The 70,520-nt window shown below is 43.8% G+C and overlaps 20 non-coding genes across 20 annotated transcripts; 2 read left to right on the forward strand and 18 right to left on the reverse strand.

The window, feature by feature from the left end:
* The first annotated feature begins 9,552 nt into the window (after positions 1-9,552).
* Positions 9,553-9,635, forward strand: trnal-cag (transfer RNA leucine (anticodon CAG)). The gene has a single exon. It is a non-coding gene; the product is annotated as a tRNA-Leu (tRNA).
* Positions 9,636-11,677: 2,042 nt separating this feature from the next.
* trnal-aag (transfer RNA leucine (anticodon AAG)) lies at positions 11,678-11,759 on the forward strand. The gene has a single exon. It is a non-coding gene; the product is annotated as a tRNA-Leu (tRNA).
* A 1,743-nt stretch (positions 11,760-13,502) lies between these two features.
* Positions 13,503-13,575, reverse strand: trnar-acg (transfer RNA arginine (anticodon ACG)). The gene has a single exon. It is a non-coding gene; the product is annotated as a tRNA-Arg (tRNA).
* A 2,075-nt stretch (positions 13,576-15,650) lies between these two features.
* Positions 15,651-15,724, reverse strand: trnan-guu (transfer RNA asparagine (anticodon GUU)). Its single transcript has one exon. It is a non-coding gene; the product is annotated as a tRNA-Asn (tRNA).
* An 11,083-nt stretch (positions 15,725-26,807) lies between these two features.
* Positions 26,808-26,971, reverse strand: LOC147269924 (U1 spliceosomal RNA). Its single transcript, XR_015116953.1, has one exon. It is a non-coding gene; the product is annotated as a U1 spliceosomal RNA (small nuclear RNA).
* Positions 26,972-27,513: 542 nt separating this feature from the next.
* On the reverse strand, positions 27,514-27,704 carry LOC147269925 (U2 spliceosomal RNA). The gene has a single exon (XR_015116418.1). It is a non-coding gene; the product is annotated as a U2 spliceosomal RNA (small nuclear RNA).
* Positions 27,705-28,290: 586 nt separating this feature from the next.
* On the reverse strand, positions 28,291-28,454 carry LOC147269926 (U1 spliceosomal RNA). Its single transcript, XR_015116971.1, has one exon. It is a non-coding gene; the product is annotated as a U1 spliceosomal RNA (small nuclear RNA).
* Positions 28,455-28,996: 542 nt separating this feature from the next.
* LOC147269927 (U2 spliceosomal RNA) lies at positions 28,997-29,187 on the reverse strand. The gene has a single exon (XR_015116470.1). It is a non-coding gene; the product is annotated as a U2 spliceosomal RNA (small nuclear RNA).
* A 586-nt stretch (positions 29,188-29,773) lies between these two features.
* On the reverse strand, positions 29,774-29,937 carry LOC147269928 (U1 spliceosomal RNA). Its single transcript, XR_015116972.1, has one exon. It is a non-coding gene; the product is annotated as a U1 spliceosomal RNA (small nuclear RNA).
* Positions 29,938-30,479: 542 nt separating this feature from the next.
* LOC147269929 (U2 spliceosomal RNA) lies at positions 30,480-30,670 on the reverse strand. The gene has a single exon (XR_015116471.1). It is a non-coding gene; the product is annotated as a U2 spliceosomal RNA (small nuclear RNA).
* Positions 30,671-31,256: 586 nt separating this feature from the next.
* LOC147269930 (U1 spliceosomal RNA) lies at positions 31,257-31,420 on the reverse strand. Its single transcript, XR_015116554.1, has one exon. It is a non-coding gene; the product is annotated as a U1 spliceosomal RNA (small nuclear RNA).
* Positions 31,421-31,962: 542 nt separating this feature from the next.
* Positions 31,963-32,153, reverse strand: LOC147269931 (U2 spliceosomal RNA). Its single transcript, XR_015116420.1, has one exon. It is a non-coding gene; the product is annotated as a U2 spliceosomal RNA (small nuclear RNA).
* A 590-nt stretch (positions 32,154-32,743) lies between these two features.
* LOC147269932 (U1 spliceosomal RNA) lies at positions 32,744-32,907 on the reverse strand. Its single transcript, XR_015116909.1, has one exon. It is a non-coding gene; the product is annotated as a U1 spliceosomal RNA (small nuclear RNA).
* A 542-nt stretch (positions 32,908-33,449) lies between these two features.
* LOC147269933 (U2 spliceosomal RNA) lies at positions 33,450-33,640 on the reverse strand. The gene has a single exon (XR_015117037.1). It is a non-coding gene; the product is annotated as a U2 spliceosomal RNA (small nuclear RNA).
* A 590-nt stretch (positions 33,641-34,230) lies between these two features.
* On the reverse strand, positions 34,231-34,394 carry LOC147269934 (U1 spliceosomal RNA). The gene has a single exon (XR_015116570.1). It is a non-coding gene; the product is annotated as a U1 spliceosomal RNA (small nuclear RNA).
* Positions 34,395-34,936: 542 nt separating this feature from the next.
* On the reverse strand, positions 34,937-35,127 carry LOC147269935 (U2 spliceosomal RNA). Its single transcript, XR_015117041.1, has one exon. It is a non-coding gene; the product is annotated as a U2 spliceosomal RNA (small nuclear RNA).
* Positions 35,128-35,713: 586 nt separating this feature from the next.
* Positions 35,714-35,877, reverse strand: LOC147269936 (U1 spliceosomal RNA). Its single transcript, XR_015116800.1, has one exon. It is a non-coding gene; the product is annotated as a U1 spliceosomal RNA (small nuclear RNA).
* A 542-nt stretch (positions 35,878-36,419) lies between these two features.
* LOC147269937 (U2 spliceosomal RNA) lies at positions 36,420-36,610 on the reverse strand. The gene has a single exon (XR_015116494.1). It is a non-coding gene; the product is annotated as a U2 spliceosomal RNA (small nuclear RNA).
* Positions 36,611-37,196: 586 nt separating this feature from the next.
* On the reverse strand, positions 37,197-37,360 carry LOC147269938 (U1 spliceosomal RNA). Its single transcript, XR_015116587.1, has one exon. It is a non-coding gene; the product is annotated as a U1 spliceosomal RNA (small nuclear RNA).
* A 542-nt stretch (positions 37,361-37,902) lies between these two features.
* On the reverse strand, positions 37,903-38,093 carry LOC147269939 (U2 spliceosomal RNA). The gene has a single exon (XR_015117189.1). It is a non-coding gene; the product is annotated as a U2 spliceosomal RNA (small nuclear RNA).
* Between the last annotated feature and the right edge of the window lie 32,427 nt (positions 38,094-70,520).

Below are 70,520 nucleotides of genomic sequence, written 5' to 3' on the forward strand. Positions count from 1 at the left end.
TACTGCAAGCATCACTGAGTTAATTAGCAACTATCACTACATTACTTTTAGCATCATTTTGAGCTCATTAGCAATTCTTCCGACATCACTGTCGCAATATTTTGAGGTTCGTAGCAACTTTTACTACATTACTGTCGCATTATTTTGAGGTTCGTAGCAACTATTAGTACATGACTGTCAGCATCACTTTGAGGTTGTTCGAAACACTTACTACATTACTGTAAGCATCACTGACTTGATTAGCAACTATCACTACATTACTGTTAGCATCATTTTAAGTTCATTAGCAATTCTTACTACATCACTGTCGCAATATTTTGAGGTTCGTAGCAACTTTTACTAAATTACTGTCGCATTATTTTGAGGTTCGTAGCAACTCTTACTACATTATTGTTGCATTATTTTAAGCTTCATCGCAACTCTTACTACATTACTGTTAGCATCACTTTGAGTTCATTAGCAATTCTTCCTACAACACTGTCGCATCATTTTGAGTTCATTAGCAATTCTTCCGACATCACTGTCGCAATATTTTGAGGTTCGTAGCAACTCTTACTACATTATTATTGCATTATTTTAAGGTTCGCAGCAACTCTTACTACATTACTGTCAGCATCACTTTTAGTTTTTTAGCAACTATCACTACATAACTGTTAGCATCATTTTGAGTTGTTGAGCAATTCTCACGACATCACTGTAGCATTAAATTGAGTTCATTAGCAACTCTTACTAAATGACTTTCAGCATCACTTTAAGGTTGTTCGAAACTCTTACTACATTACTGTAAGCATCACTGAGTTGATTAGCAACTATCACTACATTACTGTTAGCATCATTTTGACTTCATTAGCAATTCTTCCGACATCACGATCGCATTATTTTGAGGTTCGTAGCAACACTTACTACATGACTGTCAGCATCACTTTGAGGTTATTCGAAAGTTTCACTCCATTACTGTTAGCATCATCTTGAGTTCATTAGCAATTCTTCCGACATCACTGTTGCATCATTTTGAGATCTTTAGCAATTCTTCTGACATCACTGTCGCATTATTTTGAGGTTCGTAGCAACTCTTACTACATGACTGTCAGCATCACTTTGAGGTTTTTCGAAACACTTACTACATTACTGCAAGCATCACTGAGTTAATTAGCAACTATCACTACATTACTTTTAGCATCATTTTGAGTTCATTCGCAATTCTTCCGACATCACTGTCGCAATATTTTGAGGTTCGTAGCAACTTTTACTACATTACTGTCGCATTATTTTGAGGTTCGTAGCAACTATTAGTACATGACTGTCAGCATCACTTTGAGGTTATTCGAAACGTTCACTCCATTACTGTTAGCATCATTTTGAGATCATTAGCAATTCTTACTACATCACTGTCGCATCATTTTGAGATCTTTAGCAATTCTTCTGACATCACTTTCGCATTATTTTGAGGTTCGTAGCAACTCTGACTACATGACTGTCAGCATCACTTTGAGGTTGTTCGAAACACTTACTACATTACTGTAAGCATCACTGACTTGATTAGCAACTACCACTACATTACTGTTAGCATCATTTCAAGTTCATGAGCAATTCTTCCGACATCACTGTCGCAATATTTTGAGGTTCGTAGCAACTTTTACTACATTACTGTCGCATTATTTTGAGGTTCGTAGCAACTCTTAGTACATGACTGTCAGCATCACTTTGAGGTTATTCGAAACACTTACCACATTACTGTAAGCATCACTGAGTTGATTAGCAACTATCACTACATTACTGTTAGCATCATTTTGACTTCATTAGCAATTCTTCCGACATCACTGTCGCAATATTTTGAGGTTCGTAGCAACTCTTACTACATTATTGTTGCATTATTTGAAGCTTCATAGCAACTCTTACTACATTACTGTTAGCATCACTTTGAGTTTATTAGCAACTATCACTATATAACTGTTAGCATCATTTTGAGTTGTTGAGCAATTCTCACGACATCACTGTAGCATTAAATTGAGTTCATTAGCAACTCTTACTAAATGACTTTCAGCATCACTTTGAGGTTGTTCGAAACTCTTACTACATTACTGTAAGCATCACTGAGTTTTTTCGCAACTATCGCTACATTACTGTTAGCATCATCTTGAGTTCTTTATCAATTCTTCCGACATCACTGTCGCAATATTTTGAGGTTCGTAGCAACTTTTACAACATGACTGTCGCATTATTTTGAGGTTCGTAGCAACACTTACTACATGACTGTCAGCATCACTTTGAGGTTATTCGAAAGTTTCACTCCATTACTGTTAGCATCATTTTGAGTTCATTAGCAATTCTTCCGACATCACTGTCGCAATATTTTGAGGTTCGTAGCAACTCTTACTACATTATTGTTGCATTATTTTAAGCTTCATAGCAACTCTTACTACATTACTGTTAGCATCACTTTGAGTTCATTAGCAATTCTTCCTACAACACTGTCGCATCATTTTAAGTTCATTAGCAATTCTTCCGACATCACTGTCGCAATATTTTGAGGTTCGTAGCAACTCTTACTACATTATTATTGCATTATTTTAAGGTCCGCAGCAACTCTTACTATATGACTGTCAGCATCACTTTGAGTTTATTAGCAACTATCACTACATCACTGTTGCATCATTTTGAGATCTTTAGCAATTCTTCTGACATCACTGTCGCAATATTTTGAGGTTCGTAGCAACTTTTACTACATTACTGTCGCATTATTTTGATGTTCGTAGCAACTCTTAGTACATGACTGTCAGCGTCACTTTGAGGTTAATCGAAACGTTCACTCCATTACTGTTAGCATCATTTTGAGATCATTACCAATTCTTCTGACATCACTGTTGCATCATTTTGAGATCTTTAGCAATTCTTCCGACATCACTGTCGCATTATTTTGAGGTTCGCAGCAACTGTTACTCCATGACTGCTAGCATCAGTTTGAGTTCGTTCGAAACACTGACTACATTACTGTAAGCATCACTTTGAGGTTATTCGAAAGTTTCACTCCATTACCGTTAGCATCATCTTGAGTTCATTAGCAATTCTTCCGACATCACTGTCGCAATATTTTGAGGTTCGTCGCAACTTTTACTACATGACTGTCGCATTATTTTGAGGTTCGTAGCAATTCTTACTACATTACTGTCAGCATCACTTTGAGGTTGTTCGAAACACTTACTACATCACTGTCGCATTATTTTGAGGTTCGTAGCCACTCTTAGTACATGACTGTCAGCATCACTTTGAGGTTATTCGAAACACTTACTACATTACTGTAAGCATCACTGAGTTGATGAGCAACTATCACTACATTACTTTTAGCATCATTTTGAGTTCATTAGCAATTCTTCCGACATCACTGTCGCAATATTTTGAGGTTCGTAGCAACTTTTACTACATTACTGTCGCATTATTTTGAGGTTCGTAGCAACTATTAGTACATGACTGTCAGCATCACTTTGAGGTTATTCGAAATGTTCACTCCATTACTGTTAGCATCATTTTGAGATCATTAGCAATTCTTACTACATCACTGTCGCATCATTTTGAGATCTTTAGCAATTCTTCTGACATCACTGTCGCATTATTTTGAGGTTCGTAGCAACTCTGACTACATGACTGTCAGCATCACTTTGAGGTTGTTCGAAACACTTACTACATTACTGTAAGCATCACTGAGTTGATTAGCAACTATCACTACATTACTTTTAGCATCATTTTAAGTTCATTAGCAATTCTTCCGACATCACTTTTGCAATATTTTTAGGTTCGTAGCAACTCTTAATACATTATTGTTGCATTATTTTAAGGTTCGTTGCAACTCTTACTACATTACTGTCAGCATCACTTTGAGTTTATTAGCAACTATCACTACATTACTGTTAGCATCATTTTGAGTTGTTGAGCAATTCTCACGACATCACTGTAGCATTAAATTGAGTTCATTAGCAACTCTTCCTAAATGACCTTCAGCATCACTTTGAGGTTTTTGGAAACTCTTACTACATTACTGTAAGCATCACTGAGTTTCTTAGCAACTATCACTACATTACTGTTAGCATCATCTTGAGTTCATTAGCAATACTTCCGACATCACTGTCGCAATATTTTGAGGTTCGTAGCAACGTTTACTACATTACTGTCGCATTATTTCGAGGTTCTTAGCAACTCTTAGTACATTACTGTCAGCATCACTTTGAGGTTATTCGAAACGTTCACTCCATTACTGTTAGCATCATTTTGAGTTCATTAGCAATTCTTACAAAATCACTGTCGCATCATTTTGAGATCATTAGCAATTCTTCCGACATCACTGTCGCAATATTTTGAGGTTCGTAGCAACTCTTACTACATGACTGTCAGCATCACTTTGAGGTTATTTGAAACGTTCACTCCATTACTGTTAGCATCATTTTGAGATCATTAGCAATTCTTCTAACATCACTGTCGCATCATTTTGAGATCTTTAGCAATTCTTCTGACATCACTGTCGCATTATTTTGAGGTTCGTAGCAACTCTTACTACATGACTGTCAGCATCACTTTGAGGTTGTTCGAAACACTTACTACATTACTATAAGCATCACTGACTTGATTAGCAACTATCACTCCATTACTGTAAGCATCATTTTGAGTTCATTAGCAATTCTTACTACATCATTGTCACATCATTTTGAGATCATTAGCAATTCTTCCGACATCACTGTCGCAATATTTTGAGGTTCGTAGCAACTCTTACTACATGACTGTCAGCATCACTTTGAGGTTATTTGAAACGTTCACTCCATTACTGTTAGCATCATTTTGAGATCATTAGCAATTCTTCTACCATCACATTCGCATCATTTTGAGATCTTTAGCAATTCTTCTGACATCACTGTCGCATTATTTTGAGGTTTGCAGCAACTCTTACTACATGACTGTCAGCATCACTTTGAGGTTGTTCGAAACACTTACTACATTACTATAAGCATCACTGACTTGATTAGCAACTATCACTACATTACTATTAGCATCATTTTGAGTTCATTACCAATTCTTCCTACAACACTGTTGCATCATTTTGAGTTCATTAGCAATTCTTCCGACATCACTGTCGCAATATTTTGAGGTTCGTAGCAACTCTTACTACATTATTGTTGCATTATTTTAAGGTTCGTAGTAACTCTTACTACATTACTGTCAGCATCACTTTGAGTTTTTTAGCAACTATCACTACATAACTGTTAGCATCATTTTGAGTTGTTGAGCAATTCTCACGACATCACTGTAGCATTAAATTGAGTTCATTAGCAACTCTTACTAAATGACTGTCAGCGTCACTTTGAGGTTGTTCGAAACTCTTACTACATTACTGAAAGCATCACTGAGTTTCTTAGCAACTATCAGTACATTACTGTTAGCATCATTTTGAGTTCATTAGTAATTCTTCCGACATCACTGTCGCAATATTTTGAGGTTCGTAGCAACTTTTACTACATTACTGTCGCATTATTTTGAGGTTCGTAGCAACAATTACTACATGACTGTCAGCATCACTTTGAGGTTATTCGAAAGTTTCACTCCATTACTGTTAGCATCATCTTGAGTTCATTTGCAATTCTTCCGACATCACTGTCGCAATATTTTGAGGTTCGTAGCAACTTTTACTACATTACTGTCGCATTTTTTTGAGGTTCGTAGCAACTCTTTGTACATGACTGTCAGCATCACTTTGAGGTTATTCGAAACGTTCACTCCATTACTGTTAGCATCATTTTGAGATCATTACCAAATCTTCTGACATCACATTTGCATCATTTTGAGATCTTTATCAATTTTTCCAACATCACTGTCGCATTATTTTGAGGTTCGTAGCAACTCTTACTACATGACTGCTTGCATCACTTTGAGGTTGTTCGAAACACTTACTACATTGCTGTAAGCATCACTGACTTGATTAGCAACTATCACTACATTACTGTTAGCATCATTTTAAGTTCATTAGCAATTCTTACTACATTACTGTCGCATTATTTTGAGGTTCGTAGCAACATTTACTACATTACTGTCACATCATTTTGAGGTTCGTAGCAACACTTAGTACATGACTGTCAGCATCACTTTGAGGTTATTCGAAAGTTTCACTCCATTACTTTTAGCATCATTTTGTGTTCATTCGTAATTCTTACGACATCACTCTCACATCATTTTGAGATCATGAGCAATTCTTCCGACATCACTGTCACATTATTTTGTGGTTCGTAGCAACTCTTGCTACACGACTGTCAGCATCACTTTGAGTTTATTAGCAACTATCACTACATTACTGTTAGCATCATTTTGAGTTCATTAGCAATTCTTCCGACATCACTGTAACATTATTTTGTGGTTAGTAGCAACTCTTACTACACGACTGTCAGCATCACTTTGAGTTTATTAGCAACTATCACTACATTACTGTTAGCATAATTTTGAGTTCATTAGCAATTCTTATGACATCACTTTCGCATCATTTTGAGATCATTAGGAATTTTTACAACATCATTGTAGCATTATTTTGAGGTTATTAGCAACTCTTCCTCCATTACTGTTAGCATCATTTTGAGTTCATTAGCAATTCTTCCGACATCACTGTAGCATTATTTTGAGGTTTTGAGGTTCCTTTGTTTGTAACCGATCTGCTGACCAGCGAGACGCCACCACGCACGGCTTTCAGCTCTGTAAAGGAGGGAGAGGAAGTGGAAAGGACGGAGAAGGGTCGGACCAGGTCTATTTCTAGGTGACCACTCACTATCGTCGGCCACACTGCCCCTCACGGTGGGGAGTGGAGCGCCATCCTGCCACAGTACATTTGTTTAATTCTTTTGCTCTTGCACTTTAATTAAAATGGACTTGACTTGAGAATGTTTTGTTTCAAAATATAGATGAATTCCCAGATTTATAGCTAGCATGAGTATGAAGTTGCACTTGCACCCGGTGGGAAAATGTCCTCTGCATTTGACTCTAACTATGTAGGAGCAGTGGTAGCAGTGTCAGCCTGGGGGCTTGGTCAAGATCAATGACAGGAGTAGCAGACAGGTAATATCCATGGCATGCTTGTTGTTTGAGAGGAGTAAGGGTACACTGTTGGTCTCTCACCTGATGGGCTGTCATCAGCACAAATGATCTGTTCCTAAACATCAAAATCTACCATCCCCCCTGATTGTTTTTTACAACTGGAGTACTGGTTAACACTTTAGAAAGCCTTCATTCAGAGCTGTGAAGAACCTTGAACCTGATATCCCAGACATCAAAGTGGGCCACTAACTGGCCAGATGAAGCTATGCTAGGCTGCTGTATCCTGAAGAGCTAAAGTAGCAGCTTCTGAGAGGGATGCTAACCTGGATGTGTTCATCTCCTACTTTAATATCAGCCCCCAACTTGGAGCTCTGACAGCCTCCAGCTTGTTGTTCCTTTTTCTGCTTCAGTCAACAGGGAACTCCAACCTGCAGTAGAATCTTCAACAACAATGGAATAGAAAAGTGAGGAAGAAAAACTAGAATAAACTTACAAAGCTGAGAAATGTTCATGAAGAAGAAAGGCACACGTTATGATTGAGGCCAGAAACTAAAACTCCACACCAAATGTACTTTGACTTGTAGGATAATGAACTTGAATGTGTTGAAACAGCAGATCAATGAATCCACTACCACACAACAAGATGGTGACCCCCTACCACAAGATGGCGTCACAGATCCTGACGCTCTGTGCAGGAAACTCCGAGCAAAACATTACAACAAAGCTCCTGTTGTTCCCTCCAGGAAAAACTGTGGCTCTGATGAGAAGAAGGATCCCAGCCTCCTCTGAGGATCCATGGCCGCACCATTGGGTAGAAGGACGATTGGGTCGGCACCAGGAGGAACCCTGGTGTCTCCGATGCAGGGAAGATGGAGCAGTGAAGAGGCCACATTGTGGCGTCCTAAAGAGGACATTTGGTGGAGCCTGAGACAGCAAACATCACGCCCCCTTCATCAGAAGAACCACAGCACCAGAAGAAAGAATCCTGGCAGTGACGACAGGGAGGATCAGGGTGACCTCCTCACCTCCACCTTTGAACCTTCAAATGAACTTTAAAAAGCTTCAGAGTGGAGAAGGATTTTTAAACATTTTATTGTTTTTTTCCTTTCATTCTCATTTGTGCGATTGTCTGATTTATTAGAAATAAACACTGTCTGCTGGGTTTACATTGACTGTGATTCTCTTTTTGCATGCAAGTTGAAAGTTCTGCCAATAAAAACACAAGTATTTGAAGACCAAAGGAAGGACCCCCAAAGTCAGGACCCTGAGATCAAAGTGAACGCTCTGATCTCAGAGGTCTGGGATATTTCCCATCCCATGGCCCTTCAAATAAGAGCCCTGTGTCTCTGTCTCAAAGTTTTCAACCGTATTTGTTTGTTAAATTAAAACCAGACGACCACTGTGGTCCTTTTTACACGGTAAGTAAAGCACAGATGCCCTGGTGGACCTGTTGGCACCCTGGACTTTGAATCCAGTGACCTGAGTCCAAGTCTCAGTTCCAGCAGGTTTCCTGCAGCCTTCAGCAGAGCTGCCATGTTTCTCTGTAGAGAACTAAGTGATGCTCTCAGCAGGTTGAGGGCACCACCAACAAGTGAGGGATGAACCTCTGACTTCCTTCTTGTCAAACAGGAAACTCCTAATACGTCATTTGAGTAAAGTACCTCATATTCCTGACATCCAAGTAGTAGTGAAGTGGAGGAAGAAGGGAGGAGATCTCCAACAGGATCCTTCTTTCCTCTGTCCTCCTTGATCTCATGGATCACCACAGTCAAGTGGAGACCCAAGCTCCTGGATGGATCTGGCACTCAGGAACTGCTGAGTTTTCCAGTGGACTTTGTTCCATCCATGGTTCAGGAACAGGACTCCTCCTGGTTAACCTGGTATCTTTCCACCCAACTGTGGGTTCTTGGAGAATTTTTCATGTCATGTCAAGAAATCAGGCTGGTGTGTTTTTCAATGAGAGAAATTCTGGTAACTTAATTAAGTGGCATGTTTGTTGAAGCAGTAATTAACTGATAAATTAAGGAAGGCCTGGCCAGTCTTTGCTCCCAGGTCATACGATGGAGTTAGAAAGTCCTGAATCAATCTGGAGTTCCATGATTTCCTTGTGGTTCATGATCCTTTTGCCAATGTAGTCTGGAACAAGAGCAAGATGAACCTCCAAATATCAACAGGTTGATTGCAGGTGATGTCAAGTGGTATTTTGAGGAACCACCTCCTTGTGTTTGGTTCCATGATGGAAGGGTGAGAACTCTGGATCCAGTGATCCCAGTTCAAGTCTTGGTGGGACCTTCCTGTCTGTAAGGTGTCCCATGTAACAAACTGATCAAGAGATGCAATGTGGTTCTAATGTTCTGGTTCATTTCTTGTCCTTTAGAAAAATGAAAATCATTTCTTCCTGCCATGAACTCAGACTGTGTGTTTAATGTTAACAATTTAAAAAATTCTACTTTGTCAGTGAATTAATTCAGTCTGCAACTGTCAGTTTCTGTCAGGATGGCCGAGCGGTCTAAGGCGCTGCGTTCAGGTCGCAGCCTCTCCTGGAGGCGTGGGTTCGAATCCCACTTCTGACAAAGGACATTTTCTCCACATTCCTATGCATCCACAGTGGTAAACTCCAAACCCAGTTGAAGCTGCTCTCCACTGATGGGAGTGAGTGGTTGAACTGGCAGCAGAGGAGGCAAAGGAGCTTCCCTGTGACGTCCCAACATCGCCTGGTTTCCTCCAACATGGAGCAGCCACCAAACTCTAACTTCAATGTTGGATCAAAGTCTACTGAAGGAATGTGTTTTCTTTCAATTCACATTTTGTCCATTAACTTCATAATCAGAGACTCCATCTCATCACATGACTAAAGTCTGGGTTCTGTATTGGTGGTAAAATATCCTTCCATGCCCCTCACTAGTTTGCACACAGAAAAGCATATTTTACTGGTTTCAGATCTCTTAGCTTGTTCTCTCTCTTAAACCTGCTGAGGCAGCTTTCATTGTGTGATTGATTTTAAAATATAAATATGGAACAGAACCATTGGAATCAGATGTCAGGACATTTGAAGGAATGTCAATCTCCTGTTGAAATGTTGCAGTGTGCAGCTGAGGCTCTCTGGCAGTGGCACCAGGAGCCACAATGGCAGAACCTGGACCCTCCTGGAGGAGAACCACAGGTGAGGGCCTTCTTGGCTCCAGATTGATGGAAGTCAAGTGTCTGAGGCTGTTAGCAGCCATGAAGTTGATCTGGTTGGCACTGGTATTTGTTCTTGCTGCAGCTCAGGAGTGATTCAGGAGAAGAGTTTCAGAACAGCCCAGGTTGGGGACTGGAATTCTAAAATGTCCCCTGGAACCAGACAACCTTGGGAGGTAAAAGCTCCAATCATAGCCACTCAGATGCAGCAGCAGAAGAAGCTGTCATCCACCCTGACAGTCAGAGCATCAAGTCAAGAAAACATCACCATCTTGTAGTTCCAAACCTCCACCTGTCAGATTCAGCTACTTCTTATTGTGGGACTTTAAACTTGAACACCATGGAATTTGGACAAGGAGTTTTCCTTCCAGTCCAAACATCATCGTCCAGCCTCCAACCAGAGGTCCATCAGTTATCATGGAGCCACAGGTGGAGTCTGGATTCTTTTCTAGAATGAGACGGCAATGACAGTCCTGCCAAGTGACATCACTGACATGAATGGATGACTTCAGTCACGTGACTGGATGACTTCAGTCACGTGACTGGATGACTTCAGTCACGTGACTGGATGACAGCGTAGATACCAATGTAGAGGTTGGGGAAATAGTCTCTGAGAATCCAGCTTGAACCCACAGCCTCCTTGTTTTCCAAAAACCCAAACAGCGACCATCAGTCTCCCTCCAATCCTTTACTTGGGTAAACAACAAAAACAGAGTAAAAGTCTCTGGCAACATATTTGTTTCCTTTAGGGTTTCTTCATGTATGTGTGGTGTACCTGCTCTCCCAGAGGACTGCCATCTTTGTTCTGTGGGCTGACATGTTTTAGTGTCAGCACAGGTCATAGCGCTGAGACTGAACTCTCATTCTCCTCCAAGTATTATTTCCACCTCACACTCCTGCAGATATTCAAGTGAACAGGGAACACAAATTTATGCTCAACTTCTCCTGTGTATTCATCCACAGTCACTAAACAACAACCAAACCAAACAAAAGGGGTTTGCTAGCATGGCGATCAGCTGTAGTTCACCATCTTATCCAGGTCACATGACTCAGGAGTAGCATGGCCGTCTGGCAACCAAAGGGTGGCTGGTTTGATCCTCACTTTCTCCAGTGGCCATGTCAAAGTGTCCTTGAGTAAGAGACTGAACCCCTAAATACTTCTGATGAGTAGGTTGGCTCCTTGCATGGCAGCCTTCAGCATCAGTGTGTGAGTGTGTGAATGAGAGGACATTGTTCAGCTCCTTGAGTGCTGCTGAGGTAGAAAGGCTCTGTACAAACTGAGTCCTTTTACCATTTCTTTCCTGCTTCTAGCAGCGCTGTCGTCACTTCCTGTGACCGTGGAGGGAAGGGGTCCCCCTTCAGAATAAGTTTGATATCATTGTTACTTCCTCTTCAACATGCCTTTAGCAGACCAACTCAGAGAGCAGCACAGTGAGGTAGTGTGGCCGAGCGGTCTAAGGCGCTGGATTAAGGTTCCAGTCTCTGAGGAGGCGTGGGTTCAAATCCCACCACTGCCATCATGTCCCAGGTCACTGGAGAGGTGTGGCAGGTCTCTCACAGCCTCTCCTCTCTCTTCCGCTGAGGTCTTCAAACCTGTGACCAAAAGAAGAACCCTCCTTTGAGTCCACAGACCTGAGCATCGCTGCTCTGACTACCAGGTTACCTCCTGGTGATCAGGGTGAAGTCATGGTGAGGTAGTCAGTTGTTCCTTTGTTTTATGACAGAGGCTTCATTGTGAATTAAATAATTTTAATTCTTTACTTGTAGTTTCATGCTGTTTCGATTGAAAAAGACCAGTTCCTGGAGAAGATCTTCTAGGGGTCCAGGTTAAAGCGGTGCCCCAGCTGGCACCAGGTGCTGACCCAGGTCCTGCATGGGAGATACTGTCAGTTCTGTTCTGCCCTGCTCACAACCACAGGCTGGTGTTGAGGCCTGCAGCAACCAGGGCCCCAGTCACCAAGAGTATAAAGGCTGGTCATTGTGGCAGTGGGAGGAGTCAAAATGAAGGCAGACCAATGTGAGCAGGACGTTCCTGGAGAAGTCAGAAGAACTTGACCATGTTTCCTACAGTACCCAGGAGGCCTGGTTGTTGTTGAAGGAAGCTCCAAAAGCAAAGAGCAGACAGCAGGACATCAAAAGAAAAGATCCAGACACTAAAACTACAAGTAGAAACAAGAAGAAATACTAAAAGCTTTGGAAAGATACTACAAGGTTGGATATACATTATTATATACACTACTATTCTCATTGACTCCTAAAGAGGGACAGGAAACATTAGAATGTGGATCAGATCAGCTGATTTCAGTGTTGAGTCCATCCCTCCATCCACTTTCTGTTCTTATCCTTTAAGGGTCATGGGGGGGGGGGGGGCGATCCCAGGTGACATTGTTCAAGAGGCAGGGTTCACCCTGGACAGGTCAGAATTCCTGATGATGTCATCAGGGCTTTGACAGTAGCTAGAATTCTGTCTTTGATGTCAGGAGGACATGAAAGAAACCCAATTGAGGAAAGTGGAGGAGAACATTCAGCTTCATTAGAAACACTTGAACTGTTGAACAGTAGAATTTGTTTGAAACAGTTTACAACACTGAGTGACAGGATTGAAGAGGGAAGATTTTTCTACTTTAAATTTAATTCTAACTTTAAACTGGAGATGAACATTTTTAGTGGTTCATATTCTAACATACAGAGGAAGTCATGTCATTCCCTTTTTAAAAAAAGAAAAACATGTGAAGCTCCTCCCCCCAGCTCCAGATGGACAGACAGACATGAGAGAGGCCAGGAAGCAAAGAAGTGTTGTGCTCCTCTCCAGTGCTCTGGTGTTGTTGTGTTCTTCTCAGCTCCATCATGAAGACCTGCTGGCACTGGGCGCTGGTGGAAGTTTGCAGCTCTCACTGGAAAGTCCTGAGGCTCCTCCCACTCTGAAGCAGGCAGTTGCTCCCAGCCAGCCCACACTTTCACTCTCTGGTGTAGGAGTGAAGAACAAAATCAGAATCAAGAACCATCTCTCTTTCATTGGGGCTCCTTTCTCCTTGTTCTGATCCAGAAACTCAACAGCTTCTATCATTGATTGACAGCAAATGTTGATGACACACTGGGATTTTTGTTCTCCTGCTGTCACTGTCAAGTGCAGCTTAACATGAGAGGTAGCAGGATCATTCATGTGTTCATGTTTCCAGCAGACAAGGAGGAAACCTGGGAGGACTTCAGTGACTTTGATCAGTGGTTCTCACTTCATCTTCTCAGTATAAAGTTCAAAGCGAGCTGGCCAGGAGTTGAACCTAGAATCTTCTGATCCGTAGTCAGACGCGTTATCCATTGCACCACCAGCCCTGTGAAGAAGCTGCTGTGTTCATGTGTGCTTGCTTTTACAGAAAATCCCAACAACATGGTGTCATTTTCAGGGGACACAATGGTGCAGTGGTCAGCACTGTGGCCTCCCAGCAAGAAGGTTCAGCTCTCCTCCTATTTGGTTGCTAGGAACCTGAATAAGTCCTCAGTGGAGCGGTGCTGCTGAGGCTGAGTGAGGCTGAGTGAGGGACTGAGCAGGAGCCAGCAGGTCCAAGCAGGTTCAGGCAAACTCCCCTCGGTCCACCAACATCAAAGCAGAGGAACTGAGTTCATCTAACAAAATGATTCATATCATCTCCTCTTGGAATGTTCTGGAACTACAAGTACACTTAAAATGGCTGACTTATGACAACAGAAGGAACTTTGAAGTAGATTTGATTTATTTAAGTCAGTGACAGTCATTTTTTCAAGAATTTAGTAACTTGATTGTTTTACTAAGATGAGCTTTTATGTTATACCATTGAAAAAAGACCTTCATGTATTTATGATGACATCACCAATAGGAGCCTTCCCAGTCTGTCAGGGGGTAGAGTTCAGTCACCACCAATGACATCAGAGTCAGAGTTCGAGATCAAAGACAGACATTAAAGTCTCACATTAAAGTCTCTTATTAAAAAAATTAAAGTGTTATATCTTTGAAAATATACTGCAATACATGAAATATTATATTTACATGAATGGTAACCTCGTTCTTATATTCTTTAATATACTGCAATAGTAATGGACCCTCTATGACACTGCAGTGATGAATCTATCAAGGAGTACAAATGATTATAATCTGAGAATTTTGAAGTCAAGTTTGAGATCAGTTTGATCCTCTCTCTCCCTCCCCCCTCTCTCCCTCTGTCTCCCCCCCTCTCTCCCTCTGTCTCCCCCTCTCTCCCCCTCTCTCTCCCTCTGTCTCCCCCCTCTCTCCCCCTCTCTCTGTCTACCCCCCCTCTCCCTCTCTCTCTCTGTCTCCCCCCCCCCTCTCTCTCTCTCTCAGGAGCTTTTAAATGAATATATTAATAAAACAGAACAGGAGACTGAAGAGTGATCACTCAAACCCACAGGCTGAATGGGACATCTCTTAAAAACATTGAACCACTGAGTAAAACCATAGAAGCGCTCCTGTCTAGTCGGTGCTAACAAGTTAGCTGTTGAGTGAGTCCAGCTGTGCTGTCTAGGAATCCTGGTCAAAAGCCTCCACACATCAGACAGCTGGTGTGTTGGTGGATCTGTGGATCCTGCTGGAAGAAGCAGGGTGGAGCTCTGAATGGTTCCTGTCTCAAAGAGCTTCTCTGTGCAGCTCCCATCAGCTCCTAAAAACAGGAAACCAGCAGATTCACTGTTGAACGGTGGCATTAAAATGTCTCAAAAGCTGTCCTGTCCACCATTTGTTGGTGCAAAGACATTTAAAAACACCAGTTGAACATTTTCCAAAGTTGCTCTCACCTTCTTTCAAACACCTGGAATGATTTCCTCCAAATCAAAAGAAACTGGTGAAAAAACAACAACAAAAACCTCCTGGAGAATCAAACTCCACCCTCTGCTCCAACTGGACTTGGGACTTCAAATGACCCCCATTAAAAGTCTGCCTGCATCCCCATTCACTGACAGTTGTACTGTGGGTCTCCTGGACAAACATGGCAGGATCCTCTTGATCTCCAGGAGAATAAAAGAGGGAACCCTAGAAAACAAGTCAGCGTGAAAGAGGAGCAGATTTTAAAACTCCTCAACATTTCCACCTCCAGGAGTGAAGCCTCCCGGGACCCAAGAGGCTCCAGCTGGCAGAGCTCTCACTGGTTTCTCCACCACCTCGCTAACCTGAGCTGGAGCATCTGAGAACCAAACAGTGACCCCCTTCACTCCAGAGCCGACTCCACAAACTCTGAGCCCCCACTTTACCCACAGCCAGCAGGCCTCCTCAACACTGCATGACACACGATGACTAAATTGAAGACTGAAGCGTCTCATCAAGAGATCTGTCACATGAGTCTGCTGTGGAGGGTCAGTCTGTCCGTCCACATTCAGATCATTAACGCAGCGACTCCTAAGCACCAGTAGAGCCTCTTCATCGTCCCTGGGTGGGCTCGAACCACCAGCCTCTCGATTAACAGCCGAGCGCGCTGACCGATTGCGCCACAGAGACTCTGAGTCACCTACTTTTCATGAAGAGTTTTCAGGCTAAATTCAGTGTGTGAGGTCCACACTGCACATTTGAGGGACCATGAAGGACAGAGGAGAGTCTGACTGTCATAATGAAAGCCTTCAGCACTAGAACTGAAACAGCCCCACCATCTTAACCCCCCCAGACCAAACAGGCTTCATCAGAAACAGACACACCTCCTAGAACATCCAGAGAACATCAGTCTGATTCATAGAACATGACAAACAATCAAGATCTTGTTATTGTTTGATCAGAAGCTGAAACAATGTTTCTATGTTTGTCTGTTCTGGTCTGAATGAAAGAGGAGGTTTTCTTGGTCATGTGACGTGGATGAGAGTTCAACTAGAACTTCCTGATTCAACAGGATTTTAGTTTGTTGGGATTTTTTCAAAACCACCAACCAAACCTCTGAGTGGTGCAGATGTCTGCTGCCTCCTCAGAGCAGACTGGAGCTCAGAGTGGTGCAGAGGAAGCGTGCTGGGCCCAGAACCCAGAGGTCGATGGATCGAAACTATCCTCTGCTAAAAGAACAAAATAAAATGAACCTGCATCTTTAGAAATGTGTGTCTGTTAAAAAGAGGTTCATAAGGATTTTGTCTTCCTCCACAATCACCAACCATTGTGAGAGTTAACAACAGTCCACTTTCTGACTGAAGCAAAAGTAGACTTCAAAAGGTTTTTCTGATTCAACATAGCAGCTAAATTTCCATTTCCATTTCCTGAACAGGACAGGTTAAAAAAAAGGGAATGCCATGACTTCCTCTGTATGTTAGAATATGAACGACTAAAAATGTTCATGCCCAGTTTTAAGTTAGAATTAAACTGAAAACACAAAAACCTTCCCTCTTCAATCCTGTCACTCAGTGTTGTAAACTGTTTCAAACAAATTCTACTGTTCAACAGTTCAAGTGTTTCTAATGAAGCTGAATGTTCGCCTCTACTTTCCTCAATTGTGTTTCTTTCATGTCCTCCTGACATCAAAGACAGAATTCTAGGTACAAATAAAGACACCATCAAAGCCTCCTGATGACATCATCATCAATTCTGACTTTGATCTGTGTCTGTCCAGTTTGTCCTGAGTGGATCCAACAGTTTCCCATGGGTGACTCTGTCGTGGTCTCTCTCCTGCTGTCTCCAACTCTCAGAGCGCTTCTACTGGTTTCTCTCCATCGTCCCTGTTGCTAGGCAGAGCACTGGTGAGGACTGAGGCCAGTGATGTCATCACCTCCAGCTGAGACCTGCCAAGTGATCCTGCTTCATTCGACTCTGCTGCCTCTGCCACTGCCCTGACTGGTGAGGCTGACAGCAGGTTCTCTCTCATCTAAACTCTCTGTTTACAATGGAGGCTGAAATCCTTGTGATTGGTGGTTCAATCATCAGGTCTGTTGAACTCCCAGGTGCCATCACCTGCTGTCTTCTTGGTGCCAAAGTTGTGGACATTATTGAACGTCTCCAGGACTCATCGACCTCCACCCCTCCTGCAGGTTCTCCCTGTCTCTGTGGTGGTTCTCTCTGGTACTCCAGCTTCCTCCCACGGTCCAGACATCAAGAGGGTAGTGGTTACCTGGACACTCTAAATGACTGTGAGTGTGAATGGTTGTCTGTCTGTGTGTGTGTGTTGGTCCTGGGATGGACTGGTGACCCATCAAGGGTGAACCCAGGGCTGGACTGGCCACCTGGCCGATGCACATCTTTGGGCCGGCCCATAACTGTCATAATTTTTTTTTCAAAAGTGTATAGATTTTAATCGACCGTAACGGTATCGGAGACGCGAAACGCGGCCCATTGGTTGATTTTCTTGAAGGACATTGGGCTCGTCCAATGAAATCTCTCAGCTCTCTGTCTTTCTCTTAGTCAAGCCATGCTGTTGCAATGGAAGTGGAGGAGTCAGATCAGACAGTTGGAGACTATTTTAGTCGCCCTTCTTCCACACAGAGGACTGATTTTTTAAAGTTTCATCCTCAACAAGATTTCATAAACCCTGTCGTCCAGAGGCTCTTCGTTAGAACGGACGGCACGACGTGGAAATGGCTGACTTATTGTGGTCAACGTCATGCTTTGTTTTGTTTTGTTTGCCCTGCTTTTAGCAAGCCCAGTGATCCAAGTGTCTTCATTAGAGGCCTGACAGACTGGAGGCATGTGCACCAAAGAGTAGAGGAGCATGAGAGAGGCATGGCACAGAGGCAGTGTGCTGAGGCCTATTTTTGAAACTGCTCCAGAGCAAGACTGGCCACCTCCTTGAGGGAAGACAGCTGACAGGACACCGTGAGCAGGTTAAGAAGCAGGGCTGGACTGGGACCAAAAAATGGCCCTGGCATTTTTCATCCCTGGCAGCCCTCCATGGTTATTTACACGATATGTGTAAGCACACGCCATACCAGAGGATGTATGCGCACATTTTGAAGTTTCAAAAATTAAAATAAAGTGCAGTATTCTACATGGAAGACAGTAACCATGTTAAAAGAGTGATACTCTTTCACTACTCACAGAGACCTTCTTCTTCCACTACACGTTCCAACACCTGACGTCTCTTCTTCCCAGTCCAGCCCTGGAAGAACGCGTCGAGTTTTGGAAATTCGTCTGCTTTTCTTCTCGTGAGTGTCTCTTTTTCGGCTCCTCCTTTCTCCTTCCTCTTACTGGGCAACATTCTTCATGGCTTCTGACTGCAAGGCGGCCGCTGAGTGGTGGCACTACAACTGGATGGGTCTGTTTCTCATTTTAACACAAAAACACCGCTGTTTCTGCGTTTTTACCAGAAATATATATTTTGAAATGCCTGCTCACACCGGCCCATCCGGCTACATCCACCAAACTTTACACACATAATATAATATAATAATATAATATAATAACCCTAAACACAAGCCCCAAAGCAGTAGTTGTTTTGTTTTTCTTCATAAAGGAGGTGCACTGTCATGACTACAATATCTCTGGCAACAAACATGGAAGGGGCTTTGGGGTCTTGTGTTTCAGCTCTGTAACTTCTGGATGGCTGAAAATGTCAGAATCAGTCCTCTCACTGACATCAACCATTGGTGTGACTTTTGGTGGCTTCAGCTCAAATGAAACCAGGGAAGAGGGGCCAGACTTTGAGCAGCCCCTTAGGGTTAGTGGATGCCCCGGGACTGTGCTTGGGCCCCTTAGCACCTAGATGGCTGAAATTCCCAGCACATGCTACTCTGGGGCATCACACTATGTGTGTAAAGTTTGGTGGATGTAGCCCAAGCAGAAACACCAGAACCCAGATTTGATCCTCAATTCTGCTCCAAAAGGCTCTCGGAGTGCAGAAGTCCCAGACCCTGATTTTGCCCAGTTTCACAAGGGGATAGTTTTTTCTCTTTGAACCGAGGAAGTTGAAATTTGAGTGTGTTGTTCTGTTCTCGAAGGATCGCATCTGTGCTGGTTTGACCCCCCTAAGTCCTTTCTGCTGTCCATAAAGGGTGTGGCAAAGTCCAGTAAAGTCTTTCAATGAAGCATCATAACTGGTCAAAGTTGCTCCAAATGAGATGAGCTTTCTGGGAGGAGCTCACACCTCTGCCAGAAACCAATATTTAAAACTTTGAAGCCCCACCTCCTTCCTGAAGCTACTTCCTGTTTGGGAGGGGGTTCTAGAATTATTCCACCAGATTAGGATTTCATAAAGTTTCAGGTCTGTATCCACTGGAGAGGCCAATGAGAGCAAAAGAGCAACAGGGTCAAAGGTCAACAGGCCTCGTGTCTCAGCCAGGCCTCAAAGGGTTAAGTGAGCCTTTTGGAGCTCCTTTGAAAAAAGGCCTGACACCAATCTTGTTCAGGACCAACATGAAGAAGGATCTTTGGAACATTTTCACATCTTTAAGACCGCCTTGACTCCTTTTTATAGCAGGAGTCACTGAACAGCACAAAGCTGCTATTGCAGCCATCAGGCCTCATTTCTGATCAGTTATTATTGTTGAAACAAAGCTGAATATCAATTATTGATTTTTATTGTCATCATTTTGAACACCTGATGAGAGAAACACAATAAAAACATTTGAAAAGGAAGGATCAGAGTGTTGTTGTACTGCAATACTACAGTACAGCATCAGAGACACTCAGTTATTGATTGCCTGAATGATTGATTTCCCCAGAAGAGGAACAGCTTTGTTGGAGCAGTAAAAATACACACATCAGAACGACAAAGTTACATTGGAAAAGAAACTACATGACATTACCAGCACAACATCTGAAGAACAGTTAGGATCAATTTAACTGGCCAGATAGTTAGGATTTCTTTAATGATATCCTTGATGAACCCAGACATCAGAGTGGTTTGTTCCCCTCAATCATAAATCTGTAAATATAGCGTGAAGTGATGGAACTAAAAGGCCACCTCTGAGTGCAGGAGTGAGCCTCTGTGACGGATGTGACGTCAGCAGACCGCCATTAGTTTGAGTCATTGTTTATATTCTTAATGCTGATTGGTCGATCTATAATGGTGACAAATGGACTTCGTAGGTAGAATAAACATCCAGAAATTAAATGAATTTGTAGATTGTCTTATTAATCAAAAGATGAAGTATTAAAAATATTTGTTTTTTTTCCTCCGAGTGAGCGACAACTACCGGATTTTCTCACAGAAGAACGGGGGGCGACTTCCACGGAAGCAGATGTTTGTAATTCCTGGGGCACTAAAATCCATTTCATATTATTCTTTCTTGAACAGCGAATATTATGGAAATAAAATTTATATTTCTCGCCAGAAATGTCCTTAAAATGCTTTTTAAAAATCAAACCTATCTTGAAATGACACTCGTCCGTAATGGCTTCCTTAGCAACCAACATAGCAACAGTAGAAATGTGACACTGTAACGACTCTCTTCCGAGAGGTGAAAGATTCACCGTAATAACGAACAAACCAAAGATTAAACACAAGAACTGAGCAAAGATTATGAAAACAAAATGCATATTTCTCTCTAGAAATGTCATCAGAATGCTTTATTAAATCAAAACTATCTTGGAAGAAGGCACTTTCCTCCGAAAATGACAGGAGCGGCGGCCATGTTTTTGTTTTGAGAGGCCCGCATGAAAGAGTCACATGAGGGAAGGGGGTATGGGGTCATGGGGGGGGGGGGGGGCGATCCCAGGTGACATTGTTCAAGAGGCAGGGTTCACCCTGGACAGGTCACCAGTCCATCAGGAGAAATGAGGTGGTCGGTATCATGCAACCTAAACTAAAACATTAGTCAGGTCAAATTCAGATTAAAGCAAGAGTCTCCAGATCAAAGTCAGAATTCCTGATGATGTCATCAGGGCTTTGACAATAGCTAGAATTCTGTCTTTGATCTCAGGAGGACATGAAAGAAACACAATTGAGGAAAGTAGAAGAGAGCATGGCAGCATGATGGTGCAGTGGGGAGCACTGTGGCCTCACAGCAAGAAGGTTCTGGTTTGAGTCCAGGCTCGGGTGGGGAATCTTTCTGTGTAGAGCCTGTATGTTCTCCCCATGAATGCGTGGGTTCTCTCTGGTACTCCAGCTCCTTCCCACCGTCCAAAGACATGTAATTGGGGACGAGGCTGATTGGACACTCTAAATTGACCGTAGGTATGAATGTGAGTGTGAATGGTTGTTCGTCTCTGTATGCTGACCCTGTGATGGACTGGTGACCTGTCCAGGGTGAACCCCGCCTCTGGCCTGTAGATGCTGGGATAGGCTCCAGCCCCCCCCTCGACCATCAGTGTAGGTCTTTTGTTAATTGCATGCCACATGAAATTATTGTTGGTCAGTTTTCTAGCGACTGTCTCACAGTGGCAAGACAAGAACACTTCTACTTTTAATGTTGACAGTTTGTTCAACACTGAACTTCATCCAGTACCATGTTGTCAAACACTGGAACCTCCACAGCACCTGAACAGGGACTTGAACCCTGGACCCTCAGATTAAAAGTCTGATGCTCTACCCTCTGAGCTCCTCAGGCTCTTTCTACAGCATTGAGACAGGAACAGAAACACCTGTGAAGGTCAAACTGATGCTTTCTTGACTTGTTCAGTCCTCCATGTTGAAGTCCACCATGCTTTTGATTGGCTCTGATTCTCTGTGGCAAAATCCAACAAAAGGCTCCAAAAATGTCCTGAATGTCACAAGAATGCACAGGACAAGATGTTAGTTTCCTTCATGTCTGCAGTTCCTCCACTGGAAAGTAAAGTCAATGCTGCTCCTCTGCTGAAACCTGGGATCGGACCAGGGACCTTTAGATCTTCAGTCTAAGGCTCTCCCAACTGAGCTGGTTCAGTTCTGAGTGAGGGCCCTGCTTCTCTCATTTATAATCTCTTCCACTCTCACTGGACCTTAGAGAGGATTGGAGCTTCTGAAGTCCTGACACATTGAACAGTTCTCCAGGACCATTTTTGATGGATGTCTGAATCACACCAGCCTTTTTTGTTTGTCTTCTTGCACCACCGTGCCGCCCCTACTAGTCGTCTACATATCAGTGTTCTCAGTATTGCACGAACATTCACATCAGTATTGTGCTAATATTTTATTTCCTGGCTCTTCAATCCTCCTATTATGAAGTTGATTGCTTCAGCGACCAGGAGATGTTATCATTGGCAGCTAGTTTACTATTATTGCTGCTGCTGTTGTTGGTTGTGTGTCTGTCTTCCATCCCCCTGTCCCTCTGTCTTTCTCTCTGCTTGTCTTTCACCCTCATCTTGTTCCCATCTTTTTGTCATTCTCTCCCTCCTTTCTCTCTGTCTTTTGTCTTTCCTTCTCTATATTTGTCTTCTGCTGTCTGTCCTGTCCTGCTCTCTTTCAACAACCAACCAGTCAAAGCAGACGTCCGGTTAAAAAAATATGATAAAAGAACTCTTGGTTTGATTTGGCTTGAGGCATGAAGAAGATAGGATTGTTTTCCTTTCATTTTAGAAGCTTTTCCAGATTCATGAAAAGATCATCAATCAGTGCAGTATTTCAGACAGACTTCTGGTCCGTGAGGATGAGGAATCCAGCACAGATCCACAGAACTCCAACTGCCATCTTTGATGGTTCCTTTACAGTCTGTAGGGTGGAGAGATCCTCCTGAGTCTGGCTTGGAATGTTTGTCTGTGGATGTGTTGGCCCTGTGATGGACTGGTGACCTGTCCAGGGTGAACACGGCCTGTCGCCCAAAAGCTGCTGGGATAGGCTCCACCCCCTCATGACCCTGAACAGGATAAGCAGAAGACAATGGACAGAAGTCCTGACACATTGAACAGTTCTCCAGGACCATCTTTGATGAAGGTCTGGATCACACCAGCCTTTTTTGTTTGTCTTCTTCCAGTTGCCTCAACATTGTGTGAGCCAATAATTCCACATCTGTACCAGACACACCTCTGGTTGGTGGGTTGATGGATCTCTCTGTTCTAACAGTGTCTTTTATCTTGCTTTTATCTTTTCTATCTTTTCTTTGTATCTGCATTCTGTGGTGCACGGTGGCTCTGGAAGAGCGCTCTAACTATTGTCACTGTACCCCCCCCCCCTACAACGAAAATAAAAGATTCTGATTCCGATTCTGACACACACACACACACACACACGTGTATCAACATGATGTTCCGAATGTTTCACTGTCTGTGGTTGTCCAGCTCTCCTTGCCTCTTCACTGTCATTGTCAGAACTCGGAGCAGTCTTCCTCTCCAGGTGATGTCTCTGAGTGATGATGATTGCTGTCTGTTCAACCAGCTTCATTTGTTGATATCTGAGAAGGACTGAAGACAGCAAAGTGTGCTGATTGGCCAACAACCCCTCACAGGTCAAAGGTCACTGCTCTGAGGCGGACCAGTTTACTGTAACAGTGGTGGCACCATCCACTGCTGGCGCTCTCTTCAGTGCTTCTTGTTTCTGCCCTTTGTGTGTGAGCTCCTTGAGCAGCTGGTCCGCCCCCCCCCCTTTTCTTTTCTATTCCTCTAATTTATTTTTTGATTTTCTATTTTTGTAATTCATCATCGATCTCGGCTCACGGTCGCTACACTCTTGACCTCCTGTGAGCCTTGAAGAGAGAGAAGCCACCTTTGTGTTGGAGAAGAGCAGCTTAGTCCAGGCAGCCAGCAGCCTGAGACCAGAGGGTAGCCAATCAACGCGCTTCCCTTCTTCATCGAGCGAATCTCAGCGGGAGCCACGGTCGACGAGGTGGAGGCTTTGGAGGCCGTCCTCCCACCAGTTCGTTGGAGAGGCGTCGTACATCGATGGGAGAATCCAGCTGAGAACGTAAGCCGGTTACGTTGGTTTTCACCGATTCAGGCCTGGACTCCTGTCTCGCTGCCAAACTCCGCCTGACTCCGTAGAGCTGGTCAGCCTCCACTCAGTCCTCTTCATTTGGTTGGAGGTCACCATCGTTCATCCTACACACCTTTCCACCTGCCTCTTAGCCGTCTACTTGAAGCTCAGATAAATCCAGGCTAATTCATACCTGCTACTCAATATGGGCCTTAATTACTCTGCTGGAATTGTCACTCTGTCTTAAGTGTTTTCTTAATTGTATTAAATCCTCTTTAATTTCCAAGAAGTCTTCCAACTCATTCATTCATGCAAGCCACTGATCCACAAGACCTCATTGATGAGCTTCAACCTGAGACTGATTGTTTCTCATTGGACGAGACACCCATTCAATGAGACTCATTGTCAGTCCATTGAAATCTACTGGTGTTCCTGGTGAGTTGATTTAACAACATGAGCTGACAGAATCTACGTTCAGGTAGGAACCACCACATCCAGGGGTCTGGACCTTTGAGCAGGCAGAGCCATCAAAGTAGCAGACTAAGCTAGCAGACATTAGCATTGAGAAGAAACTGATACCTGAGCCTACTTTTGGGTCTGGTCAAGTGATGACACAATAATATGACATCATTGTCAGACTGACGCCTGCTCAACACTGACCAAACGCCGCCCTATTGCATTGTGGGAAATTTCTGCTTGGCTCGCGTCCATCAAAACACACAAAGAAATTTCTCCAGAATCAGGATTGACAGTGGATACAATTGATTCCACACTGGTTTCAAGTGCAGGTGTGGAATTTCAGACACAGTCTGTGTTTGTGTTGTTCATTCAGTGATTTTTCTTACAATTCCCAATCAAAGCCCCACATTGCTAATGAACTCAAATTGATGCTAACAGTAATGTAGTGATAGTTGCTAATAAACTAAGTGATGCTGACAGACATGTGGTTAGAGTTTCGATTAACCTCAAAGTGATGCTGACAGTAATGTAGTAAGAGTTGCTTCGAACCTCAAAGTAATGGGACAGTGATTTCAGAAGAATTGCTAATGATCTCAAAATGATGCGACAGTGATGTCGTAAGAATTGCTAATAAACTCAAAACGATGCAAACAGTAATGTAGTGATAGTTGCTCATAAACTCAGTGATGCTTACAGTCATGTAGTAAGAGTTGCTAAAAACCACAAAATAATGCGACTGTCATGTCGGAAGAATTGCTCATGATCTCAAAATGATGCGACGGTAATCTAGTAAGAGCTGCTAATAAATTCAAAATGATGCTAACAGTAATGTAGTGAAAGTTTCGAATAACCTCAAAGTAATGCTGACAGTCATGTGGGAAGAGTTTCGAGTAACCTAAAAATGATGCGGACAGTAATGTATTAAGAGTTGCTAATAACCTCAAAATAATGCGACAGTGATTTCAGAAGAATTTCTAATGAACTCAAAATGATGCTAACAGTAACGTAGTGATAGTTGCTAATGAACTCAGTGATGCTTACAATAATGTAGGAAGAGTTTCAAACTCCCTCAAAATGATGCTGACAGTCATGTAGTAAGAGTTGCTACTAAACTCAAAATAATGCGACAGTGATGTCGGAAGAGTTGCTAATGAACTCAAAATGATGCTACAGTGATGAAGTAAGAGATGCTAAAAAACTAAAAATGATGCTGACGGTAATGTAGGAAGAGTTGAAACTAACGTTAAAATGATGCTACACTGTTGTCATAAGAATTGCTAATAAACTCAAAATGATGCTAACAGTAATGTAGTAAGTGTTTCGAACTACCTCAAAGTGATGCTGACAATAATGTAGTAAGAGTTGCTACGAACCTCAAAATAATGCGACAGTGATGTTGGAAGAATTGCTAATGGTCTCAAAATGATGCGACAGTGATGTAGCAAGAATTGCTAATGAACTCAAAATGATGCTAACTGTAATGGAATGAAAGTTTCGAATGGCCTCAAAGTGATGCTGACAGTCATATAGTAAGAGTTGCTACAAAACTCAAAATAATGCGACAGCGATGTCGGAAGAATTGCTAATAAACTCAAAATGATGCTGACAGTCATGTAGTGATAGTTGCTAATAAACTCAGTTATGCTTACAGTAACGTAGTAAGTCTTTTGAACAACCTCAAAGTGAAGCTGACAGTCATGTAGTAAGAGTTGCTACTAACCTCAAAATAATACTACGGTGATGTCGTAAGAATTGCTAATGATATCAACATGATGTGACAGTGATGTAGTAAGAATTGCTAATGATCTCAAAAAGATGCTACAGTGATGCCGGAAGAATTGCTAATGAATTCAAGAATGATGCTGACAGTAATGTAGTGATAGTTGCTAATAAACTCAAAGTGATGCTGACAGTAATTTATGAAGAGTTGCTAAAAAACTTAAAATAATGACACAGTAATGTAGTAAGAGTTGCTATGAAACTAAAAATAATGCGACAGTGATGTAACAAGAATTGCTAATGATCTCAAAATGATGCGACAGTGATGTCGTCAGAATTGAGAGTCGGGGTTTTCCAAGTTGATCTCCTTCCACGCATGAATTCTCTGGTTCATTCCACTTACTGCGAAGACGAGCCGTGGATGTATTGTCCTGAGCCCAGGGCTTGTCAGATACCATGACCCTCAACTAAATGTGGCAGAAACCCTGCCCTCTTCATTTAGGGCTGGAAGGTGTGAGAGATACTGGGAGCTCATCGAGGCTACGTCCTCCGCGGTCTCCTCAGGCTGGCCAGCGCAAGAGGAGACCGCCAACTGGCCGGGACAGGCGGTCACCGTTGTTGTTGTTGCCGCCGTGGTCGGCCTTTCTTTCTTTCTTTCCTTTTTTCACACGATCACAGGGGAGAGCGCGGACGCAGTCCCCCACTGTCAGAAATTATGCAGTTGAGATTCCCACATTTGGGGAATTCACCAGGGTCAGCAGAGCCCCAGTGCAATGGCTGAGCCTCACCCAGGGAGAACCACCTTGCTGATCATGGTATCTCCCCTGCCAGGTAAGTATGACTCGCTGAGCTTAGGAACAGACATGAGCTCCAGGGACACAGCCTTCTGACTGACAGGCAGGGAGGCCGACACAGCGCCTGATCTTTCCTACCTTGTGCCAATCTGCCGCGTGCGCAGCCCCCTTTGTTTCTCACAACGATGCCGGATGTCGGATATCCCAAGCCCGGGAAGCTCAGGCACATTGAAGGTTCAGGTCTTTCAGAGTGCATTCCAAAGCCTTTTGGGAAAGGCTCCGAGAGCAGTGCCGTCAGCGGACCTCCATCCTTATCTGGAGTGCAAACGGAGCCACAACTTGACGCCCAGCGGCAGCGCGGGCGGAAATCCAGCCCCGGCCTCATGTGCAGCACTCGAGAGTTGGCCTGAAGAGCACGGGATTTGCTCCTGACAAAAGGGGAGGGGCCCGCACTGTTCCTGGAAGGCCATTGCGGCCGCAGGCTGAGGAAAAGCTGCAGTGCAGGAGGAGAACCCTGGTCCGGCTTTGGGTGGAGCAGGTGAGCGAGTGCCTGGCGGAGGCTTGTTTTATTTCCGACGAGAAATGCGGGGCATTGCACCACTCCTGGAAACACTGCAATACCAGGTTGATGCGTGGAAAGGACGGAGCAAGCTCCCGTTCCATCTCCCTGTTTCAAAAAGCAATTTAATATATGGTTCCCGGATAGGGAACGTACCTGATATTAAACTGATAAGAACAGATACTACACTTGATCTTAGCCAAAAGGCCGAGAAGCGATGCCTGTCAGCCACCCGACGTGAGAGCCAACACCCCCGGTACAGCCAATCCCGGCCGCGGCTGTGGGCAGGAACTGCAACATTTTGGGTGGCGACACAAAATGCAGTGCCATAAACACTACATCTGGCACACTGGTTGTCCCCACTGCTATCCAAAGCAAAGGCAATCGGTGCCTTCACCCTGCTATGCTAGTGGGGCGACTCAAAGTAAAACAAAGCGGTGTTCAAAGCCACAAGCCAGCGACTCATCCTGGAGTCGGGGTTTTCCAAGTTGATCTCCTCCCACGCATGAATTCTCTGGTATCATTCCACTTACTGCGAAGACGAGCCGTGGATGTATTGTCCTGAGCCCAGGGCTTGTCAGATACCATGACCCTCAACTAAATGTGGCAGAAACCCTGCCCTCTTCATTTAGGGCTGGAAGGTGTGAGAGATACTGGGAGCTCATCGAGGCTACGTCCTCCGCGGTCTCCTCAGGCTGGCCAGCACAAGAGGAGACCGCCGACTGGCCGGGACAGGCGGTCACCGTTGTTGTTGTTGCCGCCGTGGTCGGCCTTTCTTTCTTTCTTTCCTTTTTTCTCACGATCACAGGGGAGAGCGCGGACGCAGTCCCCCACTGTCAGAAATTATGCAGTTGAGATTCCCACATTTGGGGAATTCACCAGGTTCAGCACAGCCCCAGTGCAATGGCTTAGCCTCACCCGGGGAGAACCACCTTGCTGATCATGGTATCTCCCCTGCCAGGTAAGTATGACTCGCTGAGCTTAGGAACAGACATGAGCTCCAGGGACACAGCCTTCTGACTGACAGGCAGGGAGGCCGACACAGCGCCTGATCTTTCCTACCTTGTGCCAATCTGCCGCGTGCGCAGCCCCCTTTGTTTCTCACAACGATGCCGGATGTCGGATATCCCAAGCCCGGGAAGCTCAGGCACATTGAAGGTTCAGGTCTTTCAGAGTGCATTCCAAAGCCTTTTGGAAAAGGCTCCGAGAGCAGTGCCGTCAGCGGACCTCCATCCTTATCTGGAGTGCAAACGGAGCCACAACTTGACGCCCAGCGGCAGCGCGGGCGGAAATCCAGCCCCGGCCTCATGTGCAGCACTCGAGAGTTGGCCTGAAGAGCACGGGATTTGCTCCTGACAAAAGGGGAGGGGCCCGCACTGTTCCTGGAAGGCCATTGCGGCCGCAGGCTGAGGAAAAGCTGCAGTGCAGGAGGAGAACCCTGGTCCGGCTTTGGGTGGAGCAGGTGAGCGAGTGCCTGGCGGAGGCTTGTTTTATTTCCGACGAGAAATGCGGGGCATTGCACCACTCCTGGAAACACTGCAATACCAGGTTGATGCGTGGAAAGGACGGAGCAATCTCCCATTCCATCTCCCTGTTCCAAAAAGCTATTACATATATGGTTCCCGGATAGGGAACGTACCAGATATTAAACTGATAAGAACAGATACTACACTTGATCTTAGCCAAAAGGCCGAGAAGCGATGCCTGTCAGCCACCCGACGTGAGAGCCAGCACCCCCGGTACAGCCAATCCCGGCCGCGGCTGTGGGCAGGAACTGCAACATTTTGGGTGGCGACACAAAATGCAGTGCCATAAACACTACATCTGGCACACTGGTTGTCCCCACTGCTATCCAAAGCAAAGGCAATCGGTGCCTTCACCCTGCTATGCTAGTGGGGCGACTCAAAGTAAAACAAAGCGGTGTTCAAAGCCACAAGCCAGCGACTCATCCTGGAGTCGGGGTTTTCCAAGTTGATCTCCTCCCACGCATGAATTCTCTGGTATCATTCCACTTACTGCGAAGACGAGCCGTGGATGTATTGTCCTGAGCTCAGGGCTTGTCAGATACCATGACCCTCAACTAAATGTGGAAGAAACCCTGCCCTCTTCATTTAGGGCTGGAAGGTGTGAGAGATACTGGGAGCTCATCGAGGCTACGTCCTCCGCGGTCTCCTCAGGCTGGCCAGCACAAGAGGAGACCGCCGACTGGCCGGGACAGGCGGTCACCGTTGTTGTTGTTGCCGCCGTGGTCGGCCTTTCTTTCTTTCTTTCCTTTTTTCTCACGATCACAGGGGAGAGCGCGGACGCAGTCCCCCACTGTCAGAAATTATGCAGTTGAGATTCCCACATTTGGGGAATTCACCAGGTTCAGCACAGCCCCAGTGCAATGGCTTAGCCTCACCCGGGGAGAACCACCTTGCTGATCATGGTATCTCCCCTGCCAGGTAAGTATGACTCGCTGAGCTTAGGAACAGACATGAGCTCCAGGGACACAGCCTTCTGACTGACAGGCAGGGAGGCCGACACAGCGCCTGATCTTTCCTACCTTGTGCCAATCTGCCGCGTGCGCAGCCCCCTTTGTTTCTCACAACGATGCCGGATGTCGGATATCCCAAGCCCGGGAAGCTCAGGCACATTGAAGGTTCAGGTCTTTCAGAGTGCATTCCAAAGCCTTTTGGAAAAGGCTCCGAGAGCAGTGCCGTCAGCGGACCTCCATCCTTATCTGGAGTGCAAACGGAGCCACAACTTGACGCCCAGCGGCAGCGCGGGCGGAAATCCAGCCCCGGCCTCATGTGCAGCACTCGAGAGTTGGCCTGAAGAGCACGGGATTTGCTCCTGACAAAAGGGGAGGGGCCCGCACTGTTCCTGGAAGGCCATTGCGGCCGCAGGCTGAGGAAAAGCTGCAGTGCAGGAGGAGAACCCTGGTCCGGCTTTGGGTGGAGCAGGTGAGCGAGTGCCTGGCGGAGGCTTGTTTTATTTCCGACGAGAAATGCGGGGCATTGCACCACTCCTGGAAACACTGCAATACCAGGTTGATGCGTGGAAAGGACGGAGCAATCTCCCATTCCATCTCCCTGTTCCAAAAAGCTATTACATATATGGTTCCCGGATAGGGAACGTACCAGATATTAAACTGATAAGAACAGATACTACACTTGATCTTAGCCAAAAGGCCGAGAAGCGATGCCTGTCAGCCACCCGACGTGAGAGCCAGCACCCCCGGTACAGCCAATCCCGGCCGCGGCTGTGGGCAGGAACTGCAACATTTTGGGTGGCGACACAAAATGCAGTGCCATAAACACTACATCTGGCACACTGGTTGTCCCCACTGCTATCCAAAGCAAAGGCAATCGGTGCCTTCACCCTGCTATGCTAGTGGGGCGACTCAAAGTAAAACAAAGCGGTGTTCAAAGCCACAAGCCAGCGACTCATCCTGGAGTCGGGGTTTTCCAAGTTGATCTCCTCCCACGCATGAATTCTCTGGTATCATTCCACTTACTGCGAAGACGAGCCGTGGATGTATTGTCCTGAGCTCAGGGCTTGTCAGATACCATGACCCTCAACTAAATGTGGAAGAAACCCTGCCCTCTTCATTTAGGGCTGGAAGGTGTGAGAGATACTGGGAGCTCATCGAGGCTACGTCCTCCGCGGTCTCCTCAGGCTGGCCAGCACAAGAGGAGACCGCCGACTGGCCGGGACAGGCGGTCACCGTTGTTGTTGTTGCCGCCGTGGTCGGCCTTTCTTTCTTTCTTTCCTTTTTTCACACGATCACAGGGGAGAGCGCGGACGCAGTCCCCCACTGTCAGAAATTATGCAGTTGAGATTCCCACATTTGGGGAATTCACCAGGGTCAGCACAGCCCCAGTGCAATGGCTGAGCCTCACCCGGGGAGAACCACCTTGCTGATCATGGTATCTCCCCTGCCAGGTAAGTATGACTCGCTGAGCTTAGGAACAGACATGAGCTCCAGGGACACAGCCTTCTGACTGACAGGCAGGGAGGCCGACACAGCGCCTGATCTTTCCTACCTTGTGCCAATCTGCCGCGTGCGCAGCCCCCTTTGTTTCTCACAACGATGCCGGATGTCGGATATCCCAAGCCCGGGAAGCTCAGGCACATTGAAGGTTCAGGTCTTTCAGAGTGCATTCCAAAGCCTTTTGGAAAAGGCTCCGAGAGCAGTGCCGTCAGCGGACCTCCATCCTTATCTGGAGTGCAAACGGAGCCACAACTTGACGCCCAGCGGCAGCGCGGGCGGAAATCCAGCCCCGGCCTCATGTGCAGCACTCGAGAGTTGGCCTGAAGAGCACGGGATTTGCTCCTGACAAAAGGGGAGGGGCCCGCACTGTTCCTGGAAGGCCATGGCGGCCGCAGGCTGAGGAAAAGCTGCAGTGCAGGAGGAGAACCCTGGTCCGGCTTTGGGTGGAGCAGGTGAGCGAGTGCCTGGCGGAGGCTTGTTTTATTTCCGACGAGAAATGCGGGGCATTGCACCACTCCTGGAAACACTGCAGTACCAGGTTGATGCGTGGAAAGGACGGAGCAAGCTCCCGTTCCATCTCCCTGTTCCAAAAAGCTATTACATATATGGTTCCCGGATAGGGAACGTACCAGATATTAAACTGATAAGAACAGATACTACACTTGATCTTAGCCAAAAGGCCGAGAAGCGATGCCTGTCAGCCACCCGACGTGAGAGCCAGCACCCCCGGTACAGCCAATCCCGGCCGCGGCTGTGGGCAGGAACTGCAACATTTTGGGTGGCGACACAAAATGCAGTGCCATAAACACTACATCTGGCACACTGGTTGTCCCCACTGCTATCCAAAGCAAAGGCAATCGGTGCCTTCACCCTGCTATGCTAGTGGGGCGACTCAAAGTAAAACAAAGCGGTGTTCAAAGCCACAAGCCAGCGACTCATCCTGGAGTCGGGGTTTTCCAAGTTGATCTCCTCCCACGCATGAATTCTGTGGTATCATTCCACTTACTGCGAAGACGAGCCGTGGATGTATTGTCCTGAGCTCAGGGCTTGTCAGATACCATGACCCTCAACTAAATGTGGCAGAAACCCTGCCCTCTTCATTTAGGGCTGGAAGGTGTGAGAGATACTGGGAGCTCATCGAGGCTACGTCCTCCGCGGTCTCCTCAGGCTGGCCAGCACATGAGGAGACCGCCAACTGGCCGGGACAGTGGATCACCGTTGTTGTTGTTGCCGCCGTGGTCGGCCTTTCTTTCTTTCTTTCTTTCCTTTTTTCACACGATCACAGGGGAGAGTGCGGACGCAGTCCCCCACTGTCAGAAATTATGCAGTTGAGATTCCCACATTTGGGGAATTCACCAGGGTCAGCACAGCCCCAGTGCAATGGCTGAGCCTCACCCGGGGAGAACCACCTTGCTGATCATGGTATCTCCCCTGCCAGGTAAGTATGACTCGCTGAGCTTAGGAACAGACATGAGCTCCAGGGACACAGCCTTCTGACTGATAGGCAGGGAGGCCGACACAGCGCCTGATCTTTCCTACCTTGTGCCAATCTGCCGCGTGCGCAGCCCCCTTTGTTTCTCACAACGATGCCGGATGTCGGATATCCCAAGCCCGGGAAGCTCAGGCACATTGAAGGTTCAGGTCTTTCAGAGTGCATTCCAAAGCCTTTTGGAAAAGGCTCCGACAGCAGTGCCGTCAGCGGACCTCCATCCTTATCTGGAGTGCAAACGGAGCCACAACTTGACGCCCAGCGGCAGCGCGGGCGGAAATCCAGCCCCGGCCTCATGTGCAGCACTCGAGAGTTGGCCTGAAGAGCACGGGATTTGCTCCTGACAAAAGGGGAGGGGCCCACACTGTTCTTGGAAGGCCATTGCGGCCGCAGGCTGAGGAAAAGCTGCAGTGCAGGAGGAGAACCCTGGTCCGGCTTTGGGTGGAGCAGGTGAGCGAGTGCCTGGCGGAGGCTTGTTTTATTTCCGACGAGAAATGCGGGGCATTGCACCACTCCTGGAAACACTGCAATACCAGGTTGATGCGTGGAAAGGACGGAGCAAGCTCCCGTTCCATCTCCCTGTTCCAAAAAGCAATTTAATATATGGTTCCCAGATAGGGAACGTACCAGATATTAAACTGATAAGAACAGATACTACACTTGATCTTAGCCAAAAGGCCGAGAAGCGATGCCTGTCAGCCACCCGACCTGAGAGCCAGCACCCCCGGTACAGCCAATCCCGGCCGCGGCTGTGGGCAGGAACTGCAACATTTTGGGTGGCGACACAAAATGCAGTGCCATAAACACTACATCTGGCACACTGGTTGTCCCCACTGCTATCCAAAGCAAAGGCAATCGGTGCCTTCACCCTGCTATGCTAGTGGGGCGACTCAAAGTAAAACAAAGCGGTGTTCAAAGCCACAAGCCAGCGACTCATCCTGGAGTCGGGGTTTTCCAAGTTGATCTCCTCCCACGCATGAATTCTCTGGTATCATTCCACTTACTGCGAAGACGAGCCGTGGATGTATTGTCCTGAGCTCAGGGCTTGTCAGATACCATGACCCTCAACTAAATGTGGCAGAAACCCTGCCCTCTTCATTTAGGGCTGGAAGGTGTGAGAGATACTGGGAGCTCATCGAGGCTACGTCCTCCGCGGTCTCCTCAGGCTGGCCAGCACATGAGGAGACCGCCAACTGGCCGGGACAGGCGATCACCGTTGTTGTTGTTGCCGCCGTGGTCGGCCTTTCTTTCTTTCTTTCTTTCCTTTTTTCACACGATCACAGGGGAGAGCGCGGACGCAGTCCCCCACTGTCAGAAATTATGCAGTTGAGATTCCCACATTTGGGGAATTCACCAGGGTCAGCACAGCCCCAGTGCAATGGCTGAGCCTCACCCGGGGAGAACCACCTTGCTGATCATGGTATCTCCCCTGCCAGGTAAGTATGACTCGCTGAGCTTAGGAACAGACATGAGCTCCAGGGACACAGCCTTCTGACTGATAGGCAGGGAGGCCGACACAGCGCCTGATCTTTCCTACCTTGTGCCAATCTGCCGCGTGCGCAGCCCCCTTTGTTTCTCACAACGATGCCGGATGTCGGATATCCCAAGCCCGGGAAGCTCAGGCACATTGAAGGTTCAGGTCTTTCAGAGTGCATTCCAAAGCCTTTTGGGAAAGGCTCCGAGAGCAGTGCCGTCAGCGGACCTCCATCCTTATCTGGAGTGCAAACGGAGCCACAACTTGACGCCCAGCGGCAGCGCGGGCGGAAATCCAGCCCCGGCCTCATGTGCAGCACTCGAGAGTTGGCCTGAAGAGCACGGGATTTGCTCCTGACAAAAGGGGAGGGGCCCGCACTGTTCCTGGAAGGCCATTGCGGCCGCAGGCTGAGGAAAAGCTGCAGTGCAGGAGGAGAACCCTGGTCCGGCTTTGGGTGGAGCAGGTGAGCGAGTGCCTGGCGGAGGCTTGTTTTATTTCCGACGAGAAATGCGGGGCATTGCACCACTCCTGGAAACACTGCAATACCAGGTTGATGCGTGGAAAGGACGGAGCAAGCTCCCGTTCCATCTCCCTGTTCCAAAAAGCAATTTAATATATGGTTCCCAGATAGGGAACGTACCAGATATTAAACTGATAAGAACAGATACTACACTTGATCTTAGCCAAAAGGCCGAGAAGCGATGCCTGTCAGCCACCCGACCTGAGAGCCAGCACCCCCGGTACAGCCAATCCCGGCCGCGGCTGTGGGCAGGAACTGCAACATTTTGGGTGGCGACACAAAATGCAGTGCCATAAACACTACATCTGGCACACTGGTTGTCCCCACTGCTATCCAAAGCAAAGGCAATCGGTGCCTTCACCCTGCTATGCTAGTGGGGCGACTCAAAGTAAAACAAAGCGGTGTTCAAAGCCACAAGCCAGCGACTCATCCTGGAGTCGGGGTTTTCCAAGTTGATCTCCTCCCACGCATGAATTCTCTGGTATCATTCCACTTACTGCGAAGACGAGCCGTGGATGTATTGTCCTGAGCTCAGGGCTTGTCAGATACCATGACCCTCAACTAAATGTGGAAGAAACCCTGCCCTCTTCATTTAGGGCTGGAAGGTGTGAGAGATACTGGGAGCTCATCGAGGCTACGTCCTCCGCGGTCTCCTCAGGCTGGCCAGCACAAGAGGAGACCGCCGACTGGCCGGGACAGGCGGTCACCGTTGTTGTTGTTGCCGCCGTGGTCGGCCTTTCTTTCTTTCTTTCCTTTTTTCACACGATCACAGGGGAGAGCGCGGACGCAGTCCCCCACTGTCAGAAATTATGCAGTTGAGATTCCCACATTTGGGGAATTCACCAGGGTCAGCACAGCCCCAGTGCAATGGCTGAGCCTCACCCGGGGAGAACCACCTTGCTGATCATAGTATCTCCCCTGCCAGGTAAGTATGACTCGCTGAGCTTAGGAACAGACATGAGCTCCAGGGACACAGCCTTCTGACTGACAGGCAGGGAGGCCGACACAGCGCCTGATCTTTCCTACCTTGTGCCAATCTGCCGCGTGCGCAGCCCCCTTTGTTTCTCACAACGATGCCGGATGTCGGATATCCCAAGCCCGGGAAGCTCAGGCACATTGAAGGTTCAGGTCTTTCAGAGTGCATTCCAAAGCCTTTTGGGAAAGGCTCCGAGAGCAGTGCCGTCAGCGGACCTCCATCCTTATCTGGAGTGCAAACGGAGCCACAACTTGACGCCCAGCGGCAGCGCGGGCGGAAATCCAGCCCCGGCCTCATGTGCAGCACTCGAGAGTTGGCCTGAAGAGCACGGGATTTGCTCCTGACAAAAGGGGAGGGGCCCGCACTGTTCCTGGAAGGCCATTGCGGCCGCAGGCTGAGGAAAAGCTGCAGTGCAGGAGGAGAACCCTGGTCCGGCTTTGGGTGGAGCAGGTGAGCGAGTGCCTGGCGGAGGCTTGTTTTATTTCCGACGAGAAATGCGGGGCATTGCACCACTCCAGGAATCACTGCAATACCAGGTTGATGCATGGAAAGGACGGAGCAAGCTCCCGTTCCATCTCCCTGTTCCAAAAAGCAATTTAATATATGGTTACCGGATAGGGAACGTACCAGATATTAAACTGATAAGAACAGATACTACACTTGATCTTACCCATAAGGCCGAGAAGCGATGTCTGTCAGCCATCCGACGTGAGAGCCAGAACCCCCGGTACAGCCAATCCCGGCCGCGGCTGTGGGCAGGAACTGCAACATTTTGGGTGGCGACACAAAATGCAGTGCCATAAACACTACATCTGGCACACTGGTTGTCCCCACTGCTATCCAAAGCAAAGGCAATCGGTGCCTTCACCCTGCTATGCTAGTGGGGCGACTCAAAGTAAAACAAAGCGGTGTTCAAAGCCACAAGCCAGCGACTCATCCTGGAGTCGGGGTTTTCCAAGTTGATCTCCTCCCACGCATGAATTCTCTGGTATCATTCCACTTACTGCGAAGACGAGCCGTGGATGTATTGTCCTGAGCCCAGGGCTTGTCAGATACCATGACCCTCAACTAAATGTGGCAGAAACCCTGCCCTCTTCATTTAGGGCTGGAAGGTGTGAGAGATACTGGGAGCTCATCGAGGCTACGTCCTCCGCGGTCTCCTCAGGCTTGCCAGCACAAGAGGAGACCGCCAACTGGCCGGGACAGGCGGTCACCGTTGTTGTTGTTGCCGCCGTGGTCGGCCTTTCTTTCTTTCTTTCCTTTTTTCACACGATCACAGGGGAGAGCGCGGACGCAGTCCCCCACTGTCAGAAATTATGCAGTTGAGATTCCCACATTTGGGGAATTCACCAGGGTCAGCACAGCCCCAGTGCAATGGCTGAGCCTCACCCGGGGAGAACCACCTTGCTGATCATGGTATCTCCCCTGCCAGGTAAGTATGACTCGCTGAGCTTAGGAACAGACATGAGCTCCAGGGACACAGCCTTCTGACTGACAGGCAGGGAGGCCGACACAGCGCCTGATCTTTCCTACCTTGTGCCAATCTGCCGCGTGCGCAGCCCCCTTTGTTTCTCACAACGATGCCGGATGTCGGATATCCCAAGCCCGGGAAGCTCAGGCACATTGAAGGTTCAGGTCTTTCAGAGTGCATTCCAAAGCCTTTTGGGAAAGGCTCCGAGAGCAGTGCCGTCAGCGGACCTCCATCCTTATCTGGAGTGCAAACGGAGCCACAACTTGACGCCCAGCGGCAGCGCGGGCGGAAATCCAGCCCCGGCCTCATGTGCAGCACTCGAGAGTTGGCCTGAAGAGCACGGGATTTGCTCCTGACAAAAGGGGAGGGACCCGCACTGTTCCTGGAAGGCCATTGCGGCCGCAGGCTGAGGAAAAGCTGCAGTGCAGGAGGAGAACCCTGGTCCGGCTTTGGGTGGAGCAGGTGAGTGAGTGCCTGGCGGAGGCTTGTTTTATTTCCGACGAGAAATGCGGGGAATTGCACCACTCCTGGAAACACTGCAATACCAGGTTGATGCGTGGAAAGGACGGAGCAAGCTCCCGTTCCATCTCCCTGTTCCAAAAAGCAATTTAACATATGGTTCCCGGATAGGGAACGTACCAGATATTAAACTGATAAGAACAGATACTACACTTGATCTTAGCCAAAAGGCCGAGAAGCGATGCCTGTCAGCCACCCGACGTGAGAGCCAGCACCCCCGGTACAGCCAATCCCGGCCGCGGCTGTGGGCAGGAACTGCAACATTTTGGGTGGCGACACAAAATGCAGTGCCATAAACACTACATCTGGCACACTGGTTGTCCCCACTGCTATCCAAAGCAAAGGCAATCGGTGCCTTCACCCTGCTATGCTAGTGGGGCGACTCAAAGTAAAACAAAGCGGTGTTCAAAGCCACAAGCCAGCGACTCATCCTGGAGTCGGGGTTTTCCAAGTTGATCTCCTCCCACGCATGAATTCTCTGGTATCATTCCACTTACTGCGAAGATGAGCCGTGGATGTATTGTCCTGAGCCCAGGGCTTGTCAGATACCATGACCCTCAACTAAATGTGGCAGAAACCCTGCCCTCTTCATTTAGGGCTGGAAGGTGTGAGAGATACTGGGAGCTCATCGAGGCTACGTCCTCCACGGTCTCCTCAGGCTTGCCAGCACAAGAGGAGACCGATGCCGTTTTCAAGGCTCACCTTGTCGCTCGGTGAACCAGCGTGGCCTCGAGCCGCATTAGAATTGCTAATGAACTCAAAATGATGCTAAAAGTAATGTTGTGAAAGTTTCGAATAACCTCAAAGTAATGCTGACAGTCATGTAGTAAGAGTTTCTATGAACTTCAAAATAATGCGACAATGATGTCGGAAGAATTGCTAATAATCTCAAAATAATGCGACAGTGATGTCGGAAGAAATGCTAATGATTTCAAAATGATGCTGACGGTAATTTTGGAAAAGTTGAAACTAACCTCAAATTGATAATACAGTGATGTCGTAAGAATTGCTAATAAACTCAAAATGATGCTAACAGTAATGTAGTGATAGTTGCTAATAAACTCAGTGATGCTTACAGTAATGTAGTAAGTGTTTCAAACAACCTCAAAGTGATGCTGACAGTCATGTAGTAAGAGTTGCTACTAACCTCAAAATAATGCAACAGTAATGTAGTAAGAATTGCTAATGAACTCAAAATGATGCTGACAGTAATCTAGTGAGAGCTGCTAATAACCTCAAAATGATTCTGACAGTAATGTAGTGAGAGCTGCTAATAACGTCAAAATAATGCAACAGTAAAGTAGAAAGAGTTGCTACGAACCTCAAAATAATGCGATAGTGATGTCGGAAGAATTGCTAATGATCTCAAAATGATGCGACAGTGATGTAGTAAGAATTGCTAAAGAACTCAAAATGATGCTAACAGTAATGGAGTGAAAGTTTTGAATAACCTAAAAGTGATGCTGACAGTAATGTAGTAAAAGTTGCTACGAACCTCAAAATATTGCGACAGTGATGTCGGAAGAATTGCTAATGAACTCAAAATGATGTTAACAGTAATGTAGTGATAGTTGCTAATTAACTCAGTGATGCTTAAAGTAATTAGTCAGTGTTTTGAACAACCTCAAAGTGATGCTGAAAGTCAGTTAGAAAGAGTTGCTTAAAATAATGCAACAGTAATGTAGTAAGAGTTGCTAACAACCTCAAAATAATGCGACAGTGATGTCAGAAGAATTGGTAATAACCTCAAAATGATGCTGAAAGTGATGTCGGAAGAATTGCTAATGAACTTAAAATGATGCTAACTGTAATGTAGTGATAGTTGCTAATCAACTCAGTGATGCTTCCAGCAATGTAGTAAGTGTTTCGAATAACCTCAAAGTGATGCTGACAGTCATGTAGTAAGAGTTGCTACGAAACTCAAAATAATGCTACTGTGATGTCGTAAGAATTGCTAATAAACTCAAAATGATACTAACAGTAATGTAGTGAAAGTTTCGAATAACCTCAAAGTGATGCTGACAGTCATGTGGTTAGAGCTGCGAGTAACCTAAAAATGATGATGACAGTGATGTCGTAAGAATTGCTATTGAACTCAAAACGATGCTAACAGTCACGTGGTGATGGATGCTAATAAACTCAGTGATGCTGACAGTAATGTAGTAATAGTTGCTAATAACCTCAAAATGATGCGACAGTGATGTCGTAAGAATTGCTAATGAACTCAAAATGATGCGACAGTGATGTTGTAAGAATTGCTAATGAACTCAAAATGATGCTGACGGTAATCTAGTAAGAGTTGCTAAAAAACTCAAAATAATGCGAAAGTGATGTCGTAAGAATTGCTAATAAACTCAAAATAATACTGACATTATTGTAGTAATAGTTGCTACGAACCTCAAAATGATGCTACCGTGATGTTCTAAGGATTGCTAACAAACTGAAAGTGATGCTGACAGTAATGTAGTGAAAGTTTCGAATAACCTCAAAGTGATGCTGACAGTCTTGTAGTAATATTTGCTACGAACCTCAAAACGATGCTACAGTGATGTAATTAAAGTTACTAATGATCTCAAAATGATGCTGAGAGTGATGTCGTAAGATTTGCGAATAACCTCAAAAAATGCTACAGTGATGTAGGAAGAGTTGCTAACGACCTCAAAAACAATGCTACAGGGATTTAGGAAGAGTTGCTAATAACCTCAAAATAATGCGACAGAGATGTCGTAAGAATTGCTAATGAAATCAAAATAATGCTAACAGTAATGCAGTGAAAGATTCGAATAACCTCAATGATAATAATGAACTCAAAATGATGCTGACAGTGATGTAATGAGGGTATCTACTAATTTCAAAAAGATGCGAAAGTGATGTCATGAGAGTTGCTTATAACCTAATAAATGATGCGAAAGTGATGTGGTGAGAGTTGCTACTATCCTCAAAATGATGCTCCAGTGATGTACTGAGAGTTGCTGAAAACCTTAAAATGATGCTGACAGTCATGTAGTGAGAGTTGCTACTATCCTCCAAATGATGCTACAGTGATGTAGTGAGAGTTTCGATGAACCTCAAAATGATGCTCCAGTGATGTACTGAGAGTTGCTTAAAATCTCAAAATAATGCGACAGTGATGTGGTGAGAGTTGCTTCTGTCACGACCCGGCTCAGAAATCGTGACATCGAAGGAGGGAGACGCAGACTAAACGTGAAACACAACTAATAATTTATTATTAGTAACGCAAAATCAACACAAGGCAAACCATAACGTACAGTGGAGTGTGGTTATCAGTAGTGTCAGTGGTGAGTGCGAGTGTGTGCATGAGTGTACAGGGGGTGTATGTGTGCGGTGTGATGGATGCAGAGAACTAAACAAGACATAACTCAAGAAACACAACCATCGCTCCGACGTGGGCCAGGAGGAGTGAGCGAGAGACAACCGGCCAGGTTGATCGCCTGCTTTATAGCTGGGAGATGCCGGGCCCAGGTGCTCCCAATTAGTCAGCAGCTCCGCCCCATGAAGCTCGAACCTGAGAAGGGAAGGAAGTCAAAAATAATGCAACGCCCCCATGCCCGTGACCATGGGGACGTGACACTACGAACCTCAATATGATGCTCCAGTAATGTAGTGAGAGTTGCTACTAATCTAAGAAATGATGCTCCAGTGATGTAAAAAGAATTGCTACAAACCTAAGAAATGATGCAACAGTGATTTAGTGAGAGTTGCTTAAAACCTCAAAACGATGCTACAGTGATGTAGTGAGAGTTGCTACGAAGCTCAAAATGATGCTACAGTGATGTCGTAAGAGTTGCTAAAAATCTCAAAATGATGCTTCAGTGATGTTGTGAGAGTTGCTAAAAACCTCAAAATGATGCTCCAGTGATGTAGTGAGAGTTGCTTCAAACCTTAAAATGATGCTGACAGTCATGAAGTGAGAGTTGCTACTTTCCTCAAAATGATGCTACAGTGATGTAGTAAGAGTTGCTAAAAATCTCAAAATGATTCTTCAGTGATGTGGTGAGAGTTGCTAAAAACCTCAAAATGATGCTACAGTAATGTAGTGAGAGTTGCTTAAAACCTCAAAATGATGCTGTCAGTAATGTAGTGAGAGTTGCTACGAACCTCAAAATGATGCTACAGTGATGTGGTGAGAGTTGCGAAAAACCTCAAAATGATGCTACAGTAATGTAGTGAGAGTTGCTACGAACCTCAAAATGATGCTAACAGTAATGTAGTGAGAGTTGCTACGAACCTCAAAATGATGCTACAGTGATGTGGTGAGAGTTGCGAAAAACCTCAAAATGATGCTACAGTGATGTAGTGAGAGTTGCTACTAACCTCAAAATGATGCTACAGTTATGTAGTGAGAGTTGCTTAAAATCTATGAATGATGCTACAGTGATGTGGTGAGAGTTGCTTGAAACCTTAAAATGATGCTGACAGTCATTTAGTGAGAGTTGCTACTATCCTCCAAATGATGCTACAGTGATGTAGTGAGAGTTGCTACTATCCTCAAAATGATGCTACAGTTATGTAGTGAGAGTTGCTAAAAATCTCAAAATGATGCTTCAGTGATGTAGTGAGAGTTGCTACTTATCTCAAAATAATGCTACAGTGATGTAGTGAGAGTTGCTAAAACCCTAAAAATGATACTGACAGTAGTGTAGTGACAGTTTCTGCTTAACTCAAAATAAAGCTACAGTAATGTAGTGAGAGTTGCTACAAACCTCAAAATGATGCCAAAGTGATGTCATGAGAGCTGCTACGAACCTCAAAATGATGCTAAAGTCATTTAGTGAGAGTTGCTAAAAACCTAAAAATGATACTGACAGTAATGTAGTGTGAGTTTCTGTTAACTCAAAATAATGCTACAGTGATGTAGTGAGAGTTGCTACCAACCTCAAAATGATGCTGATAGTGATGTAGTGAGAGTTGCTAAAAATCTCAAAATGATGCTATCAGTAATGTTGTGACAGTTGCTAAAAACCTCAAACTGATGCTACAGTGATGTAGTGAGAGTTGCTACTAATCTCAAAATGATGCTGACACTCATGAAGTGGGAGTTTCAAAAATCCTCAAAATGATGCTACAGTGATGTAGTGAGAGTTGCTACGATGCTCAAATGATGCTACACTGATGTAATAAGAATTGCCACTAACCAAACAAATGATGCTACAGTGATGTAGTGAGAGTTGCGAAAAACCTCAAAATGATGCCACAATAATGTAGTGAGAGTTGCGACTAACCTCAAAATGATGCTGATAGTGATGTCATGAGAGTTGCTACGAACCTCAAAATGATGCTGAAGTGATGTAATGAGACTTGCTACTAACCTAAGAAAGGATGCTACAGTGATGTGGTGAGAGTTCTACGAACCTCAAAATGATGCTGACAGTAATGTAGTGAGAATTGCTACGAACCTTTAAATGATTCGACAGTGGTGTAGTAAGAGTTACTACTATCCTCAAAATGATGCTTCAGTGATGTAGTAAGAGTTGCTACTACCCTAAGAAATGATGCTCCAGTGATGTGGTGAGAGTTGCTAAAAACCTCAAAATGATGCTGACAGTAATGTAGTGAGAGTTTCTGCTAAACTCAAAATAAGGCTACAGTGATGTAGTGAGAGTTTCAACTATTCTCAAAATGATTCTTCAGTGATGTAGTGAGAGTTGCTACTAACCTCAAAATGATGTTACACTGATGTGGTGAGAGTTCTACGAACCTCAAAATGATGCTCAAGTGATGTAATGACAGTTGCTACTAATTTAAAAATGATGCTAAAGTGATGTCATGAGAGTTGCTACGAACCTCAAAATGATGCTGAAGTGATGTAATGAGACTTGCTACTAACCTAAGAAAGGATGCTACAGTGATGTGGTGAGAGTTCTACGAACCTCAAAATGATGCTGACAGTAATGTAGTGAGAATTGCTACGAACCTTTAAATGATTCGACAGTGGTGTAGTAAGAGTTACTACTATCCTCAAAATGATGCTTCAGTGATGTAGTAAGAGTTGCTACTACCCTAAGAAATGATGCTCCAGTGATGTGGTGAGAGTTGCTAAAAACCTCAAAATGATGCTGACAGTAATGTAGTGAGAGTTTCTGCTAAACTCAAAATAAGGCTACAGTGATGTAGTGAGAGTTTCAACTATTCTCAAAATGATTCTTCAGTGATGTAGTGAGAGTTGCTACTAACCTCAAAATGATGTTACACTGATGTGGTGAGAGTTCTACGAACCTCAAAATGATGCTCAAGTGATGTAATGACAGTTGCTACTAATTTAAAAATGATGCTAAAGTGATGTAATGAGAGTTGCTCCGAACCTAAGAAATGATGCGACAGTGATGTAGTGAGAGTTACTAGGAAGCTCAAATTGATGCTGACAGTAATGTAGTGAGAGTTGATTAAAACCTAAAAATTGATGCTAAAGTCATGGAGTGAGAGTTGCTACGAACCTCAAAATGATGCAGTGATGAAGTAAGAGTTGACACTATCCTCAAATTGATGCTTACAGTAATGTAGTGAGAGTTTCTTCTTAACTGAAAATAAAGCTACAGTAATGTAGTGAGAGTTTCTTCTTAACTGAAAATAAAGCTACAGTGATGTAGTGAGAGTTTCTTCTTAACTGAAAATAAAGCTACAGTGATGTAGTGAGAGTTTCTTCTCACATAAGAAATGATAATCAAGTGATGTAATGAGAGATGCTACGAACCTAAGAAATGATGCTACAGTGTTGTAGTGAGAGTTGCAACTAATGTCAAAATGATGCTAAAGTGATGTAATGAGAGTTACTAATAACCTCAAAATGATGCTACAGTGATGTAGTAAGAGTTGCTCATGACATCAAAATGATGCTACAGTGATGTGGTGAGAGTTGATAGTAATTTCAAAATCATGCCAAAGTGATGTAATGAGAGTGGCTACTTACTTAAGAAATGATGCTACAGTGATGTGGTGAGAGTTGCTACGAACCTAAAAAATGATGCTACAGTCATGTAGTGAGAGTTGCTAAAAACCTCAAAATGATGCTGACAGTGATGTAATGAGAGTTGCTACTAACCTAAGAAATGATGCCACAGTGATGGGGTGAGAGTTGCGACTAATCTCAAAATGATGCTAAAGTGATGCAGTAAGAGTTGCTTAAAACCTTAAAATGATGCTGACAGTCATGTAGTGAGAGTTGCTTAAAATCTCAAAATGATGCGACAGTGATGTGGTGAGAGTTGCTACTATCCTTCAAATGATGCTACAATGATGTAGTTCGAGTTGCTTAAAATCTCAAAATGATGTGACAGTGATGTGGTAATAGTTTCAAAAAACTCAAAATGATGCTCCAGTGATGTAGTCAGAGTTGCTACGAACCTCAAAATGATGCTGACAGTCATGAAGTGAGATTTTCTACTATCCTCAAAATGATGCTACAGTGATGTGGTGAGAATTGCTAAAAATCTCATAATGATGCGAAAGTGATGTGATGAGAGTTGCTCAAAACCTCAAATGATGCTGTCAGTAATGTAGTGAGAGTTGCTACGAACCTCAAAATGATGCTCCAGTGATGTAGTGAGAGTTGCTACGAACCTCAAAATGATGCTACAGTAATGTAGTAGGAGTTACAAAAAATCTAAAGATGATGCTGAAGTGATGGGGGGAGAGTTGCTAAAATCCTCAAAATGATGCTACAGGATGTAGTGAGAGTTGCTACGAAGCTCAAAATGATGCAACAGTAATGTGGTGAGAGTTGCTTAAAACCTCAAAATGATGCTACAGTAATGTGGTGAGAGTTGCTTAAAACCTCAAAATGATGCTACAGTGATGTAGTGAGAGTTGCTACGGACCTGAAAATGATGCTCCAGTGATGCAGTAAGAGTTGCTTAAAACCTCAAAATGATTCTACAGTGATGTGGTGAGAGTTTCTTAAAATCTCAAAATGATGCGACAGTGATGTGGTAAGAGTTGCGAAAGACCTCAAAATGATGCTGACAGTAATGTGGTGAGAGTTGCTAAAAATCTCAAAATGATGCTAAAGTGATATAGTGAGAGTTGCTACGAACCTCAAAATGATGCTCCAGTGATGTGGTGAGAGTTGCTACTATCCTCCAAATGATGCTACAGTGATGTAGTGAGAGTTGCTTAAAATCTCAAATGATGCAACAGTGATGTAGAGAGAGTTGCTACGATCCTCAAAATGATGCTACAGTAATGTATTAGGTTGCTAAAACCTCAAAATGATGCTACAGTGATGTAGTGAGAGTTGCTACGAACGTCAAAATGATGCTCCAGTGATGTGGTAAGAGTTGCTAAAAATCTCAAAATGATGCTACAGTGATGTAGTGAGAGTTGCCACGAACCTCAAAATGATGCACCAGTAATGTAGTGAGAGTTGCTCCGAACCTAAAAATGATGCGACAGTGATGTGGTAAGAGTTGCTAAAAATCTCAAAATGAAGCTAAAGTGATGTGGCGAGAGTTGAAAAAAAAAATCAAAATGATGCTGTCAGTAATGTAGTGAGAGTTGCTACGACCCTCAAAATGATGCTACAGTGATGTAGTGAGAGTTGCTAAAAACCTCAAAATGATGCTACAGTGATGTAGTGAGAGTTGCTTCAAATCTCAAAATTATGCTACAGTGATGTGGTGAGAGTTTCTTAAAATCTTAAAATGATGCGACAGTGATATGGTGAGAGTTGCTACTATCCTCCAAATGATGCTACAGTGATGTTGTGAGAGTTGCTTAAAATCTCAAAATGATGCGACAGTGATGTGGTGAGAGTTGCTACTATCCTTCAAATGATGCTACAATGATGTAGTGAGAGTTGCTTAAAATCTCAAAATGATGTGACAGTGATGTGGTAATAGTTTCAAAAAACTCAAAATGATGCTCCAGTGATGTAGTCAGAGTTGCTACGAACCTCAAAATGATGCTGACAGTCATGAAGTGAGATTTGCTACTATCCTCAAAATGATGCTACAGTGATGTGGTGAGAATTGCTAAAAATCTCATAATGATGCGAAAGTGATGTGATGAGAGTTTCTCAAAACCTCAAATGATGCTGTCAGTAATGTAGTGAGAGTTGCTACGAACCTCAAAATGATGCTCCAGTGATGTAGTGAGAGTTGCTACGAACCTCAAAATGATGCTACAGTAATGTAGTAGGAGTTACTAAAAATCTAAAAATGATGCTGAAGTGATGGGGGGAGAGTTGCTAAAATCCTCAAAATGATGCTACAGGATGTAGTGAGAGTTGCCACGAACCTCAAAATGATGCTACAGTAATGTAGTGAGAGTTGCTACGAAGCTCAAAATGATGCAACAGTAATGTGGTGAGAGTTGCTTAAAACCTCAAAATGATGCTACAGTGATGTAGTGAGAGTTGCTACGGACCTCAAAATGATGCTCCAGTGATGCAGTAAGAGTTGCTTAAAACCTCAAAATGATTCTACAGTGATGTGGTGAGAGTTTCTTTAAATCTCAAAATGATGCGACAGTGATGTGGTAAGAGTTGCGAAAGACCTCAAAATGATGCTGACAGTAATGTGGTGAGAGTTGCTAAAAATCTCAAAATGATGCTAAAGTGATATAGTGAGAGTTGCTACGAACCTCAAAATGATGCTCCAGTGATGTGGTGAGAGTTGCTACTATCCTCCAAATGATGCGACAGTGATGTAGTGAGAGTTGCTTAAAATCTCAAATGATGCAACAGTGATGCAGAGAGAGTTGCTACGATCCTCAAAATGATGCTACAGTAATGTATTAGGTTGCTAAAACCTCAAAATGATGCTACAGTGATGTAGTGAGAGTTGCTACGAACGTCAAAATGATGCTCTAGTGATGTGGTAAGAGTTGCTAAAAATCTCAAAATGATGCAAAAGTGATGTGGTGAGAGTTGCTAAAATCCTCAAAATGATGCTACAGTGATGTAGTGAGAGTTGCCACGAACCTCAAAATGATGCACCAGTAATGTAGTGAGAGTTGCTAAAAACCTCAAAATGATGCTACAGTGATACAGTGAGAGTTGCTACTCATCGAAGAAATGATGCTAAAGTGATGTAGTGAGAGTTGCTTCAAATCTCAAAATGATGCTACAGTGATGTGGTGAGAGTTTCTTAAAATCTTAAAATGATGCGACAGTGATATGGTGAGAGTTGCTACTATCCTCCAAATGATGCTACAGTGATGTTGTGAGAGTTGCTACGAACCTCAATATGATGCTCCAGTGATGTGGTGAGTGTTGCTTCTATCCTCCAAATGATGCTACAGTGATGTAGTGAGAGTTGCTTAAAATCTCAAATGATGCTACAGTAATGTATTAGGTTGCTAAAACCTCAAAATGATGCTACAGTGATGTAGTGAGAGTTGCTACGGACCTCAAAATGATGCTCCAGTGATGCAGTAAGAGTTGCTTAAAACCTCAAAATGATGCTGATAGTAATGTAGTGAGAGTTGTTAAGAACCTCAAAATGATGCTACAGTGATGTGGTGAGAGTTGCTACGAACCTCAAAATGATGCTACAGTGATGTAGTGAGAGTTGCTACGATCCTCAAAATGATGCTACAGTAATGTATTCGGTTGACTAAAAACCTCAAAATGATGCTCCAGTGATGCAGTAAGAGTTACTTAAAACCTTTAAAAATGATGCTGACAGTCATGTAGTGACAGTTGCTACTATCCTCCAAATGATGCTACAGTGATGTCGTGACAGTTGCTAAAAATCTCAAAATGATGTGACAGTGATGTGGTAATAGTTTCAAAAAACTCAAAATGATGCTCCAGTGATGTAGTAAGAGTTGCTACGAACCTCAAAATGATGCTGACAGTCATGAAGTGAGATTTGCTACTATCCTCAAAATGATGCTACAGTGATGTAGGAAGAGTTGCTAAAAACCTCAAAATGATGCTACAGTGATGTAGTGAGAGTTGCTACTAATCTAAGAAATGATGCTAAAGTGATGTGTTGAGAGTTGCTTCAAATCTCAAAATGATCCTCCAGTGATGCAGTAAGAGTTGCTTAAAACCTTAAAATGATGCCACAGTGATGTGGTGAGAGTTGCTACTAACCTAAAAAATGATGCTGCAGTCATGTAGTGAGAGTTGCTAAAAACCTCAAAATGATGCTGACAGTGATGTAATGAGAGTTGCTACTAACCTAAGAAATGATGCCACAGTGATGGGGTGAGAGTTGCTACTAATCTCAAAATGATGCTAAAGTGATGTAATGAGAGTTGCTACTAACCTAAGAAATGATGCTACAGTGATGTGGTGAGAGTTGCTACAAACCTAAGAACTGATGCCACAGTGATGTAGTGATAGTTGCTAAAAACCTAAAAATGAGGCTCCAGTAATGTATTAGGTTGCTAAAAACCTCAAAATGATGCTACAGTGATGTAGTGAGAGTTGCTACGATCCTCAAAATGATGCTACAGTAATGTATTCGGTTGACTAAAAACCTCAAAATGATGCTCCAGTGATGCAGTAAGAGTTGCTTAAAACCTTTAAAAATGATGCTGACAGTCATGTAGTGACAGTTGCTACTATCCTCCAAATGATGCTACAGTGATGTCGTGACAGTTGCTAAAAATCTCAAAATTATGTGACAGTGATGTGGTAATAGTTTCAAAAAACTCAAAATGATGCTCCAGTGATGTAGTAAGAGTTGCTACGAACCTCAAAATGATGCTGACAGTCATGAAGTGAGATTTGCTACTATCCTCAAAATGATGCTACAGTGATGTAGGAAGAGTTGCTAAAAACCTCAAAATGATGCTGCAGTGATGTAGTGAGAGTTGCTACTAATCTAAGAAATGATGCTAAAGTGATGTGTTGAGAGTTGCTTCAAATCTCAAAATGATCCTCCAGTGATGCAGTAAGAGTTGCTTAAAACCTTAAAATGATGCCACAGTGATGTGGTGAGAGTTGCTACTAACCTAAAAAATGATGCTACAGTCATGTAGTGAGAGTTGCTAAAAACCTCAAAATGATGCTGACAGTGATGTAATGAGAGTTGCTACTAACCTAAGAAATGATGCCACAGTGATGGGGTGAGAGTTGCTACTAATCTCAAAATGATGCTAAAGTGATGTAATGAGAGTTTCTACTAACCTAAGAAATGATGCTACAGTGATGTGGTGAGAGTTGCTACAAACCTAAGAACTGATGCCACAGTGATGTAGTGATAGTTGCTAAAAACCTAAAAATGAGGCTCCAGTAATGTCGTGAGAGTTGCTACTATCCTCAAAATGATGCTAAAGTTATATGGTGAGAGTTGCTACTAATCTCAAAATGATGCTACAGTGATGTGGTGAGAGTTGCTACAAACCTAAGAAATGATGCCACTGTGATGTAGTGATACTTGCTACTAATCTCAAAATGATGCTAAAGTGATGTTGTGAGAGTTGCTATGTACCTAAGAAATGATGCTACTGTGATGTGGTGAGAATTGTTACCGACCTCAAAATGATGCTAGAGTGATGTAGTGAGAGTTGCTACTAATCTCAAAATGATGCTAAAGTGATGTTGTGAAAGTTGCTATGTACCTAAGAAATGATGCTACAGTGATGTGGTGAGAGTTGTTACCGACCTCAAAATGATGCAAGAGTGATGTCGTGAGAGTTGCTCCTAACCTAAAAATGATGCTTACAGTGATGTCGTGAGAGTTGCTACTATCCTCAAAATGATGCTGAAAGTGATGAAGTGAGAGTTGGTACAAACCTCAAAATGATGGTGACAGTCATGTAGTGAGAGTTGCTAGGAACCTCAAAATGATGCTACAGTAATGTGGTGAGAGTTGCTTAAAACCTCAAAATGATGCGACAGTGATGTAGTGAGAGTTGCTACGGACCTGAAAATGATGCTCCAGTGATGCAGTAAGAGTTGCTTAAAACCTCAAAATGATGCTACAGTGATGTGGTGAGAGTTTCTTAAAATCTCAAAATGATGCGACAGTGATGTGGTAAGAGTTGCGAAAGACCTCAAAATGATGCTGACAGTAATGTGGTGAGAGTTGCTAAAAATCTCAAAATGATGCTAAAGTGATATAGTGAGAGTTGCTACGAACCTCAAAATGATGCTCCAGTGATGTGGTGAGAGTTGCTACTATCCTCCAAATGATGCTACAGTGATGTAGTGAGAGTTGCTTAAAATCTCAAATGATGCAACAGTGATGTAGTGAGAGTTGCTACGATCCTCAAAATGATGCTACAGTAATGTATTAGGTTGCTAAAACCTCAAAATGATGCTACAGTGATGTAGTGAGAGTTGCTACGAACGTCAAAATGATGCTCCAGTGATGTAGAAAGAGTTGCTTCAAACCTTAAAATGATGCTGACAGTCATGTAGTGAGAGTTGCTACTATCCTCAAAATGATGCTAAAGTGATGTGGTGAGAGTTGCTACAAATCTCAAAATGATGCTGTAAGTAATGAAGTGAGACTTGCTACGAACCTCAATAATGCTACAGTAATGTTGTAAGTGGTGCTAAAAATCTCAAAATGATGCTAAAGTGATGTGGTGAGAGTTGCTAAAATCCTCAAAATGATGCTACAGTGATGTAGTGAGAGTTGCCACGAACCTCAAAATGATGCACCAGTAATGTAGTGAGAGTTGCTCCAAACCTCAAAATGATGCGACAGTCATGTGGAAAGAGTTGCTAAAAATCTCAAAATGATGCTAAAGTGATGTGGTGAGAGTTGAAAAAAAAAATCAAAATGATGCTGTCAGTAATGTAGTGAGAGTTGCTACGACCCTCAAAATGATGCTACAGTGATGTAGTGAGAGTTGCTTAAAACCTCAAAATGATGCGACAGTGATGTAGTGAGAGTTGCTACGGACCTGAAAATGATGCTCCAGTGATGCAGTAAGAGTTGCTTAAAACCTCAAAATGATGCTACAGTGATGTGGTGAGAGTTTCTTAAAATCTCAAAATGATGCGACAGTGATGTGGTAAGAGTTGCGAAAGACCTCAAAATGATGCTGACAGTAATGTGGTGAGAGTTGCTAAAAATCTCAAAATGATGCTAAAGTGATATAGTGAGAGTTGCTACGAACCTCAAAATGATGCTCCAGTGATGTGGTGAGAGTTGCTACTATCCTCCAAATGATGCTACAGTGATGTAGTGAGAGTTGCTTAAAATCTCAAATGATGCAACAGTGATGTAGTGAGAGTTGCTACGATCCTCAAAATGATGCTACAGTAATGTATTAGGTTGCTAAAACCTCAAAATGATGCTACAGTGATGTAGTGAGAGTTGCTACGAACGTCAAAATGATGCTCCAGTGATGTAGAAAGAGTTGCTTCAAACCTTAAAATGATGCTGACAGTCATGTAGTGAGAGTTGCTACTATCCTCAAAATGATGCTAAAGTGATGTGATGAGAGTTGCTAAAAATCTCAAAATGATGCTGTAAGTAATGAAGTGAGACTTGCTACGAACCTCAAAATGATGCTGACAGTAATGTGGTGAGAGTTGCTAAAAATCTCAAAATGATGCTAAAGTGATATAGTGAGAGTTGCTACGAACCTCAAAATGATGCTCCAGTGATGTGGTGAGAGTTGCTACTATCCTCCAAATGATGCTACAGTGATGTAGTGAGAGTTGCTTAAAATCTCAAATGATGCAACAGTGATGTAGTGAGAGTTGCTACGATCCTCAAAATGATGCTACAGTAATGTATTAGGTTGCTAAAACCTCAAAATGATGCTACAGTGATGTAGTGAGAGTTGCTACGAACGTCAAAATGATGCTCCAGTGATGTAGAAAGAGTTGCTTCAAACCTTAAAATGATGCTGACAGTCATGTAGTGAGAGTTGCTACTATCCTCAAAATGATGCTAAAGTGATGTGATGAGAGTTGCTAAAAATCTCAAAATGATGCTGTAAGTAATGAAGTGAGACTTGCTACGAACCTCAATAATGCTACAGTAATGTTGTAAGTGTTGCTAAAAATCTCAAAATGATGCTAAAGTGATGTGGTGAGAGTTGCTAAAATCCTCAAAATGATGCTACAGTGATGTAGTGAGAGTTGCCACGAACCTCAAAATGATGCACCAGTAATGTAGTGAGAGTTGCTCCAAACCTCAAAATGATGCGACAGTCATGTGGAAAGAGTTGCTAAAAATCTCAAAATGATGCTAAAGTGATGTGGTGAGAGTTGAAAAAAAAAATCAAAATGATGCTGTCAGTAATGTAGTGAGAGTTGCTACGACCCTCAAAATGATGCTACAGTGATGTAGTGAGAGTTGCTAAAAACCTCAAAATGATGCTACAGTGATACAGTGAGAGTTGCTACTCATCGAAGAAATGATGCTAAAGTGATGTAGTGAGAGTTGCTTCATATCTCAAAATGATGCTACAGTGATGTGGTGAGAGTTTCTTAAAATCTTAAAATGATGCGACACTGATATGGTGAGAGTTTCTACTATCCTCCAAATGATGCTACAGTGATGTAGTGAGAGTTGCTTAAAATCTCAAATGATGCTACAGTGATGTAGTGAGAGTTGCTACGGACCTCAAAATGATGCTCCAGTGATGCAGTAAGAGTTGCTTAAAACCTCAAAATGATGCTGACAGTCATGTAGTGAGAGTTTTTAAGAACCTCAAAATGATGCTACAGTGATGTGGTGAGAGTTGATAGTAATTTCAAAATCATGCCAAAGTGATGTAATGAGAGTTGCTACTTACTTAAGAAATGATGCTACAGTGATGTGGTGAGAGTTGCTACGAACCTCAAAATGATGCTAAAGTAATGTGGTGAGAGTTGCTACGAACCTCAAAATGATTCTACAGTGATGTAGTGAGAGTTGCTACGATCCTCAAAATGATGCTACAGTAATGTATTAGGTTGCTAAAAACCTCAAAATGATGCTACAGTGATGTAGTGAGAGTTGCTACGATCCTCAAAATGATGCTACAGTAATGTATTCGGTTTTCTAAAAACCTCAAAATGATGCTCCAGTGATGCAGTAAGAGTTGCTTAAAACCTTTAAAAATGATGCTGACAGTCATGTAGTGAGAGTTGCTACTATTCTGCAAATGATGCTACAGTGATGTCGTGAGAGTTGCTAAAAATCTCAAAATGATGCTGCAGTGATGTCGTGAGAGTTGCTACTAATCTAAGAAATGATGCTACAGTGATGTGGTGAGAGTTGCTACTCACCTTAAAATGATGCTGACAGTGATGTCGTGAGAGTTGCTAAAAACCTCAAAATGATGCTACAGTGATGTAATGAGAGTTGCTAAAAACCTAAGAAATGATGCCACAGTGATGGGGTGAGAGTTGCTACTAATCTCAAAATGATGCTAAAGTGATGTAATGAGAGTTGCTACTAACCTAAGAAATGATTCTACAGTGATGTGGTGAGAGTTGTTACTAACCTCAAAATGATGGTGACAGTCATGTCGTGAGACTTGCTGCTAACCTTAAAATGATGCTGACAGTGATGTCGTGAAAGTTTCTTTGAACCTCAAAATGATGCTACAGTGATGTAATGAGAGTTGCTACTAACCTAAGAAATGATGCTACAGTGATGTGGTGAGAGTTGCTACAAACCTAAGAACTGATGCCACAGTGATGTAGTGATAGTTGCTAAAAACCTAAAAATGAGGCTCCAGTAATGTCGTGAGAGTTGCTACTATCCTCAAAATGATGCTAAAGTTATATGGTGAGAGTTGCTACTAATCTCAAAATGATGCTGAAAGTGATGTCGTGAGAGTTTCTACGAACCTCAAAATGATGCTACAGTGATGTGGTGAGAGTTGCTACAAACCTAAGAAATGATGCCACTGTGATGTAGTGATACTTGCTACTAATCTCAAAATGATGCTAAAGTGATGTTGTGAGAGTTGCTATGTACCTAAGAAATGATGCTACTGTGATGTGGTGAGAATTGTTACCGACCTCAAAATGATGCTAGAGTGATGTAGTGAGAGTTGCTACTAATCTCAAAATGATGCTAAAGTGATGTTGTGAAAGTTGCTATGTACCTAAGAAATGATGCTACAGTGATGTGGTGAGAGTTGTTACCGACCTCAAAATGATGCAAGAGTGATGTCGTGACAGTTGCTCCTAACCTAAAAATGATGCTTACAGTGATGTCGTGAGAGTTGCTACTATCCTCAAAATGATGCTGAAAGTGATGAAGTGAGAGTTGGTACAAACCTCAAAATGATGGTGACAGTCATGTAGTGAGAGTTGCTAGGAACCTCAAAATGATGCTACAGTAATGTGGTGAGAGTTGCTTAAAACCTCAAAATGATGCGACAGTGATGTAGTGAGAGTTGCTACGGACCTGAAAATGATGCTCCAGTGATGCAGTAAGAGTTGCTTAAAACCTCAAAATGATGCTACAGTGATGTGGTGAGAGTTTCTTAAAATCTCAAAATGATGCGACAGTGATGTGGTAAGAGTTGCGAAAGACCTCAAAATGATGCTGACAGTAATGTGGTGAGAGTTGCTAAAAATCTCAAAATGATGCTAAAGTGATATAGTGAGAGTTGCTACGAACCTCAAAATGATGCTCCAGTGATGTGGTGAGAGTTGCTACTATCCTCCAAATGATGCTACAGTGATGTAGTGAGAGTTGCTTAAAATCTCAAATGATGCAACAGTGATGTAGTGAGAGTTGCTACGATCCTCAAAATGATGCTACAGTAATGTATTAGGTTGCTAAAACCTCAAAATGATGCTACAGTGATGTAGTGAGAGTTGCTACGAACGTCAAAATGATGCTCCAGTGATGTAGTAAGAGTTGCTTAAAACCTTAAAATGATGCTGACAGTCATGTAGTGAGAGTTGCTACTATCCTCAAAATGATGCTAAAGTGATGTGATGAGAGTTGCTAAAAATCTCAAAATGATGCTGTAAGTAATGAAGTAAGACTTGCTACGAACCTCAATAATGCTACAGTAATGTTGTAAGTGTTGCTAAAAATCTCAAAATGATGCTAAAGTGATGTGGTGAGAGTTGCTAAAATCCTCAAAATGATGCTACAGTGATGTAGTGAGAGTTGCCACGAACCTCAAAATGATGCACCAGTAATGTAGTGAGAGTTGCTCCAAACCTCAAAATGATGCGACAGTCATGTGGAAAGAGTTGCTAAAAATCTCAAAATGATGCTAAAGTGATGTGGTGAGAGTTGAAAAAAAAAATCAAAATGATGCTGTCAGTAATGTAGTGAGAGTTGCTACGACCCTCAAAATGATGCTACAGTGATGTAGTGAGAGTTGCTAAAAACCTCAAAATGATGCTACAGTGATACAGTGAGAGTTGCTACTCATCGAAGAAATGATGCTAAAGTGATGTAGTGAGAGTTGCTTCATATCTCAAAATGATGCTACAGTGATGTGGTGAGAGTTTCTTAAAATCTTAAAATGATGCGACACTGATATGGTGAGAGTTTCTACTATCCTCCAAATGATGCTACAGTGATGTAGTGAGAGTTGCTTAAAATCTCAAATGATGCTACAGTGATGTAGTGAGAGTTGCTACGGACCTCAAAATGATGCTCCAGTGATGCAGTAAGAGTTGCTTAAAACCTCAAAATGATGCTGACAGTCATGTAGTGAGAGTTGTTAAGAACCTCAAAATGATGCTACAGTGATGTGGTGAGAGTTGATAGTAATTTCAAAATCATGCCAAAGTGATGTAATGAGAGTTGCTACTTACTTAAGAAATGATGCTACAGTGATGTGGTGAGAGTTGCTACGCACCTCAAAATGATGCTAAAGTAATGTGGTGAGAGTTGCTACGAACCTCAAAATGATTCTACAGTGATGTAGTGAGAGTTGCTACGATCCTCAATATGATGCTACAGTAATGTATTAGGTTGCTAAAAACCTCAAAATGATGCTACAGTGATGTAGTGAGAGTTGCTACGATCCTCAAAATGATGCTACAGTAATGTATTCGGTTTTCTAAAAACCTCAAAATGATGCTCCAGTGATGCAGTAAGAGTTGCTTAAAACCTTTAAAAATGATGCTGACAGTCATGTAGTGAGAGTTGCTACTATCCTCCAAATGATGCTACAGTGATGTCGTGAGAGTTGCTAAAAATCTCAAAATGATGCTGCAGTGATGTCGTGAGAGTTGCTACTAATCTAAGAAATGATGCTACAGTGATGTGGTGAGAGTTGCTACTCACCTTAAAATGATGCTGACAGTGATGTCGTGAGAGTTGCTAAAAACCTCAAAATGATGCTACAGTGATGTAATGAGAGTTGCTAAAAACCTAAGAAATGATGCCACAGTGATGGGGTGAGAGTTGCTACTAATCTCAAAATGATGCTAAAGTGATGTAATGAGAGTTGCTACTAACCTAAGAAATTATTCTACAGTGATGTGGTGAGAGTTGCTACTAACCTCAAAATGATGGTGACAGTCATGTAGTGAGACTTGCTGCTAACCTTAAAATGATGCTGACAGTGATGTCGTGAGAGTTTCTTTGAACCTCAAAATGATGCTACAGTGATGTAATGAGAGTTGCGACAAACCTAAGAAATGATGCCACAGTGATGTAGTGATAGTTGCTAAAAACCTCAAAATGAGGCTCCAGTAATGTCGTGAGAGTTGCTACTATCCTCAAAATGATGCTAAAGTTATATGGTGAGAGTTGCTACTAATCTCAAAATGATGCTGACAGTGATGTGGTGAGAGTTGCTACTAATCTCAAAATGATGCTAAAGTGATGTTGTGAAAGTCGCTATGTACCTAAGAAATGATGCTCCAGTGATGTGGTGAGAGTTTTTACCGACCTCAAAATGATGCTAGAGTGATGTCGTGAGAGTTGCTACTAACCTAAAAATGATGCTTACAGTGATGTCGTTAGAGTTGCTACTATCCTCAAAAATGATGCTTCAGTAATGTAGTGAGAGTTGCTACTATCCTCAAAAGGATGCTGACAGTGATGTAGTGAGAGTTGCCAAAAACCTCAAAATGATGCTACAGTGATGTGGTGCAAGTTGCTACTAATCTCAAAATGACGCGAAAGTAATGTAATGAGAGTTGCTACTTATTTCAAAATGAGGCTCCACTGATGTAATGAGAGTTGCTACTAACCTAAGAAATGATGCTACAGTAATGTAGTGAGAGTTACTACTAAATTAAAAATGATGGTGACAGTCATGTAGTTGGACTTGCTACTAACCTTAAAATGATGCTGACAGTGATGTCGTGAGAGTTTCTACGAACCTCAAAATGATGCTACAGTGATGTAATGAGAGTTGCTACTAACCTAAAAATGAGGCTCCAGTGATGTCGTGAGAGTTGCAACTATCCTCAAAATGATGCTAAAGTAATATAGTGAGAGTTGCTACAAACCTAAAAATGATGCAACAGTGATGTAATGAGAGTTGCAACTAACCTAAGAAATGATGCTACAGTGATGTCGTGAGAGTTGCTACTAACCTTAAAATGATGCTGACAGTGATGTCGTGAGAGTTTCTTGGAACCTCAAAATGATGCTACAGTGATGTAATGAGAGTTGCGAAAAACCTAAGAAATGATGCCACTGTGATGTAGTGATAGTTGCTACTAATCTCAAAATGATGCTAAAGTGATGTTGTGACAGTTGCTATGTACCTAAGAAATGATGCTACAGTGATGTGGTGAGAGTTGTTACCGACCTCAAAATGATGCTCGAGTGATGTGGTGAGAGTTGCTACGAATCTCAAAATTATGCTAAAGTGATGTTGTGAAAGTTGCTATGTACCTAAGAAATGATGCTACAGTGATGTGGTGAGAGTTGTTACCGACCTCAAAATGATGCTAGAGTGATGTCGTGAGAGTTGCTACTAACCTAAAAATGATGCTTACAGTGATTTCGTGAGAGTTGCTACTATCCTCAAAATGATGCTGAAAGTGATGAAGTGAGAGTTGCAACAAACCTCAAAATGATGGTGACAGTCATGTAGTGAGAGTTGCTACGAACCTCAAAATGATGCTACAGTAATGTGGTGAGAGTTGCTTAAAACCTCAAAATGATGCTCCAGTGATGCAGTAAGAGTTGCTTAAAACCTCAAAATGATGCTACAGTGATGTGGTGAGAGTTTCTTCAAATCTCAAAATGATGCGACAGTGATGTGGTGAGAGTTGCTAAAAATCTCAAAATGATGCTAAAGTGATATAGTGAGAGTTGCTACTAACCTAAGAAATGATGCTACAGTGATGTGGTGAGAGTTGCTACGAACCTCAAAATGATGCTACAGTAATGTGGTGAGAGTTGCTACGAACCTCAAAATGATGCTCCAGTGATGTAGTAAGAGTTGCTACGAACCTCAAAATGATGCTGACAGTCATGAAGTGAGATTTGCTACTATCCTCAAAATGATGCTACAGTGATGTAGGAAGAGTTGCTAAAAACCTCAAAATGATGCTGCAGTGATGTAGTGAGAGTTGCTACTAATCTAAGAAATGATGGTAAAGTGATGTGGTGAGAGTTGCTTCAAATCTCAAAATGATGCTCCAGTGATGCAGTAAGAGTTTCTTAAAACCTTAATATGATGCCACAGTGATGTGGTGAGAGTTGCTATTAACCTAAAAAATGATGCTACAGTCATGTAGTGAGAGTTGCTAAAAACCTCAAAATGATGCTGACAGTGATGTAATGAGAGTTGCTACTAACCTAAGAAATGATGCCACAGTGATGGGGTGAGAGTTGCTACTAATCTCAAAATGATGCTAAAGTGATGTAATGAGAGTTGCTACTAACCTAAGAAATGATGCTACAGTGATGTGGTGAGAGTTGCTACTAACCTCAAAATGATGGTGACAGTCATGTAGTGAGACTTGCTGCTAACCTTAAAATGATGCTGACAGTGATGTCGTGAGAGTTTCTTTGAACCTCAAAATGATGCTACAGTGATGTAATGAGAGTTGCGACAAACCTAAGAAATGATGCCACAGTGATGTAGTGATAGTTGCTAAAAACCTCAAAATTAGGCTCCAGTAATGTCGTGAGAGTTGCTACTATCCTCAAAATGATGCTAAAGTTATATGGTGAGAGTTGCTACTAATCTCAAAATGATGCTGAAAGTGATGTCGTGAGAGTTTCTACGAACCTCAAAATGATGCTACAGTGATGTAATGAGAGTTGCTACAAACCTAAGAAATGATGCTACAGTGATGTGGTGAGAGTTGCTAAAAATCTCAAAATGATGCTAAAGTGATATAGTGAGAGTTGCTACTAACCTAAGAAATGATGCTACAGTGATGTGGTGAGAGTTGCTACGAACCTCAAAATGATGCTACAGTAATGTGGTGAGAGTTGCTACGAACCTCAAAATGATGCTCCAGTGATGTAGTAAGAGTTGCTACGAACCTCAAAATGATGCTGACAGTCATGAAGTGAGATTTGCTACTATCCTCAAAATGATGCTACAGTGATGTAGGAAGAGTTGCTAAAAACCTCAAAATGATGCTGCAGTGATGTAGTGAGAGTTGCTACTAATCTAAGAAATGATGGTAAAGTGATGTGGTGAGAGTTGCTTCAAATCTCAAAATGATGCTCCAGTGATGCAGTAAGAGTTTCTTAAAACCTTAATATGATGCCACAGTGATGTGGTGAGAGTTGCTATTAACCTAAAAAATGATGCTACAGTCATGTAGTGAGAGTTGCTAAAAACCTCAAAATGATGCTGACAGTGATGTAATGAGAGTTGCTACTAACCTAAGAAATGATGCCACAGTGATGGGGTGAGAGTTGCTACTAATCTCAAAATGATGCTAAAGTGATGTAATGAGAGTTGCTACTAACCTAAGAAATGATGCTACAGTGATGTGGTGAGAGTTGCTACTAACCTCAAAATGATGGTGACAGTCATGTAGTGAGACTTGCTGCTAACCTTAAAATGATGCTGACAGTGATGTCGTGAGAGTTTCTTTGAACCTCAAAATGATGCTACAGTGATGTAATGAGAGTTGCGACAAACCTAAGAAATGATGCCACAGTGATGTAGTGATAGTTGCTAAAAACCTCAAAATTAGGCTCCAGTAATGTCGTGAGAGTTGCTACTATCCTCAAAATGATGCTAAAGTTATATGGTGAGAGTTGCTACTAATCTCAAAATGATGCTGAAAGTGATGTCGTGAGAGTTTCTACGAACCTCAAAATGATGCTACAGTGATGTAATGAGAGTTGCTACAAACCTAAGAAATGATGCTACAGTGATGTGGTGAGAGTTGCTACTAATCTCAAAATGATGCAAAAGTGATGTTGTGAAAGTCGCTATGTACCTAAGAAATGATGCTCCAGTGATGTGGTGAGAGTTGTTACCGACCTCAAAATGATGCTAGAGTGATGTCGTGAGAGTTGCTACTATCCTCCAAATGATGCGACAGTAATGTGGTAAGAGTTGCTAAAAAACTCAAAATGATGCTAAAGTGATGTGGTGAGAGTTGAAAAAAAAAATCAAAATGATGCTGTCAGTAATGTAGTGAGAGTTGCTACGACCCTCAAAATGATGCTACAGTGATGTAGTGAGAGTTGCTAAAAACCTCAAAATGATGCTACAGTGATACAGTGAGAGTTGCTACTCATCTAAGAAATGATGCTAAAGTGATGTCGTGAGAGTTGCTTCAAATCTCAAAATGATGCTACAGTGATGTAGTGAGAGTTGCTTAAAATCTCAAATGATGCTACAGTGATGTAGTGAGAGTTGCTACGGACCTCAAAATGATGCTCCAGTGATGCAGTAAGAGTTGCTTAAAACCTCAAAATGATGCTGACAGTAATGTAGTGAGAGTTGTTAAGAACCTCAAAATGATGCTACAGTGATGTGGTGAGAGTTGATCGTAATTTCAAAATCATGCCAAAGTGATGTAATGAGAGTTGCTACTTACTTAAGAAATGATGCTACAGTGATGTGGTGAGAGTTGCTACGAACCTCAAAATGATGCTAAAGTAATGTGGTGAGAGTTGCTACGAACCTCAAAATGATTCTACAGTGATGTTGTGAGAGTTGCTACGATCCTCAAAATGATGCTACAGTAATGTATTAGGTTGCTAAAAACCTCAAAATGATGCTCCAGTGATGCAGTAAGAGTTGCTTAAAACCTTTAAAAATGATGCTGACAGTCATGTCGTGAGAGTTGCTACTATCCTCCAAATGATGCTACAGTGATGTCGTGAGAGTTGCTAAAAATCTCAAAATGATGTGACAGTGATGTAGGAAGAGTTGCTAAAAACCTCAAAATGATGCTGCAGTGATGTAGGAAGAGTTGCTAAAAACCTCAAAATGATGCTGCAGTGATGTAGTGACAGTTGCTTCTAATCTCAGAAATGATGCTAAAGTGATGTGGTGAGAGTTGCTAAAAATCTCAAAATGATGCTCCAGTGATGCAGTGAGAGTTGCTTAAAACCTTAAAATGATGCCACAGTGATGTGGTGAGAGTTGCTAAAAACCTCAAAATGATGCTGACAGTGATGTAATGAGAGTTGCTACTAACCTAAGAAATGATGCCACAGTGATGGGGTGAGAGTTACTACGAACCTCAAAATGATTCTACAGTGATGTAGTGAGAGTTGCTACTAATCTCAAAATGATGCTAAAGTGATGTAATGAGAGTTGCTACTAACCTAAGAAATGATTCTACAGTGATGTGGTGAGAGTTGCTACTAACCTCAAAATGATGGTGACAGTCATGTAGTGAGACTTGCTGCTAACCTTAAAATGATGCTGACAGTGATGTCGTGAGAGTTTCTTTGAACCTCAAAATGATGCTACAGTGATGTAATGAGAGTTGCGACAAACCTAAGAAATGATGCCACAGTGATGTAGTGATAGTTGCTATAAACCTCAAAATGAGGCTCCAGTAATGTCGTGAGAGTTGCTACTATCCTCAAAATGATGCTAAAGTTATATGGTGAGAGTTGCTACTAATCTCAAAATGATGCTGAAAGTGATGTCGTGAGAGTTTCTACGAACCTCAAAATGATGCTACAGTGATGTAATGAGAGTTGCTACAAACCTAAGAAATGATGCTACAGTGATGTGGTGAGAGTTGCTACTAATCTCAAAATGATGCTAAAGTGATGTTGTGAAAGTCGCTATGTACCTAAGAAATGATGCTCCAGTGATGTGGTGAGAGTTGTTACCGACCTCAAAATGATGCTAGAGTGATGTCATGAGAGTTGCTACTAACCTAAAAATGATGCTTACAGTGATGTCGTTAGAGTTGCTACTATCCTCCAAAATGATGCTTCAGTAATGTAGTGAGAGTTGCTACTATCCTCAAAATGATGCTGAAAGTGATGAAGTGAGAGTTGCTACAAACCTCAAAAGGATGCTGACAGTGATGTAGTGAGAGTTGCTAAAAACCTGAAAATGATGCTACAGTGATGTGGTGCAAGTTGCTACTAATCTCAAAATGATGCTACAGTAATGTAATGAGAGTTGCTACTTATTTCAAAATGAGGCTCCACTGATGTAATGAGAGTTGCTACTAACCTAAGAAATGATGCTACAGTAATGTAGTGAGAGTTACTACGAAATTAAAAATAATGGTGACAGTCATGTAGTGAGACTTGCTACTAACCTTAAAATGATGCTGACAGTGATGTCGTGAGAGTTTCTACGAACCTCAAAATGATGCTACAGTGATGTAATGAGAGTTGCTAGTAACCTAAAAATGAGGCTCCAGTGATGTCGTGAGAGTTGCTACTATCCTCAAAATGATGCTAAAGTAATATAGTGAGAGTTGCTACGAACCTAAAAATGATGCTACAGTGATGTAATGAGAGTTGCTACTAACCTAAGAAATGATGCTACAGTGATGTCGTGAGAGTTGCTACTAACCTGAAAATGATGGTGACCGTCATGTAGTGAGAGTTGCTAAAAACCTCAAAAGGATACTGACAGTAATGTAGTATCCTTGCTAAAAACCTGAAAATGATGCTGACAGTGATGTAATGAGAGTTGCTATGAACCTAAGAAATGACGCTACAGTGATGTGGTGAGAGTTGCTACTATCCTCCAAATGATGCTGACAGTCATGTGAGCTTCATCAAGACCCAGGCCTCTATTTGTGGTCATGCATCATTGTGGCTGACCAATGGTCCAACTTCATCAGTCAGTCAGTCAGAGACATTAGCATTTGTCGGCCTGGCCTGCTGCCAAAGACTAACACTGCTTTAGTTGATTTACCTGTGCAGCCATGTCACACTCCTCTCGGCCACCTCCAAGGTCAGACGTCAGGTTAAACCAGCCAATGGCGGAAGAATCACTCTCAGAATCTGAAGCGCTCGTAGCTGCAGGGTTTTTCCACACAGCTTCTGTTGAGAGACAAAGTCCATCACTTGATTAACTCTCACCAACAGAAATGTGCAGTTTTCCACTCAGGACAGCTGCTGCATGCTGCTGTTTGTAAAAAGAAGGTCCAGTGGATCCGTTCAGTTCTACATTATTCAGCAGAGAGATGTCACCATTGAATAATGACCATATTTCCTAAAATTATAGCTCAACCACAGAGGGACCAGGCTACTAGAATGACCTCTGTTTACTAGAAGTGCTTCTCCTACGGTGGTGAACTCCTCAGCTGTCAGTGGAGTCAAATCTGTCTTCGAGAGGCCAGAGGTTCCCACACTGGTTCCCTCTCATCATGCAGCCCTGACAGCTGTGTGTGCTGTTCCAGCGTGTTGGCACCTCACTGATGAGTTTCAGGGTTGGCCCTCCCATCTGTTGCTGCACCTGAGCCAGCTTCTCCTTGGCTGTAGTGCTGATCTGAAGGATGTGACAGTGTTCCTGGCTTTGTGTCTGATGATGGAAGTGGGGATCTGATCACAGGATTTTCTGACTCCTAGATTCAGACGATGTGCAGTGCAGACTGAGTGGTGAATTTGGAGCTGTCTAGTGGATGCTGTCATGTTTGGTGCTGCGTCGCTCACAAGACACTTGACTTTGTTGGTGATGGCCCAGTCCTCCATCAGGCCTCTTTGGACTGGGGCCAAACTGTCAGCAGGGTGACTTTGTGGAAAGTCTTGCACTCCCAACACATTCATTCTCACTAATGCAGTGACAGGTCAGAGCCAAGGGAGCCTCCATGTCCACAGATGTCCACATGGCAGCTGGACTTCCTTTTTCACTCCTTCCCGTTCCTCCTGGTACTTTTTGGCCACCGTTTGTTTGATGGTCTGAAAATGACACCCAGAGTAAATCAATACATTGAAATTAGAGATGAAATAAACTGGAGATATCAACGACTGCTTTAGATCATTTCCACACAAACCTTTCTGGTTGGCAAACATATGAGGCTCAAGGACCTGAACCAGTTCCCTGAACCCTTCCCTCTCAACAGTGCTGAGGGGCTGGCAGTCCTTCAGGATGAAATTCAGCAGAGCCTCATCCAGCATCTGCTTCCTGGAAGCTGGATGGTTAAAGATGAAGGAGAGAAGAAATGAATAGGAATTAATGATCAATGAAGCAACTGTGAGTCAGTTGGAGAGTGGCTGTATACCTGAGTTCATCCTGGTGGATCTGGGACTTCATTCTCATGCCTGGCCCCATCATGCCTCAGCACTGAAGAGGTGCTTTTGTTGAGATGAGACGCTTCTGTCCAACAAATGCCACATTCAACCTGCAGAAAAGAACATGAGTACTCAGCTAAAAGTTCCTTTCTTCATGGTGACTGGTGTTTCTTAGTCTTAGACCACCAGGTTTCCAATGAGGTGTATCGGATACGTTGTTGTGTGCCGCTGAAATCCGTCCAATTCCGGCGTTGTTTCCTCATGAAATATGTTTGCCTTAAAGCTCATTAAAGTGTTGAACCCCAATATCGTTCACCATAACTTAGTCAACTTCAAGATAACCTACTTCTACATTCCAGTCCCGGCTGCTCCTGTTCTGCTGCAGTCCAGAAAACAACAACCCGATACAATTGGCGCTCCTTCCCACAGCTCCGGCCCGGATCCGCATGGTTCCGCTGACTGACTGTGAGACGCGCTCCCTCCAGAGTGGCACAGCCCGATGGGGGTCCTTATCTGGCACGGGGGCGTAAAACAGGTGCGACTGGAAAGCCTGGTTTATTCTGCGTCGAGGGAACGCGTTGCTCTGCAATTCACCGCCAAGCCGCTAGGGGGTGTGGCTTTGTCTTTGTATTGTTTACGGGGCTCTTGTCGGATTCCTTGGTTTTCTTCCGGTCACAGACAACAATTGTTGGCCATTTGTCAGTCTTTGTAGTGCCGCCAATAATCCTTTCTTCGGCTTGGTCCATTTTTTCTTGACGCTTTCACCACAGAAACTTTGAAAATGGCGGTGTTGTTGTGCTGCGACTGAACCGGAAATGACGTTCTGAGCGGACCAATTACAGTCCTCGACGTTGACGTCACCACGCGTTTACGCGACACGGAGGCAGGATTTTGTTGGGGTTTGCGTCGACGCGACGCAGAAGCATAAATCAGGCTTTCGTGGTTTAGAATCTCACGCCAAGCCGGAGAACCAGGTCTTGAATCAGTCACGTGGTCACTGCCGGTCGGCGAGGCTTTGGACGTCACTAAATACGTCATCGATAACCGTTTTTCAAAACGAAATCCTGGATCACTCCACTCATCACTACCGCTGCTACCAGGTTAGCGAGTCTGGAGTGGCACAGAGAACAGAGCTTGGACTCTGCTCGTTTTGAAGAAGAAGAAGAAGAAAAGAAGCGGAAGGCCTCGGTCTTTGTCTCCTGAAGGCTGAGTGGCGCCGGTAGAACCTCAACATGTGCGCCACGCAGCTGCTGCGGGTGTCGGTCCAGGAGCGGATCCTCGCCGCCGCTGAAGACTTCCTGCTGCAGCTGGGAGAAGGAGACTCAGCGGCTGGAGTCCCGGTGCTGAGAGCGCTGCTCACCGAGCGGCTGGCGGCGGCCGCGGAGCAGATCGTGGCTCTGCTGGAGGAAACCGTGGCGGAGTACGAGCGGGAGAACCACCGGCAGAGGTTGCTGCTCGATGCCGTGCTGAAGCCCCGAGTCAGGCTGGACAAAGCAGGTGAGTCCCCCCACACTGACCAGGAGAACCGAGAGACCGCAGTCCTGCCAGCAAGTGTCTCCGGTCTGGTTGTGTCCGTAATCCGGGTCATTGTGCTCAGACCGTCTGAGCAGGAGTGGAACAACGTAGAAGTGTTTTGTAGTTGACGGCTATTCGGTGTTGGTGGAGCCTTAAAACCTCACCTGGCTCGGGACACGCTGGGCGCCATCTTGGCTGCTTCCTGACCAACAAGTAGATGGCGCTGTTTGGTTTCCAGGCTGCGTCCTTCCCGCCGTAGTTCTACTGCTTTTTGTATTTGTTTGGAAGAAAAAAACAAAACTAAGAAACACGGAGAAACATCTCATAGGTTACACGTTACAAATTTTGTCCCAGCCAGAGTTTTCCTCAATTACTGGAAAGGAAAGGGACATTTCCTGATTATTTTTAATAAACTAATCTTCGACCTTGGCTGACTGCATGTTGCTGTGTTTGGGTGGACTGACATGTTTAGCATCAGTACAGGTTCCCTCTGGTTCTAGGGACTGAACTCTCATTCTCCTACAGGGTCTCATTCTAGAAATGAACATTCTGACTAGCAGATGTGATCATGAATGGACAAAACCATTCAGCAGAGGGGACCTATGACCTTTGACCTGGGTGACACAACGTTGATCCAAGCATCTGAAGCCAGCGTTTCTGTTCCCAGTTTGCTGACTGGTCCTCAGTAGCAGGACGTCTCTTTTCATTGAGTTGATTTCTGTTTCTGTCTGTTGCTCCGCTGTTTCAGAGTCAAATGAAGAGATTTCTGATGTTGCTGTTTGTGTCCTGCAGATGTGGAGCAGCTGCTGGTGATTAAAGAAGAGGTTCCCCCTGAGCTGCAGGACCCAGAGCCCCCCCACATTAAAGAGGAGTGGGAGGAGCTGTGGACCAGTGAGGAGGGAGGGCAGCTTCAAGGGCAGGAGGAGGCTGATATCACCACGTTCCCCTTCACTCTGGTTCCTGTGAAGAGTGAAGGGGACGAAGAGAAACCTCAGTTCCCACAGCTTCATCAGAGTCTAACTGAGGAGAACTTGAAAGAAGAGTCTCTGAGCAGCAACCCAATTCATCCTCTGAAAACAGAAGCTGATGGAGAAGAGTGTGGAGGACCAGAACCAGAACCAGAACCAGCCAGCAAGGTAGATCCAGATCCACTTGTACAACCCCAGACTGAAGACCAGATGTCAGACTCTTCTGAAGCTGAGACTGAAGTCAGTGAGGATGATTGGGTCAGACCTGATAACACGGCCACTTCTGAGCACAAGGAACCCTTTGGCTCAAGGAGGAATATGCTTCAGAAATTGAGCCCAGGACAGGAAGCGAGTCATTGCAGCTCAAAAGAACAAAAACTAAAGACTGGAAGAGAATCAGAGATCATCAGGAACGTGACCTTTGGTCCTTCTGAATCTGAGACAGAAGTCAGTGAGGATGAGCGTCCCTTTAGGTGCTCAAAGTGCAGTAAAGGTTTTAGTTACAGAAGGAATTTGGATGTACACATGAAAACACACACTGGAGAAAAACCATACCCCTGCTCAGTTTGCGGCACAGGGTTTTCAGAAAATGGATATCTAAAAAGACACATGAAGAGAACACATACTGGAGAGAAACCATTCCCATGCTCAGTTTGTGGCACCACATTTGCAGAAAAGTCAAGTGTGAAAAGACACATTAGGAGAGCCAATACTGGAGAGAAACCATTCCCATGCGCAGTTTGCAGCACAAGATTTTCAGAAAGGGATTGTCTGAAAAGACACATTAGGAGAGCCCATACTGGAGAGAAACCATTCCCCTGCTCAGTTTGCGGCACAAGATTTTCAGAAAGGGGTTGTCTGAATAGACATATGAGAAGACATACTGGAGAGAAACCATTCGGCTGCTCAGTGTGTGGCAAAACATTCTCAGAACAGGGACATCTGAAAAGGCACCTGAACGTGCACACTGGGGAGAAACCATTTCCCTGTGCACTTTGTGGCAAAAGATTCTCACAAAAGGGAAATCTGGGAAAGCACATGAAAACGCACACTGGGGAGAAACCATTCCCCTGTGCATTTTGTTGCAAAAGATTTTCAGAAAAAGGATGTCTGAAAAGACACATGAGGAGAACACACACTTGAGAGACATTTGTCTTGCTGAATTAGTTGCAAAAACTTCCTAGATGAGGAAAACATGAAACAACACAACAGAAAAATGTCCTTTGTCCATTCTGTGTTGGTGTGACTCAAACTGAGTAGATAATGCAATTTATCATGGTCGTTCAGACCCAACTTGGAGGTTCTGGTTTTAGAAAGCGTTTTTCAGATAATGCAGCAGGAAATGAACTCAGTTAACCTGACATAATGGAGCCATCATTGGATATGACGGTGAGAGGGCTGATCTTATTTTCTCTGAGGTCACCATGGAAAGATCCACCTGGTACCACTTACTGATCTTTATATTGACGTATTGATCACTGATCAAACACTGAATTATCTTTGAGTGTCTTCAGACTATCTTACATGAGTGTATGTTATTGTTACGATGGTTTCTCTTCCTGGTTCCTGTCAATACATGTGCAGCTGTCAAGTCTTTAATCACTTGTTGGTGCAGCCTGATAATAAAGAATTACAAAAGTCCAGCCTAGATGGAACTCATACATGGAGTTTTAGACAACTGCTGGCCTTCATCCAGCTTTATTGATAAATATAATTGAGTATCATCTGTGTAACAATGGAAATTTATGGACTGTTTCCCAATAATATGACCTAAAGGAAGCATACATAAAGTGAAGAGTATTGGCCCCAGCACTGAACCTTGAGGAACACCGTGTTTAACTTTGGTTTGTATAGAAGATTTATCATTAACGTCTACAAACTGAAATCAACCTGATGAATACGATTGAAACCACTTTAATGTTCCCTGAATGCACAGTTTAATCGTAATAATGGTACACTTCAGAATTAACGACAGCACATATACATTTGTTGTGTATGTACGCTGAACTTGAACAGTCCGTTGTCCCAATGGAGGCAAGTGAGAGTGAGGCCTGCAGCCAGACTACAAGGTCGGCTACAAGAAGGAGTTCTCCTGGAGGATAAACAATGGGGCAGCCGATAAGGAAGCTGTGGGTTTGGGCGGAGGAGCACACATTCCAATCTGTCTTCTCTTTCAGTCCAATCCAAATTGTAAAGTTAAATTTCTGGTCTTCAACATCACTCTCCTCTTTGCAGAGCGGCCAACTGCTCCGAGATGGTTTCCATCCTGGGTTTCAGTTCAAGAGTCTGTTGTTGCCCCGCTCTGCCAACCTCAGTCATTGCGTTGTCAATGACTGAGGTTGTGTGAGCTGCACATCACATCAAGTGTTGATGCCCACCAAGGGGTGTCTTTTCAAAAAGAGGAATATTACGCCTCCATTTCACACAGACGAGACGGCAAATTTGGCACATTTTCTGTCTAAAAAGGGCTGGAGAGAGATGGAGGTGAGGGAGGAGAGGAGACAGAGAGGTGGGGAAGAGAAGAGAGAGAGACCAGACATTATGTTTGCTGCTCCATTTTGATTGTTGCTCTCCAGCTTCAGCTCAATAAAAACCTCTTCATCACATCAGTCCCATGTGGAGCTGCGTTGTTCCAACAACACTGAGCTCTCAGCTCATAGCAGTTCTACAATAAAGGTTCC

The sequence above is a fragment of the Aulostomus chinensis genome, chromosome 1, assembly GCF_037954235.1.
Source record: "Aulostomus chinensis isolate RoL2024-O1b breed Wild chromosome 1, RoL_Achi_v1.0, whole genome shotgun sequence".
In the NCBI taxonomy this organism is placed as follows: Eukaryota; Metazoa; Chordata; class Actinopteri; order Syngnathiformes; family Aulostomidae; genus Aulostomus; species Aulostomus chinensis.